This window comes from Mobula birostris, chromosome 25 (assembly GCF_030028105.1).
Source record: "Mobula birostris isolate sMobBir1 chromosome 25, sMobBir1.hap1, whole genome shotgun sequence".
NCBI lineage: Eukaryota > Metazoa > Chordata > Chondrichthyes > Myliobatiformes > Myliobatidae > Mobula > Mobula birostris.
Window position 1 is genome coordinate 19,728,882 of NC_092394.1, and position 72,089 is coordinate 19,800,970.

Genomic DNA, 72,089 nt, shown 5'->3' on the forward strand with positions numbered 1-72,089 from the left:
GAAGTAAATGAGGATGGGGTGGGTCGTTGCTTTGTTGCTGCTTGTGTGTGGGGGCAAGTAGGGGGGTCTTTGGGGTTCTAATGTTTTTACTGTCACTCATTCTTTGAAGTACCCTTCTGTTTTTGTGGATGTCTATGAAGAACAAGAATTTCATGTTGTATATTGTATACATTCTCCGATATTAAATGGAACTATGGAACTGTACTACTCCATGCAAAATCCTTAACATACACAATTGATTTAATTCCAGATTTCTGCATTACTGATGGTGTTCATGTCAATATCTCTAGAATTCTTCAATAAATGAGCATATATTTAACTTAAGTAGCTCCAAAATCAATTCCATACTACCACCCCCCCCCCCCCGCCAAACTGCTATAAATGTTAGATTTCTGAACTATTGTTCAGGCCGACCTCCGAAGCAAAATGAATCGGATGGAAAAAAATTGATTCTTCCGCAATCATTTCTCAGCTTCAAAAAGTGCTTCCTTTTAAAATGAGAAAGAATTATTTTTTAATCAATTGGATCCTTGAATTGCAATTTTGAATTTAATCATCTTCCAATAGATTGCCAAGCAAATAATGGTCCTGCAGGCTGGAGATTACTTTGCCAGGGGAATCAATCATCTTGCGACAATCAAAGAGCAAATTATAAGGTGCGGAAATATTTAAACAACACTCATTCGTTTGGTGAATATAGCCACCGAATCGAGGAGAATACAACATTAAACACCATGACTAGTAAGTCCACACCCACAGATCTCTCATTCTCTTTAGTTAACCATAATATGTTCACTTTTCACATGCAAGTAGTAATTTTTTTTCATCAAAAGTACAAAATCCTGCAATTTACCAAAACTACTGCTGCCACCTAAGTAACCAAGTGTATAAATGTTGGTTCCATTCTCAGCTTCTTTTCATCCACCTCTTTTCCAGTGCAAGTTATACTGGCAAGTTTTGGCTTTGGAATCCCATTGATTTCTACATTAGACCAAAATCACAGTGCGCACTTGGGCGAGTTTTTGTGTGGTAACATGGAAAAGGGTTTAGAATCATATTCTCTGAACTGGTGAGAAGTTTCTCTGCGTTCAGGTGCATGCACAAGTGCTATTCCTAACAAGGATCCCACAGGGCTCTCCTCTTTTCAAGTACCTAAGTGGAATTGGCTGATTAGCTTTGAAATCTGTTGTCGGATGGCAACTTAAGAGTTTCCAGCTCTCATTATGCTGAGGTGAAAGTGATGCACATTTGAGCTAAATTGGGACAGCTTGGTGGCTCCTGGTGAAGATCCTCCATCTTGTTCTGGAATTGGTAAACTGGATTTTTCCTTAAAGAGATGGACTGCACCTCACTAAGTCCATAAAGAAATTAATCCCAGATGCTCTTGTAGTCTTGCAGGTTGTCTACATGCCAACTGAAAGAAATGAAGAGGACATAAGAGGTTAATCAAATGCATCCAGGATAATTTGTTTACAAGTATTTTGCAGGCACTGCCCATCCAGCAAACTGCCTTTTCTAAAATTTCCCATCTGCAAAGCACCATAGCGCTATTAAAACAAAAACTTCAAGCCATTTGAAAGTCTCTTCCCTCAGGCAGTGTATCTGATCAACCATTCTAGTTAGCCACCCTATCCCTCTCTATCTATTACCTCAGTCACTGCACTGCACTGTAAACCATAAGACCATAAGGTATGGGAGCAGAGTTAGGCCATTTGGACCATCAAGTCCTCTGTCATTTCATCACCATCTCATCCATTTTTCCTCTCAGCCCCAATCTCCTGCTTTCACCCCGTATCCCTTCTTGCCCTGACCAATGAAGAATCTATCAAACTCTGCCTTAAATATACATAAAGACTTGGCCTCCACAGCTGCTTGTGGCAACACTTTGAACCACTTTTTAAAATGCTGTTTCCGTTGTAAATACATGCTGGTATTTATGCACATTTTATCCCATTTCTGTAGTTTAACCTTGAACTTTATTTTTATATAATCCTTTATTCTCATAATAGTTGAATGATTTTTTAGCATATTGTGCCCTGACAAATTCCTAATACACTTAAATGTACATGGCAAATAAAGTTGATCCTTGATCCTTCCTGTTAGTTTCCTTCATTACAGTAGTGATGAGCCACAAAAGGTACCTATTTAATTATAAATCAATTAGAGACATCCTATGAGGGATGTGAAAGATGAAATACATATCCCATCTGTTTAGATTTTATACTGAATGATAATGTTAAACTACTCATGTTAGCGTTTTGACAGCATGGTGGTTCTGTGACAGAATTAGTAATCCACATGTTCATTTTATTGTCAAATGTACAATACAACTCTGATGTTTGTCTTCTCCAGATAGCCATTAAATACAGAAAGACCAGGGTGTTGATGAAAGAACAGGCAGCAACTTCCCCCATCCAGCAGAAAAAAGAAAAGAAACACAACTCACAGACCCCAAAATCCACCCACCACCCCCACCCCTGCTTGCCGCAGCAAAAAACAGCCACAATAACAATCACCGACCCCCTACATGTAACAATCCCTGTAACATAGGTTCCCGAGACTAAATGCACCTCAGGGGCCACGAAATTTAAATTCGTAGTCATGAGAGACTCTGCGGATGCTGGAAATCCAGAACAACACACACTAAGTGCTGGAGGAACTCAGGAGATTAAGCGGCATCGCTGAAGAGGAATAAACAGTCAATGTTTCAGGATGTGACCCTTCAGAGCCCTGATGATAGCTCTTGGTGCAAAATGTCAATCAACTGTTTATTCCTCTCCACAAATGTTACCTGACCTGCTGTGTTCCTCCAGCATTTCTGCACGAATTTAAATTCATATAATGGCTCGAAAGTCTGAAACAAAAAGCCAAGGGTTATGGGACTGTCATTAAAAGAACTACCTGGTTCTCTCATACCTATTTGGAAAAAACAAATCCACTATTCTTACATGGTCGATTAGTGATTCCAGACTTTCAGCGATATGGCTGAAGCTTAGTAGCCTCTGAAATAGCTGAAAATGCTACTTCAAGGGATAGTTTAGAACAGGAAGAACAATATTGACAACACACACACCATAAATGATTACATAAAAGTAAATTTATTGATAGATATCACAGATCTGGTTTATTATATATTGTTATAAGTTGGCAGTTTGAAGGGAGGAAGATCTCGCACTGTTGTCTGTGAGGAATTTATACATTCTCCCCATGAACTCTCAAGCTTGCTCCAAATGCTCCAGTTTTCATCCAGATTCCAAAGGCGTATTACTTTAGGTCGTGGGCATGCTATGTAGTGCTGGAAGCATGGCAAAAATTGCGAGCTGCACCCAGCAAATCCTCGGACTGTGTTGGTTATCAGATCAGAATCAGGTTTAATATCACCAGCATATGTCATGAAACTGTGGCAGCAGAACAATGCAAAACACAATAACTATAGAAAAAGAAATCGGAATGTATATTAAATAGTTAAATTCAAATAAATAGTGCGAATAACAATTTTTTTTAAAAGTAGTGAGGTAGTGTTCATGGGTTCAATATCCATTCAGAAATTGGATGGCAGAGGGGAAGAAGCTCTTCCTGAATCATTGAGTGTGTGTCTTCAGGCTTCTGTACCTCCTTCCTGACGGTAACAATGAGAAGAGGACAATGTGTCATTGATTCAAATGACACATTTCACTGTATGTTTTGATGTTTTAATGTACATGTGACAAAGTTAATCGTTAGAATCTCTTCTTTGCATTCATTTGGTGGTGTGGAGAAGGATGAAGACCCTGTCAGAATAGTAAAATGACTTTGAGAAGTCCAACAATCCAATACTCCCATTGGTGCCACTTTGGCCCAGTCACCAATCTTGCCCCTCTGTTTAAACCTGTTGTGCATTGTCCTTAGGAAGTGACAGAATGTGAGCCATGGCAAGTTTGATTAAAAGCAGATACAGGCGTAGAACGCAGCTCCATGGACTATTTTCATCAAGGAATGGGGAGAGGAGCTTGAGAAGCCTGCCAAAGAGATGAGATGGCCTCAAACCCTGCAAATATTAAGGGGTTTTCCGTTTCATGCAGTTATATAATCCCCAGGCATGTGAGTGGTTAATGTCACAACATGGAATCCTGCCCCTTTGAAAGCATGGTACCAGCACACAGGAACTTTATAAAATCCTGTTAAAATGAAATGTTGGATAAATAAAATGAACTTGGTGGGTCAAAGGACTGGACCTTGGATTCACTTGAAGAAAACTCATTTAGCTTTCACATACCACCAGTTCCAGTGACATGAGATCATAACAAAAAAAAACAGACCAATATTAATTAGATAAATATTGTTGAGTTATATGGCATCACGGATAGCCATCCACATGTACAGTCTTGGTTCTATACTAAGAGTAAAACCTTAAAGAAAATCTCCAGCTCTGACAGAGTCTCCAGCTGAACTCTGCTGAAACTTTTATTTCTCGCCCCACAGATGTAATTTGAGCTGCAGCTTCCAGCATTTTCTGTTTCCTTCTGGATGGCTAGTATCTGCAGGGTCCTTTCTTTTTGTTTTTCACTTGCAAATTAACCTACACAAGTTACACTCAGATTAAGAAACAACTGTACGTGTGTGTGAGTGTATGTGTTTGCATGTGTGTGTGAAAGAGAGGGAGAGAGCACAGTGCAGACTCTTTGGCTTAAGATATTGTGCCGACCTTTTAACTTAAGGTAAGATCAATCTAACCCGTCCTCCTACATAGCCCTCCGTTTTTTTCATCATCCACATCACTACTAAAGAGTTTCTAAATGGCTCTTATGCAGGGATTTCCACCCTGGTGTCCATGGACTCCTTGGTTAATGGTAGTGGTCCATGGGCTAAAAATAGGTTGGGAACCCCTGCCCAAATGTATCTGCCTCTACCACCACCCTTGGGGAAGGGAGGGAGAGAGAGATTTTAAAATTACTAAGAAAGCCAGATGCATTTTGTGTGTATCAAGTGGAAGGTTTGGATCAGCTTTGTGCCAAAGCAGTTCTATGGTTTTAGATGTGCTTTCTCCGGTATTAGCTTCTGAAGTGCCATTATCTCAAACGTAATTAAGAAAATGTATTGTGTTACATCAGAATTAATGGAATAAAGTACTTTAATGGTCCATATTACATCCTCCTTTAAATGTGATGAGAAACGTTGCATTGTCTCGCCTCTGAGAAAGGATTCAACATCTGGTGTCTTCATGGAGAGCTGCCATTTTGAGTGTCATGAATATTAAGAGGAGCTGAAATGATGAATCTTACGCCTCTGCTTCTGTCTGAATCTCGGTGAACTGTGCCAAACATCAGCCCCCTTGCCATGTCTGTATTGCTGATCCCTGCTCAAGTGGAACATTTAGTGTCAGTTAAGACGTGCCAACAGCGCAGAATGAAATTTTGATTGATGAGGTGGTCTCTCATAACGCAGACCCGTGAAGTCTCCATTATGACATCTCCAATATCTGCCTGCTGCTCTGTGGGGCTGATTTAAGTCAATCGTGTTTTAAGTATTTTGATCCAGAGTGCGGTAAGTGAAGTAATGGAAATCCCCAGGCAACACGCACAACATGCAGGAGGAGCTCAGATCAGACAGCATTGATGGAGGGGAATAAGCAGTCAAGCTGAAACCCTGCATCAGGACTGGAAAGGAAGGGGGAAAAAGCCAGAATAGGAAGGTGGGAGAGTAGAAAGAGTACAAGCAGGCAGGTGATAAGTGAAACCAGGTGAGGGAAGATTAACATCCTTTAACATCTCCCGGACGATGCTGAGGATATTCTACGAGCCTGTGGTGGCCAGTGCTATCATGTTTGCTGTTGTGTGCTGGGGCAGCAGGCTGAGGGTAGCAGACACCAATAGAATCAACAAACCCATTCGTAAGGGCGGTGATGTTGTGGGGATGGAACTGGACTCTCGGACAGTGGTGTCTGAAAAGAGGATGCTGTCCAAGTTGCATGCCACCTTGGACAATGTCTCCCATCCACTACACAGGAGTGTAGGCACAGGAGTACATTCAGCCAGAGACTCATTCCACCGAGATGCAACACAGAGTGTCATAGGAAGTCATTCCTGCCTGTGGCCATCAAACTTTACAGCTCCTCCCTTGGAGGATCAGACACCCTGAGCCAATAGGCTGGTCCTGGTCTTATTTCCTGGCATAATTTACATATTACTATTTAACTATTTATGGTTTTATTACTACTTAATTATTTATGGTGCAACTGTAAAGAAAACCAATTTCCCCCGGGATCAATAAAGTATGACTATGACTATTAAAGTAAGAAGTTGGGAAGTGATAGGCAGAAAAGGTAAAAGGCTGAAGAAGAATGGAAACTCCCACCCAAAAATGGCACATAAATGTAACAAACTTCTTTCTGTAGGAATAATAATTCTGGATAAATAAACCAACAACATCTGCTTCTCCCAGGCCAAAAACACCAAGAATTGAAGTTCAATTACCCCCAGAAAGTGCCACATCCTCTGCAAAGGCAGCATTTCTTCCAGGTTCTGTTATGGTCAGAGGTTAGCAAGGAGGACCGAGGATAAACTGTAACAGGCTCACCGAGTCATGGGAATCTCAAGCCCTTGGTCAGCCAAAATGGAGAATGGAACATCGGGATGATGTTGGAAACACATAGAATTCCTATAATATTCACCATTCCAGCACCTCCTGCCACAGGGTGCTGAGTGCACATTGGCCATTTCAGATCTCCACAGATTTGGAGTGAAAACAAGTCATCCTTGACTCTGAGGTCCTGCCCAGCAGCGACTACAATCCAACTGCAACCTTTCTTCTCCTCACAATTAGTAAAGCACAAAACATTTGAAATATTCAATAAAATGCAGCAACGCAGCAGCCCCTGTGTTTGTTAGGTTTGCCCCTGCCTGCTTAATTTCTGTGTAGTGCAAACTCTTCCAAGTATGAGCGATAAATGGAACAGTGGCTATGAGATATCGATCTGTCTAAGCAGCATCAGCACCAGTCTGTCTCGTTATCCAGACTGCAAATTATTCACTCAGAGTCTGCACCAGGAAGTATAATGTAGAATAGATTCAAATGTTCCAGATACAGCTGACAAAATAGAGAGAGATTAAACGTAAGAGATAATAAAGAGATGACATCCAGGTAAACAGACTCATGTAGCACAAAGCCTCACTCACACTAAACATATATGAAATCAGGGTTTGAACCCAAATGGACTATAGTTGCAGTTTATTAAGGACCCCCATCACCCAGAACATGCTCTCTTCTCATTGCTACCATCAGGAAGGAGATACAGAAAGCCTGAAGGCACACACTCAACGATTCAAGAACAGCTTTTTCCCCTCTGCCATCCAATTTCCAAATGGACATTGAACCCATGCACTCTTGCTCACTATGTTTTTTGAACTACTTATTTAATATATATACTTAATGTATTTCAAATTTTTTCTATTATGTATTGCAATGAACTGCTGCCACAAAGACAACAAATTTCACCATATATACTGATAAATTAAATAATTAGTTCAAGAAAGAAGTGAGATAGTGTTGTCTAATCCTTTGATTCTTGAGAAACAAGCCAAATTTTAAAAATTCATTTTAAAATTCATGAATCACAATTAAAACAATAATCATAAAACTCTGTACTATTGAATTTTTTTTTCAGTGTCAGAGTAATTGTTTACAGTAATGAAGCTCTACCTTATGATCAAAAGGGAAATTTAGACTAAAATGGGCTATTCTGGAAACACTCAACAAATCAGGAGCACTTGTGGGAAGAGAAAGAAGAGTCAACTTTTCAGGCTGCAGGTCTCTTATCAGTCCTGGTGCTGTGTAACCTTCTGTGTGCTTCCAATTTTCTTTTAAAGCACCATTTCTAACATTTGTAGTTTATTGATTTTCACTTCCTGGCTTCCCAGAGTGAGTTGAATTTGCAGGCACCGCAGAGTTCACAGGCACTGAGTCAGGTGGGGGAAACTATCAGTGGAGAGGTATATCCCAAACTAAATTACCAGAGTTGTATTATTTTTGCCTTTAGCTGTACTTTGGCCTGCCTAATGTTCCACCATCTTTGCTTAAATGCTGTTGATGCCATTGTCAACTTAGCAGTAAATCCTGGCCCAATGTCTTTTGATCTATGGCCAAAAGGAACGACGTGGTAGAGTAGTGGTTCGTGTAATGTTGTGACCTGGGTTCAATTCCCAGCATTGTGTGTAAGGAGTTTATACATTAATCCGGCGACCAGGTGGGTTTCCTGTGGGTGTTCTATACAAACCTACAGACAGTGGTGAGAACTGAATCCCGATAGCTGGCACAATGAAGTGTGACTATATTACCTTTGCTGCTCCATTATTAGAAATCTGAAATAAGGAAATGCCATGGATAGAGGTTGTGATAAAAGTTTTCAAGTTTGCTGCTGTAGCCCGAATCAAGGGGGTGATGAATCAGCATTTTGCAGGGAGACTGAAAACCTGGCTGAGTGCTGCCGCAACAACAACTTCTTTCTTTCTCAATGTCAACAGGACCAAGGAGCTGATTACTGACTTCAGGAAAAGGAAACCAGAGGCCCATGCGCCAGTCTTTGTCAGGGGATCGGAGGTGGAGAGGGTCAGTAACTTTAGATTCCTCAGTGCTTTTATCCAAGGCCCCGCACGCAAGTTCAATTACAAAGAAAGCCCAGCAGCACTGTGAAGGACCTTAGGAACGTGCTGAGTTTGTAAAAGATGCCTCATAAATGCTAAGATTTTGTTTGCATTTGTGTTGACGAGCTTGCTAATGAATCTGTTATTCTTACTTCACTGTCCCCACAGATCAGGCAGGGATTAGAAAAAACCTGTTCAAAACAACTTCCAAACCAGTACACATTAGGTAAGACTGGCACAATGCTCAACAGAAGTGCAAAATTCAATATCAAACCAACTATTTTTGGAGCAACACACACAAAATGCTGGAGGAACTCAGCAGGTCAGGTAGCATCTATGGTGGGGAACAAGCAGTCAACATTTTGGGCTGAGACCCTTCATCAGGACTGGAAAGGAAGGGGGGGAAAGTCTGGATAAAAAGGTCATCATCATCATGTGCTGCGTCGTATGATGTGGCTGATCAAGATAAGGGAGGGAAAAGAGTAGAAGCTAGCAGGTGATAAGCGAGGCCTGGTGAGAGTGAAGGTGGGTGAGCGAAAGGGGAAGGAGTGAAAAGCTGGGAGGTGTTAGGTAGAAGAGGTAAAGGACTGAAGACTAAGGAATCTGATAGGAGAGGACAGTGGAGAAAGGGAAGGAGAGGAGAACCAGAGGGGGCTAATGGGCAGGTGAGGAGAAGGAGTAAGAGGGAAGCCAGTTGGGGAATGGAAAAAGAGAGAAAGAGATAAGGAAGGAGGGAGGGATTTTTAATTATCTTCTAAGATGTTGCTGACAGTAGTCAGATACATTGCTTTGCTGTCTTTAGATGCTTTGGTACTTTTACTTTTGGTTCTTTTGCTAATCTCCCTCAATGATACACTGAGCTAGTGATGTGCATCAAGAAATTCACATCATACAGTACCATTAATATTGAGGTTTAATTCCAGTTATATATCTGCAGTGCCCTGAGATCTTTAAATGTTTCATTAATTATAGTCACATATACTGCACGTTTGGATTAAGGAAACACAGGAAAGCTCTCCAACAGTCATTCATAAATGGTTGTTGGTGCTTGTGGCAAGACCAGTATTTACTGCCCATCCCTAAATGCCCTGAGATTGTTGTAGACTCATATAGTATGAAGAGAGATCCTTCGGCCACCAAATCCATGTCCTCCATCAGACACCTGAGGTCTATGCAAGTGCCAGCCTCAACTATTTGTAGTAATTTACTGAAATGACTATTTCAAAGGGTATTGCTGGGTCTAGTACACAAAAGGCTCCATCCTCCAGACCTTCATAATCCATATAACAGAAGTGTGGGCACTTTCGTCAAAGAATATAACACTGCTTAAATTATACTGGTATTTAGAATTTGATAAGATTAACTGGTCAGTGGAAAACTTTGCCACTTAATCTAATCCCACATTATTTATTACATTTGCAGAGGTTATTGCGTCCATTAAGTCAATCCAGCTCTCAAAGCAATCTAATCTAATCTACCCCATTTATCCCCAGTAACTTCTCCCGCGTGTCCATCAACTCTGCCTATCTACAGTAGAGGTAATTAGCAGTTACAGATTTATCCTTTGTGATGTCAGAGGAAATTACAGCATTTAGTTACAACCCCAGCACTCATACGAATAACTTGCAAACTCCACACAGACAGCACCGGAGATCAGGGTTGAGCTCAGATCACCAGAGCTTGCAACCTGGCACTGAGGTCAACAAGACAACAGTTACAGAGCCCTGTTATTTATTCTGCCTTGTCTCGAAACACCTGAATAACTGGGGGTTGTGGTTCCACAGGGATGGGATAGGATGTTCCAGCACTTTGACCAGATGGTTTGATAATGTAACTGCTCTGGCCACAACCACATGAAACTGCAGAGTTGTGGACACAGCTCTGCATATCACAGAAACTCCCCTTGCTTTCATCGACTCTGCCTATCCATCTCATTGTCCAGGAAAGCAGCCAGCATAATCAAAGACCACACCCACCTTGGATTTTCTCTCATCTCCCCTCTCCCACCGGGCAGAAGGTGGAAAAGCCTTAAAGCATGAGCCACCAGGCTCAAGGACAGCTTCTACCTGGCTGTCATAGGACTATTTAATGTTCCCTAATACCTGACCTCCCAATCTATCTCATTTGGTCTTGCACCTTGCTGTTTACCATGCACTGCACTTTGTACCCGTTAACTTTTTTCTGTATTGTTATTGTTTTACCTTGTTCCATCTCAAAGCACTGTGTGATATCTGATCTGTATAAACAGAATGCAAGACAAGGTTTTTTACTGTATCTCAGTATATGTCACAATTACCATAGAAACCATAGAAACTACAGCACAGAGAACAGGCCTTTTGGCCCTTCTTGGCTGTGCTGAACCATTTTCTGCCTAGTCCCACTGACCTGCACACAGACCATATCCCTCCATACACCTCCCATCCATGTATCTGTCCAATTTATTCTTAAATGTTAAAAAAAACCCCGCATTTACCACCTCGTCTGGCAGTTCATTCCATACTCCCACCACTCTCTGTGTGAAGAAGCCCCCCTAATGTTCCCTTTAAACTTTTCCCCCCTCACCCTTGACCCATGTCCTCTGGTTTTTTTCTCCCCTTGCCTCAGTGGAAAAAGCCTGCTTGCATTCACTCTATCTATACCCATCATAATTTTATATACCTCTATCAAATCTCCCCTCATTCTTCTACGCTCCAGGGAATAAAGACCTAACCTATTCAACCTTTCTCTGTAACTCAGTTTCTCAAGTCCCGGCAACATCCTTGTAAACCTTCTCTGCACTCTTTCAACCTTATTTATATCCTTCCTGTAATTTGGTGACCAAAACTGAACACAATACTCCAGATTCGGCCTCACCAATGCCTTATACAACCTCATCATAACATTCCAGCTCTTATACTCAATACTTTGATTATTAAAGGCCAATGTACCAAAAGCTCTCTTTACAACCCTATCTACCTGTGACGCCACTTTTAGGGAATTTTGTATCTGTATTCCCAGATCCCTCTGTTCCACTGCACTCCTCAGTGCCTTACCATTAACCCTGTATGTTCTACCTTGGTTTGTCCTTCCAACGTGTAATACCTCACACTTGTCAGTATTAAACCCCATCTGCCATTTTTTAGCCCATTTTTCCAGCTGGTCCAAGTCCCTCTGCAGGCTCTGAAAACCTTCCTCACTGTCTACTACACCTTCAATCTTTGTATCATCAGCAAATTTGCTGATCCAATTTACCACATTATCATCCAGATCATTCATATAGATGACAAATAACAATGGACCCAGCACTGATCCCTGTGGCACACCACTAGTCACAGGCCTCCACTCGGAGAAGCAATTCTCTACTACCACTCTTTGGCTTCTTCCATTGAGCCAATATCTAATCCAATTTATCACCTCTCCATGTATACCTAGCAACTGAATTTTCCTAACTAACCTCCCATGCGGGACCTTGTCAAAGGCCTTACTGAAATCCATGTAGACAATATCCACTGCCTTCCCTTCATCCACTTTCCTGGTAACCTCCTTGAAAAACTCCAATAGATCGGTCAAACATGACCTACCACACACAAAGCCATGTTGACTCTCCCTAATAAGTCCCTGTCTATCGAAATGCTTGTAGATTCTGTCTCTTAGTACTCCCTCCAATAACTTACCTACTACCGACATTAAACTTACTGGCCTATAATTTCCTGGATTACTTTTCAACCCTTTTTTAAACAATGGAACAACATGAGCCACTCTCCAATCCTCCTGCACCTCACCTGTAGACAGCGACATTTTAAATATTTCTGCCAGGGCCCCTGCAATTTCAACACTAGTCTCCTTCAAGGTCCGAGGGAACACTCTGTCAGGTCCCGGGGATTTATCCACTTTAATTTTCCTCAAGACAGCAAGGACTAATTCCAATTGCAATTCCAAACATTAGGAGATGTGGACCAGGGGTCACCAAAATGCCTGTTTTAGGTGAAGAAGACCTATTTCCTCTTATTAAGGATGCCAGTGCTCTTAACAATAGTCCAACAGTTTCATCATCACTGCGATCAATATTAGCTTATCATTCTGGACTTGATTTGGTTGAGTTTAAATTCACATTAGTGGGATTATATTTTAGACCACCCAACAGTCAGTGGGAATTAGAGGAGCAAATAAATAGAGATTGCAGACTGTCGCAAGAAACATTGGGTAATAACAGTAGGTGATTTTAACTTTCCACTTAATGACTGGGACTTCCATACTGTAAAAGGGCTAGAAAGGATAGAGTTTGTCAAGTGGGTTCAAGATTTGAACACATGTCTCCTAATCAACAGATTTTAAAAGTGATTAACTTCACCACTGCTTTATCATTTTCTGTCATTCTCCTTATATAGTCATGGTCATAGTCATACTTTATTGATCCCGAGGGAAATTGGTTTTCATTACAGTTGCACCATAAGTAATTAAATAGTAATAAAACCATAAATAATTAAATAGTAATATGTAAATTATGTCAGGAAATAAGTCCAGGACCAGCCTATTGGCTCAGGGTGTCTGACCCTCCAAAGGAGGAGTTGTAAGGTTTGATGGCCACAGGCAGGAATGACTTCCTATGACGCTCTGTGTTGCATCTTGGTGGAATGAGTCTCTGGCTGAATGTACTCCTGTGCCCAACCAGTACATTATGTAGTGGATGGGAGACATTGTCCAAGATGGCATGCAACTTGGACAGCATTCTCTTTTCAGACACCACCGTGAGAGAGTCCAGTTCCATCCCCACAACATCACTGGCCTTACGAATGAGTTTGTTGATTCTGTTGGTGTCTGCTACCCTCAGCCTGCTGCCCCAGCACAGAACAGTAAACACGATCGCACTGGCCACCACAGGCTCGTAGAACATCCTCAGCATCGTCCGACAGATGTTAAAGGACCTCAGTCTCCTCAGGAAATAGATACGGCTCTGACCCTTCTTATAGATAGCCTCAGTGTTGTTTGACCAGTCCAGTTTATTGTCAATTTGTATCCCCAGGTATTTGTAATCCTCCACCATGTCCACACTGACCCCCTGGATGGAAACAGGGGTCACTGGTGCCTTAGCCTAATGTCACTTTATGTACATACAATGTACACTTTATAAGCTAACTTATGTATGTATATTTATCATGTTTTTATTATTATTGTGTTCTTTATCTTTTGTGGGATTTTTTGTGCTGCATCAGATCCAGAGTAAAAATTATTTTGTTCTCCTTTACATTAAACTACCTTGAATCTTAGAAGTACCAACCCTATGTCATAGCCACAAAACTTCTATAGCTCCTATAGATCTTTCCAGTAAAACCAACCTGCCTGAAATAATGGAGCTGAAATTCCTGTGTTTTTGTCATTAATAACCCACTAAGTGCAGTACACGAAAAGAAAACTGCAAAACAATTTTCCTTGCAGTGTGTTTGATGGGTGATCAAGGAATAGATGAAAGACTACACCCAACAGGGCGGACAAACAACCAGTGTGCAAAAGACAGCAAACTGTGCAGGTACAAAAGAAAAATAAATAATGATAATAATAAATGCGGAAATAGTCTGTACCAAAGGTGACTCTGAAAGGAAATGACTTTATGACTCATATTCTCAGTATTATTTATTTAACTATTTGTCCCTTTTTTGTCTTTCGAAATTTGTCTTCTCTTGCACATTGGTAGTTTGTCAAACTTTGTGTGCAGTTTTTCATTTATTCTTTTGTATTTTTTGCTCTGTGAATGCAAGAAAATTAAACTCATGGTAGTACATGGTGATATATATGTACATTTGTACTTTGATAATAAAGTTACTTTACTTTTATAAGGATAAGAGGATTGCTGAATTATTGTAGTGTGTGGATAGCCAGCATCATAACAGGGAGGTCTGAGAGGTGCCTTATCGCCAAACAGTTTGGTAGGGTGAAACCACTCAGGTGAAGGGAAGCTGACACTAAAAGCAAAGTAACTGGCAGGACATGCTGCCATGTGCTCATGTCACCACCAGCAGCTGAGAGCTAATGAGGGCCAAATATGGTCATGTTAGTAGGGATTACTCATTAAAAGCAACATAAGCAAACATTACCAAATGTCACAGGGTTTAACAAAACTATGACGCACGGATTAAGAAAGTGTGACAACAAGAACGTTGTTTGGTTTCTCACAATGTTGCCTGATTGGTGGATTAAACCTAAGACCATAACCATATGAGACACAGGAGCACAATTAGGCAATTTCGCCCATCTGATTGATCATGGATGACTTATTTTCCCTCTCAACCCTATTCTCCTGCCTTCTCCTCAGAACCTTTGATGCCCTTACTAATCAAGAAATTATCAACTGTTCTAAATATACCCAACGACAGCCTCCATAGCTATCTATGGCAATCAATTCCACAGATTCGCCACCCTCTAGGTAACGAGATTACTCATCTCTTTTCTAAAGGGGCATCCTTCACCTCTTAGGCTGTGCCATCTGGTCCTAGACTCTCCCAATATTGGAAACAACCTCTCCACATCCACTCAATCTAGGCCTTTCAGTATTCAATAGGTTTCAATGGATCATCTAAGCTCCAGCAAATATATGCCCAGAGGCATCAAACGCGCCTCAGAAGTTAACCCTTTCATTCCTGAAATCATTCTCGTAAGCCTCGCTCGGACCCTCTTCAATGCCAGTACATCCTGTCTTAGATATGGGCCTAAAACCTCCCTCAATATTTCATATGTGGTCTGACCAATGCCTTAAAAGCCTAGCATTACATCCTTAGTCTAATCCTCATGAAATGGATGCTAACATTGCTTTTGCCTTCTTCACCATAGATTCAACTGCAAGTTAACCTTTAGGAAATTCCACACTTGGACTTCCAAGTTCCTTTACACTTTCAATTTCTAAATTTAATCCCACTTAGAAAGCAGTCTAAGTTTTTATTCCTTCTATCAAAGTGGATGACCGTACACTTCCCTGCACTGTATTCCATCTACCACCCAAAGAGAATTTTACAAAGGGTCGTCTTTTGTTGTGACGTTTCCTATAAGCAATGTTTTAGGACAGCTGTTAGGATGGAAAGATTGGATGTTGACTTTAGTAGGATGCTTCAGCCTGGGTCCCAACAAACATCGTGTTTTTCCAGTGCCCACGTTCACTGAGTCAAAGGTTCGAAGTTTCATTTATTATCAAAGTATGTATGCAGTATACAACCCTGAGAATTGCCTTCTCCAGATAGCCACAAAACAAAGAAAACCATGGAAGTCATTAAAAAAAGACACCAACTCCCCCACAAAATAAAAACAAATCTCACAAACGGCAATATGATCATCAACCCACCCCCCTCCCCAACACGGAAAAAAAAATCAAACAAATGGGAACTAAAACATCCAAACACCAGCCCCCAGGCAAAATAACAGATTGTGCAAACGGCAAGAACATCAAGCCCCAAGTCCGCACCCCACCCCCACCTTGCACAAAAAAAATCTAACAAATCGCACTAAACAGCAACAAGAAAGAACAGGCGAAAACATAGAATATAAAAAAAACGACAAACTGAAAGACTCCAGTCCAGTCTATAAATCACAGAACCTCGGTCACATCCTCTGACAGCATCGAGGGAGAGAGAGAGAGACCACTCAAATGCAGAGGCCTTCCCTCGGGAGCAGCAAGCGATGGGCCGTCACACACAGACACCGTCCCCCAGGAGCAGCGAACAAGAGTCACTGTAAATCTCCTGATGTGAAGCTTGGGAATAGTAGGGTGGCAACGAGCGGTCACTTGGAATACTCAGCCGCGGATCTGCTTTGGTGGGCTGCGCTGATATGATCTGTCCCATTAACGATCATCTCTGGGACGAGGATACTGCAAGTGTGTTGGTGTTACTGAAGATGTGAGAGATGGTGTTCGGGCCTTCCGTGGTCAGAGGTGGTTTTTAACTGATACAAGTGCAAGTTCATTTCTCAGCCCAAATCCTTACACTGAGAAGCAAAGATATGCAGATCCCAAAAAGCTAAAATAAAATCAAGAAATGGTGGGAATACTTGGCAGGTCAGGCAGCATTGACCGCAGACCATTTCCCCCTCAATGGATCAAGGATTAAGGAACTTTATTCACCATATACTTTTACATATATTAGGAATTTGCTGTGGTGTGCTGGTCAGGATGCTTCATGCAACAAAAAAAAAATCAACAATTATAAAGAATAAAGCATTATATTAAAAAATATAGTTAGAGGTTTAAGTACAGATATGGAATATAATATGCATCAATACATAAATACCGGCATGTATTTTCAATATAAATTTTACTATTGGAGTGTTTTAAGGTGTTTACAGTGCCGTGCAGAGCCACAGGTAATGGTTAGAGGGGATGGGGGAGGCTGACTAGAATGGTTGATCAGATTAACTGACTGGGGGGAAACTTCTAAAATGGAACAACATTTTTGTTTTAATGGTGGTATAGCACTTTCCAGAAGGGAGTTTTTGGAAAAGGCAATTTGCAGGGTGGGTATTGTCCACAATGGTTTTTCCTGCCCGCTTCTTTGTGCTAGAGACATGCAAGTTCTGCAGCGATTGTGGATTGCAGCCAATCAGTGTTTATGACCTGCCGAGTACCTCTAACGTTCCTGTTTTTTCTTCAAATCTGTGCATGGTTCAGTTCCTGCTTCCATACGACACAAGGTTCATTATCAGAGAGCTTGTGATCAAACCAAAACTTAAGACTATGTTTTATTTAAGTCATTTAAACTTCACTATTCAGTTCTCAGACATGAGCCTTTAACTTAAGCCTCAGACTAATCACATTCAAGAACTTGAAACCTTGGAAATATTTTCTACAACATAATTACTTTACATTGATATTTATTTGTAATGGTGCTTTGCTGCTTTTCTGCTAAAAGCTTGACAGGAAAATTAGCTTTTTAATAAGAGTATACAGAAGTATGTTTGATCACAACCTCTCTGATAATGCATCCTGTGTCATATTAAAGTAGGAACTGAACAATGCACAGATTTGAAGAAAAGCAGGGGTGTTGGATGCATCTATTGAGGGAGAAACTGTCCACAGTTAATGCTGCCTGGCCTGCTAAGTTTTTCCAACAATTTTTTCTTTCATTTTAGATTTTTGGGATCTGTAGACTTTCACTTTTCGGGGCATGGATTTGGGATGAGAAATTAACTTGTGTTTATTTCAGCTAAAAAACACTTCTCATCATGGAAGACACAAACACCATCTCCCACAACATCAATGAAAACAAAACAGACTCAGTGTCCCAGTGGAACGAGATGTCCATTTCAATTTGGAGGACATGCAGCCAGCTCCACTCATCCAGGCAGACATTCTATTCAATGAATTTTCCGAGTATTCATCCACACTCCTTAACCAGCACAACCAAGATATGCAATACAACAGAGTTCGGATATTATTTTTAATCAGAATTCACCTTCTGGTGTTGCCTTGATTAGCGGCAAAAAATAATTGCTCAGTGACGTGATAAATGCCCTGCTGTGCAGATGTAGGCAGACAATACAAATAGAAAAAAAGGTTGCAGTTGTGGAAGACATAAAGAAATTGCTGTACAACTATTAACTAATGCAATTCATCGTTCAATTTGTTTTTAATGAACTTGTGATTTAAGCTTTGTAATGCTTAAATCTCTCTCTTTCTCGCGCGTGATGGTGAGAGGGTTTGCTGCCAATTCTCGAATCAGAGAATTTTGGATTAAAGCAACGTTGCAGACTGTAACATTGGAAAAGCGAGCTGTTTCTCGGTCTCCCCTCTCACTCTGGAAGAGGTGACACCACTCTCTCTCCTTAGAGAGAGAGACTATGGCACGTCAAAGTGCTGGGTTACAGACTACAGGTTTTGACAGACCCAGATCATGGTATCTTTGAGTGTTTTGCTATTGTTTGCTTGGTGGTGGTGGGGAAGGTGATGCTTCCTGCTGGGACAAGAGGGGGAATTGGGGGGGGGTGTTTGATGCTACCTGTGTTTGGGAAGGGAGAGGGTGTTTGGGGGGTTCTAATGTTTTTTTTCTGTCATTCATTCTCTGGGGTTTTTCTTGTGTTTCGTGGCTGTATACTGTATACATTCTCTGATATTAAGTGGAACCACTAAACTATTGATGTGTTTTGATTCTACAAAGTAATTTGAGATTGATTTGAGCAAGAACTTTATTATCAATCCCGATTCTACAGAACACTGTACATATAAACAAAACCTCAAATGTGACATCCCTCAACCTCCTTTACCTGCATAGTTGACTACACAGTAAGTGATTATGATGAGCGTCCCCAGGACTATTGCTATAACGCTCAGTAATCTGGCAAGATGCCCCAGTCTCCTGGCTCCATCCGTGTCCCCTTGTTGTAAGCTGTTTCTGGACTGTTGGAAAATAAAACAGACATTAGATATTTGTTATATAAAAATATGTTAAAGAGTGAATAAACAGCAGATTCTGCAAATGCTGGAGGAATCCAGCAACTCGGGCAGCATTAATGGAAAGGAATAAACAGTCGACGTTTCGGGTGGAGACCCAAACCATGAAGAGCTGTTTTGCTAGGTACAGCAGCTAAATGGGATGTTAAGCAAACAATTATAGAAAGAACTGGTACAGATTTGAAAATAAAAGGAAGCCTTAGAAAACAAATAAAACACAATTTCAAACAGGGATCCTCATTTTACTTTAATACAGATATTATTATTGCATAAAACTATAAAAGATCAGGAATGGTGATGGCCCACTAATAACATGACATTTATTATAATTTTTTCCAAATGACCCCTTCCAAGGGAGAGTCTAGGATCAGAGGGCACAGCTCATAATAGAACAATGTCCCTTTCGAACAGAGAGGAGGAAGAATTTCTTTAGCCAGAGGCTGGTGAATCTGTGGAATTCATTGCCACGGACAGCTGCGGAAGCCAAGTTATTGGGTATATTTGCAGTGGAGGTTGATAGATTCTTGATTGGTCAGGGCGTCAATGGTTACAGGGAGAAGAGAAGAGAATGGAGTTGAGAGAGATAACAAATCAGCCAAGATGGAATGGTGGAGCAGACTTGATGGGCTGAAAGGCCTAATTCTGCTCCTATGTCTTAAGGAATAGTAAAAGGTTTACAAAACTGGTAGATTATTTCTGAGAAACTTTGAAATTAATGAAAGGAATAGACATACCTCATGGATACAGTATTATTAAATTCTATTAGTGATGCATGATGCTTGCCAGACTATTATAACTGTGTTGAAATTGTCCACTTTTTTTCTGAAAAAGATTTTAACCTAAATGGTTTGAAATGTCCTACATGAGACTGGCCTGAGCTCTGCGCTGTCATTCCCCTGTTGATTCCTTGTGTACAGAGCTAGCGGAGGTACTGAGCTGGAACACCTCTATGGTTGGCTGAGTGTCCCTGCTACCGTTATTGTTTATGCGGCATTTCTCAGCTCGAACGAACACAGGCATGCTAATCATCAAGTCACTTTCGCGTTATAATTAGATTTCAATTTCTCGGAGATCGTCAGGTAAAGGACCAACGGAGGTTTAATCAGCTCACTTTACTGTTATAAGCCCTGGAATTTTATAAATATGAACCAAAGTTTTAGGTGAAGCCTTTAAAAATGAAGGTTGCCATAGAATATTTCTTGAAAAGGCTGGACCTACTTTCCCAGGAACGCTATTTTTGAGAACTAAATGACTCAGCAGACTAGGTGTGCACAGTTCTTTCATGCATAGTTTTACAATTTCGATCCAGCCTAGATCTTCTGGATGAAGGTCTTGAATTGTAAAGAGTCTTCGGTAAAATGAATGTATCCACTGGCAAGCCATTGCCTCATGGGTACCAATTCATGCCATTAAACTTTGCAGCAAATCAATCATTACTTGATCTCAAATAAGGAATTGGTATTTTTGATAAAGGTAAAATAAATGCCCTGCTTTTGTGGATCATTTTGGAAGCATTATTAAAAAAAACCTGTCCTTCTTCTAGCTTACACAAGGACTATGTTAAGGACAATGTTTGATAATAAGATATAAGACCATATGAACATAAAACATAGGAGCAGAATTATGTCATTCACCCCTTCGAGTCTGCTCCACATCCCACCCTATTCTCCTGCCTTCTCCCCCGAACTTCAACACCCTTACTAATTAAGAAGTTATCAACCTTTGCTTTAAATATACCCAATGACTTGGTTTCCACAACTATCTGTGGCAATAAATTTCACATATTCACTGACCTCTGGCTCAAGAAATTCCTCCTCATATCTATTCTAAAGGGACATCTTTCTATTCTGAGGCTGTGCCCGTGGGTGCTAGACTCCCTTGCAATTGAAATCATCCTCTTCACATCCAGTCTATACCTTTCAATGTTTAATAAGTTTCAATGAGATCCCCACCTCATTCTTTTGAACTCCAGTGAGTCCAGACCCAGGGCCATCAAACGCTCCTCATACATTAACCCTTTCATTCTCAGAACTTCCCCATTACATCCTCTCCACATCCACTCTATTTTGGCCTTTCAATATTCAATATGTTTCAGTAAGATTCCCCCTCCCCATTCTTCTAAATTCCAGCGAGTACAGGCCCAGAGCCATCAAATGCTCTTCATACATTAACCCTTTCATTCTCAGAATCATTCTCGTGAACTTGCTCTGGACCCTGTCCAATGCCAGCACACCTTTTCTTAGATAAAGGCCTGAAGCTGCTCACAATACTCCAAGTACAGTCTACCAATGCCTTATAGAGCCTTAGCACTGCTTCCTTGCTCTTATACTCTAGTCCTTATGCAATGAAAGGCAACAAGTACAAATGAATACTAATAAATACCGGAAGAAGCTGCAGAAGATCGTGAACACGGCGCAGCACATCACACAAACCAATCTTCTGTCCTTGGACTCACTTTGCACTGCACGCTGACGGAGCAGTGCTGCCAGGATAATCAAGGACACGACCCACCCAGCCAACACACTTTTCGTCCCTCTTCCCTCCGGGAGAAGGCTCAGGAACTTGAAGACTCGTATGGCCAGATTTGGGAACAGCTTCTTTACAATTGTGATATGGCTGCTGAACTGATCCTGACTCGGATCGGGGCTGTACCCTCCAAATATCCGGACCTGCCCCTCGGTTTTTTTGCACTACCTTACTTTCCATTTTCTAGTTATGATTTATAATTTAAGTTTTTGATATTTACTATCGATTTGCACTCCAGGGAGCGGGAAGCGCAGAATCAAATATCGCTGTGATGATTGTACATTCTAGTATCAATTGTTTGGCGACAATAAAGTATAAGGTATAAGTATAATTTTATCTCTCAGTACTGACATCCATCACATTGATATGCCGGTATCATGATGAGATATGGGTATCACAGTAGCATAGTGGTTAGCACAACGGTTTACAATACCAGTGCCCCAGGTTCAATTCCCACTACTGCCTATAAGGAGTTTGTACATTCTCCCTGTGAACGGGTGCTCTGGTTTCCTCCTGCAGTCCAAAGATGTACAGGTGGGCAGGTTAGTTGGGCATTGTAAACTGTCCTGTGATTAGGCTCAGATTAAATCTGGGGATTGCTGGGCCGTGTGGCTCAAAGGGCCAGAAGGGTATTTAAAAAAATAATACTCCTTTGGAGTGACCATTTGGGTTCTCCACAGGTTTTCTGATTTCTCATCATCCTACAGACAGGCATTTACGTTCAATAGCTTCAATGTGGTGTAGGTTAGTGGCAAAGAAAAACAAAATCAAAGGGGAGTTGGTGGACATCTATGTTCGAAATTACATTGCAGGAAAATGGGGAAATAAAGAAAGGGAGAGGGACTGATGGGACAGCTCTTGGGACTTGGCATAGAGTCAATGGGATGAGTGGCCTCTTTCTACACTGTTGGAAGTTAGATAGTTCCTCCAGAGCACTGTCAATCCAACAACTTGGGCTTGACAGCAGGGTTGGCCATTTTGCAATAAGGTCAATCTGTGCTCGTCAGTAGACAGTGAGTATGTTTTCTCAGCCAAACATCCTTGAAGCTCTATGGAGTTTCTGCACAAGTTAAACTTGGTAAATAAAGGACAATCTTGCACCATCTGAAGAAAAAGCATGGGAATAAGTCACCTCTCTGATCTCTCAACTGCGAATGGGATTTGTTGCGCTATCAGGCAGTCTAAATCCTTGTAAAAAAAAACGATATCAGAGGTCTTATGTCATAAACACAAGTGTAGCAGTGTGTTCTTTCTACAAGATGCACTGCAACAACACACCGAAGTTCCTAAGGCAGCACCTTCCAGACCCACGACCACTCCCATCTAGAAGGACGAAGACAGCAGATCCCTGGGAGCACAACGAGTTGGAAAACCTTTCTCCAAGTCCCTCACCATCCTGACTTGGAAACATCTCACTGTTCTTTCATTGTCGCCAGGGCAAAATCATGGAATTCCCTCCCTATCAGCACTGTGGGCGTACCTACACCTCAGGGACTGCAGCTCATCACCACCTTCTTGAGGGCAGCTAGGGATAGGGAATAAATGCTGGCAATGCCCACATCCCATAAATGAATAAATTAGAAAGACAGATTCTGGAAATCCAGAATAGCACACACAAAATACTGGAGGAGCTCAGCAGATCAGGCAGCATCTATGGAAAAGAATAAACACTTGATGTTTCAGGTTGAAACCCTTCGTCTGAACTGGAAAGGAAGATGGGGGGAAAAGGGAGAATAAGAGAGTGGGGGGAGGGGAAGGAGTACATGCTGGATGGTAATAGGGTGAAGCCAGGTGAGGAAGAATGCAGATGGGTGGGGAGGGGGCAGGGGGATGAAGTGAGAAGCTGGGAGGTGATAGATGGAAAAAGTAAAGTGCTGAAGAAGAAGAAGAAGAAAGCTGATAGGAGAGGAGAGTGGACCATGGGACAAAGGGAAGGAGGGGCACCAGGGAGCGGTGATAGGCAGGTGAGGAGAAGAGAAGAGGTAAGAGGACAGCCCGAGTGGGGAATGAAGAAGAGGGGAAAATTACTGGAAGCTAGAGAAATCATTGTCATATGAGTTTTAGAGCCCCAGGTAAATAGTGGATGACAAAAAGAATTTTGTTTTTTGGAAGGGGTGTGGTATTATGTTTGGCCAAGGCATCGCGTATTCCATTAGAGATTAAATCAGGACTGAGTGATGCCACGAGTTATTAAAGTAAATCAATATGCATTCATTAATGTAATATCACTTGAACCAAGAGGTCTGGTTTCACGGTTTTGCATTTCCTTGCAAATTATTACAGCTTGGACAACAGCTACGGATCTGCATTAACAGTTCTATTGGACAACTGCATTTCACCATAACAATAGCTTAAGTAGAGGCCATTCTATTAGACTGCAGCAGTCTTAAAGGAGGTATTCTGCTTGGATAAAAAAGATTATGGTTACTCTTGTGAGAACTTCATTCCACCTCAGAATCACTGACTTACTTCATGGTGCAATCTGACGTTGGAATGATCAACAGATATATTGAACAGAAATGATTAATTTGGGAGGTAATGCTGGGCTTAAAGCAGTGTTGTTTACACTGAAACTGGCTCGCCAGAGCCAAGATTAACTCCCAGCTTCACAACATGATCCCTGTTGAGCTAAAATCCCCAGTGACCCCAGGGGCATTTTTTTTCATTATTGCTTACCATTGCAATTAGCATAAAATGTAATATTAATCAAGATGCAATTAAGCAAAAGTCAAAGCTTTTTTTAAAAAAATTATATACAAGGATATGTTTTATTCAAATCACAAATTTTAACTAAGTTGTCATTTCTGCTCACTATATTTTCCTCTCAAGGGAACTCAAGAACCTGTAGATGCTGGAAATCTGAAATAAAAAGAGAAAATGCGGGAAACACACTTGTTTGTGAACTGTGGATTGTTTTAGACTTATGGTTTTTATATTCTGTGTTCTTTATCACCCGTTCCTTTTCTGTTTTGTTGTGCGAGAAGAGCTGGTCTTAGGGGGGTTGATGTTCTTGTTGCATTCTGTTAGTTTGTTTGTGCAGGGGAGAGTTTGTTTGGGGGTGGATGTTTTGTTCCATTTTGTGCAGGGGAGTGCAGTTTGGGGTTGATGATCAGGACGCTGCTCTTTTTTGTGCAGGGGGAGGGAGAGTTGGTTTGACGTTTCTCTCTGAATGACTTGTATCTTCTTTCTTTGCCTTGTGGCTATCTGGAGAAGACAAATCTCAGATTTGTATATGGATACATATTTGATAATAAATGAACCTTTTAACATCTGTGGACAGAGAAACAGAATTAACATTGGAGAAGAATGAAGAACCTTCAACTGGAAACATTAATCTCAGTTTCTCTGTCTACAGACCTGCCGAGAATTCCCAGCATTTCTCATTATTGGTTCTGCCTCTTGGGGAACTTAATTGCTTGACATAGCTCCAAAAATAATGACCAGCCTTTAATATCTTACAGACTTGCTGTGCAAGTACCATCGGTCGTTATCATGTTCATTGAGGACATCACAACTGCATCTTCAGATGCATATCGAAAAGGACAAGGCACAGCAAACAGGAACAATAGGTTCAGCCTGATTTGTCTCCCTGTTGTGGAATATTGAGGTTAAATGTAGTCCAGAAGCTATAAAATCCTGAAATGGGTAACCCCATGAATTAGTAATTATCCTGGAAGTTTACAAGGCAGAGCAAACATTATCTGTACATTTACACAAGCTAACCTCATCTTATTTTCTGTAAACCAATAATACTGCCTCACCAATAATAACATTAAAAAAAAACTATAAAATCTAAACAAGCACTTTTATTGGCAGCTGAGGACCATACAAGGCACTTGTTTTTCTCCGTATATTTCATTTTGAATTTTACTTTTGTCAAAGTCATTCAACCAGAGAAAGCCCCAAAATATGCAAGCATCTGAGCGACTGATTTATTTCTAACAGAACCTCAACAAGGTTTAGATTTATGGTCAGTTTATCAATAAGAGATTATATTACATTTCAAATGGTACATCCTTTTGACAATGGGTGTGTCAATCTGCACTGTACACCTGCCGGATGACATGTTGTTTTTTAATTTCTCTTGTAATTTGAATCTATAAACCAGTCATATTGTACCTTTGCTTACCTTCGCTCCCTTTGAAATACAATGTTGATCTATAAGCAGCTTTTTGTAAACTGAATTGCAACCATCCAAGTTAAGATAAAATCAATAAACCATTTGCTAATTTCCAAATTTTCATAATTTCTACCTGTTAATTCCTAATGAAAAGAACTAATGAACCAGCCAAAGATTCTATACTTAACATTTCAGAAGGAAAAGTGCCTGTAGTAGTCATCCAATCCTATTTATGACAACATATTTTCATTATTGGAAAGGCTAATGCACAATTGCTATCTTAAGGCTCGGCGTTAGCAATTATTAATGAATATTCTCATTTCTGCCATGGATATTTAATTTTGTGGAAACTAGTGATATTGTCCTGAGCCAGTCGAGCATTTTAACAATCCAATGTTTGCAGGGAAAGGAATCACTGAATTAAAAATAATTGTTGATTGAACTAAGAAATATACCCTGTCTGTGGTGATTATTGTGAGACTGGAAAACTGACTCGCTCCAAAATAGCTCGAATCATGGACCTAAAAGAAACAGAATTTTAGGGATGGGTACAGGTAAAACCCACAAGAATTCTTTTTTTGCTAAGCTTTCTCTCCCTATTGTGGAATACTACAAAAGAGAGGGCAATAGAAACCTATTTTTACAAGGCAATGATATTAATCAATGAACAGTTGGTATAGGAAGGGTTGCCAGATCTCTGCAACTCAAAGTTCTTTACGCATTTGTTACCGTTAATTGTTGAATCAGACGTTAAACCTGAGAAGGTGAAGGATAAAGGAATATTAAACCAGCAATACGGCTAAACGGTCACAAAAAAAAAGAATCAGAATTATGCTCAGTCCTCCAATTTTTAATTGTCGGATTGTGACACCTACAATGGGTCCCAGTTAAGCCACGACTGGATTTTAAAATTCTCTTTTACTTTGAAATCCTTGGTTTCATCTCTCTCTGGTTATTATCTCCTCCAGATTTATAACCCTCCCAAGATATTTCAGCTTCTGAACCCAATTACTCTACAACTGTTAATGCTCCTACAGCTGACACCTTCCTGAGGCTCGGAATTTCCTCTGCCACACCCTAAAGATGCTCTTTAAAACAATCTTTGACTGAGGTAACCTGTCCTAAACTTAACACCATCATGACAGGCAAAGCTCTGTTTTAAACACAAGAAATTCTGCAGATGCTGGAAATCCAAAGCAACACACACAAAATGCTGAAGGAACTCAGCAGATCAGGCACTATCTATGGAAGTGAATGAACAATCCATGTTTCCAGCAGGGACCTGTCTTTAGTGGGAAGATGCCAGAATAAAAAGATGAGGGGAAGTGAAGAAGGATAGCTGGAAGATGACAGCTAGAGAGTGAGATAGGTGAAGCCAGGCGGGTGGGAAAGGTAAAGGGCCAAAAATAAAAGAATCTGACCCGAGAGCAGAGTGGACCATAGAAGAAAGGGAAGGAGCACCAGGGGGTGGTAATAGGCAGGTGAGAAGAGATAAGAGGCCAAATTGGGGAACAGAAGGATGGGCGGGGAATTTTTTTTTAACCTGAAGGAGAAATTGATATTCATGCCATCGGGGTTGGAGGCTACTGAGAGGAAATAGAAGGTATTGCTCCTCCACCCTGAGGGTGACCTCATCGTGACACAAGAGGAGGCCAAGGACCTACATGTCAGAACGGGAGTAGGAAATGGAATTAAATTATTGGGCTCCAGGGAAGTTCTGCTTTTGGCAGATGGAGCTGAGGTGCTAATTTAGGGGAACTGCATATATTGTTATTTAGCATACCAGATTCAGGAGACTCCAGTACTATTCTTTTCCACTAAAAGGTAGCCCGGCGCTGCGTTCACCCAGTCAGGTCGACAAGAAGTGACGGTGGGCTGAGGATCGATGGATGGAATGGGCTGGGACAGGGCGGGTGCTCGCTGTAAACTGTAGAAGAATGGAGAACGACTCTGGATCATTGTTAGCAGCCGCAGGCCAGACCCTGACACCAATCCCTGACTCCCAGGTCACAGTTCTTCAATGCCAGATCAGTGCCAATTTGCCTGTAGCAGAAATGAGCGCCTGGCTTGGTCTTCTATCGGGAAATGTCCGATTGAAGAGTCTCAAAATCTAAGCCAGGGGTCCCCAACCATTTTTATGCCATGGACCCCTACAATTAACCGAGGTGTCCGTGGCCCCCGGGTTGAGAACTCCTGGCCGAAGGGAACCAAGAACGAAAAGCGTCAGGATCCGGAGAGCTGTGGGCAGAGCCGCCAGCCCGAGCTCGATCTCAACTCATCCTCAAGGCATCGACCGATCCGCGGGCTCTCATATTATAACTGCCGGCACAGAGATATCAAAAACTCAGCAACTCGCGTGGAGCGCGACGCCACTCCCTCGCACACCACCGCCCGTTCTCCCAGCTAAACCCTTTGGCAGCGGTTCAAGTCTCCCTCCCGACAGTGAGAGAGACGAGAATATCCCTGCGTCTTTTTGACAGTGGAAAGCAAAATAAATACAAAAAGTACTGGAAGCACTCAGCGGGTCCGACAACAAATGTAGAAAAAGAATCAGAGAATGCTTCGGGTCGAAAACCTTTCGAGGAGCAGGTCTTCTGTCTGAAAAGACAACTCTCTTTTTCCACATTGGCTACCTGAATTGCTTAGTTTTTTTCCAGCATTTTCTACTTTTTTTTAAATTTCAGATTTCCAGATTCAATTTTTAAAAGGCATTTTCATTTGGAAAGCAAAAGGCGCTTGCTGACGAGTTTATTCACCGAATTACTTTCCATTCAATGCTTTACTTAATAAAAGGTTTTTAAGGAAAAGTGATTAAGGACTAGGGCTGGAGGGGAAATGTATCTCCTGTTCGGGCGACTTTCTCCACAGTTTAAAGTGGGTAGCTTTATTTCCCCCGGTAATGCGGTCTGTTTCTGGACCGGGACACCCGATAATTTTCTTACTTGAAGACTGGTGGGAACTCAAGAGTTGGAAACTGTTAAGGCTCGCTGTGTAGTTAGAGAAATCTCTTGGTAATCCCTCTGTGGTCTGGACACTCCGGGGGAACCCACTGAGAACTAACTTTAAACGCTTCGAGACTGCCCTCGAGAGCCGCCTACTGCACTTCGTTTCTCGCCCGTGTGCAGTCTCGCCATCCCACATCCTCCCTCACGGTCAACAAGATGTGCACGGGTTTTCCCGGCTAAGCACAGACCCCGCCACGTTATCGCCTCTTCACCAAAACTTTAGTGGGGCAGCGCACAGGGTTTGCGGTCTGCACGAGGAACATCACAAGCGTTCTCCCGTGCCGTGTGATCCAACTTTTGCAACATAGCCTCATACTAAGAGAAATCGTGCTGGACACTCACCATGATAGAGTAGACGAGCGCCACAATATTGATGGGCCACATCGGGCAGAAACAGCTGAGGATGGCCAGGATCAGGTAATCCCTGGGCCGGGACTGGTCCCGGGCACTGCCTGTACCAGTGGACGATGCCCTTCCCACGCTTAGCCGGGACGGCGAAGTGGGTGTGGCGCCTATTTTAGACATTGACTCCGAAGACATGTACTTCATGTTGTGGCCATTGGGCTCGGCCTCCAGCTCCTTGGCGTCCGGCAGGCTAACAGTGAACGACTTGGAGTTCTTGATGCCATTCCCCAGGCTACCCTGCGATGTGCTGAAGAGAAGCTGCTCCGTCTCCTGGTGATTCTTCGGTAGAGCCGAGTCCCCAGATCCACCCAAGTTCTTCTCAAACTCTACGTCCGTGTTTACGGCCATCGTTGCTCGCTGCACGGGTCTCAAACGTGCTGTCACAGTTTCATCCTCGGGAAGGGGGCAAGAGGGAGGAAACGGAGTGATTAAACAAACATGCAGGTCATTGAAATGGTGAGGGTGGGGGGACGGGCAAAAAAAAAGTAGATGGCGAGGTAAGGGGTGAAGATTCCCGCCTTCCCACAAGCGTATCCGGCCGCCGCTCTCCTCAGTATAACAGTGCCGCCCTCTGCGTGGACACACCGGGCTCCCTCGCACCAGACGAACCCAAGCAGATGTGGTGGGTTGGTCCAGTCTTCCTCCTCAGAAACAGCGCTCCAATCTCCCCAAAGCTGCAACGTGGGCACCTCTATCCCCTCTCCACTTGCGGAATTCCACGCACTTCTAAGACAATTTTTTTTTCCCCAGAAAGAAAAATAATCGGATCCTGCGCTGACGAGTGAATAGAATTGACTCCACGTGCCCCTGTTCCCTACCTGCTTGTGAATGCCTTTGCCCGACAGGCAGACAAGGCGGTCTGCCGCCTGCCCATTCCCTCCGCCGCCAGACCTTGGGGAATACTTGCATTTAAAGCGTGCTACTTCCCGAGTCAGGCTCTGTATCATGCGTCCTCCTCCTCCCACTCGCTGCACTATGATTGCTTTCTACATAATTCATACAATTGTATTTGCAGAGCCACAGAATTCCATTAAAAATAAGATGATCGATATTACAAGTAACTCCGGCTAATGCTTTCAGATGATCAGGCTCCGTTTCAAAGCGATCGTTTGAACCGTATGCAACAAAATCAAGGGAAACACACACAAAATGTTGCAGGATTAAGTTGTATATATGTGTACTTTTCAGAGTTTATACACCCGAGGTAATTAATTCCAGGTCCATTGAATAGAATGATAAATGTGCTTGCTTGTCAACTAATTGTTTTCGTTTAATCTGACTGGTCACTGTTTAGGATTAAAGTTGTACAGATAACGGTATACAAATTTAACATTTAAGTACAAGATTGCGACACCCGTAGGACTAATTAGAATCGACCTCTGAGATTTCTTACTTTGATTGCAACAGGTCCCTCCTGTAGAAAATTAAAATAGCAAATTGTTCAATTTGATGGTTTAATCCCAACTGTTTTGCCAGATTTTGATCTATGTGCAGAAAAGCAATAAAATCACCCTCCTTTGCTCTGCTTCCCCTGATTTTCTAAACGGGGAGAAAATTCAAGAATCAGAGGTACAAAGGAACCTGGGAGCCCTTGTGCAGGATTCCCTAAAGGTTAACTTGCAGGGAAGGAAGGCAAATGCAATGTTAGCATTCATTTCAAGAGGACTAGAATATACAAGCAAGGATGCAAAGCTGAGATTTTATAAGGCAGTGGTCTGACTGCACTTGCGAGTATTGTGAGCTGTTTCTTTCCTCCACGTCTGTAAGGAGATTGCTCGCCCCGTGACTGCATGGGTTTCCTCTGGGTGATCTGGTTTCCTCCCACAGTCCAAAGACATACCGGTTGGTGGGTTAATTGGTCATTGTGAATTATCCCATGATTAGGCTAAGGTTAAATTGGGGATTGCTGGGTGGTGTAGCTTGAAGGGCCTGTACCTCAATACAGAAATAAGTAAACAAACAAACAAACAAACAAATAAAATATATACTGGCATGTTGAAAGGGGTCCAGAGGAGGTTCATGAGGATTACTCTGAGAATGAAAGGGTTAACATCCTGCTTGATTGCTCTGGGCCTGTACTTGCTGGAGTTTAGAAGAATGGTGTATGTGCAGGGGGGAACTTATTGAAACTAATTCAATATTGAAAGGCCTAAATACAGTGGATGTGGAGAGGGTTTTCCCTATGAGTCTAGGACCAGAGGGCACGGCCTCAGAATAGAGAAATGTCCATTTAACATGGAGATGGGAGTAAGTTCTTCAGCCAGATAGTGTTGGAATTCATTCTCATGGATGGCTGTGGAGGCCAAGTCTGACTATATCTAAAGCAGAGGTTGATAGGTTCTTGGTTAGTCAGAATGTCAAAGGTTACAGGGTGAAGGCAGGAGAATGTGGGGCTGAGAGGAATGATGGAATGGCGGAGCAGACTCGATGGGCTGAGTGGCTTAATTCTGCTCCAATAGCTTATGGTCTTACAATCTTACTCCAAAGCATTTTATCACCTTGCTCTGTTCCTTTGGATTCGCCTCCTGCCTTCCTTGAACCGAATATCCCATCCCCTGACCCTGCCTGAGATTCTCCTACTTGTTGTGTCCCACCATCTCTAAGTGTTAGACCAGGTTCTGGTGGAGAAGCTGGGAATTTCAGAGTGCCCTTCATCAATACCCATTCTATGGCTTCTTCCATACAACTGGCCAAGAGTGTCTGCCCTTAAATTTTAACTCTGCTTCTCTTCTTGCGGGTGACCTGCTGAGTTTTTCCCAACATTTCCTGCTTTTCTGTTTCTGATTTCCAGCATCTGCAGTTCGTTGCAAAGGTGCTCAGAGTGGTTTGAAATAACTTCAATTTATATGGCAATTTTCTCGTTGTCTGAAGTAAAATAATACTTGTTTTGCATATTGCTGCGAGCCATTTTGTACAAAGCAGGAACCCGTGCAAGAAAGTGACCATAATACAAGGCTGGAACATAGAAATGGGAAAATGAGAGCGGGAGTAGGCCACTCAGCCCTCTAACCTATGCTGAGATTCAATGCAGTCATGACTGATCCTCTAGCTCATTCCCACATTCTGACTCCTTCTTCATATCTTTTGATGCATCTTTTGAAATCTGTCCACCTCCTCTTAAACATCTTCAGCAAGTGGTCTTAACTGCCTAAGTGGCATAGAATTCCACATATTCACCAATTTCTGAGAGAAGACATTCTCCCTCATCTCATTCCTAAAAATATTATTGTCTGTCCTGGAATTATGACTGTTTCTAGACCCTGCAGCTGAGGGAAACATTCTCCCTCCTTCCAGCTTGTCAGTACTTTGTACATTTCAATGAATCCTTCCCTGATTCTTCTTAACTCTAGAGAATATACAAGCCTTGTCGAAACTGTCTGGAAATATCTGGGAGTACTCCACAGGACAATTGGCATCCACCATTGGAGAAAAAGGCTTCATTCTTCACAATTCTGTACTGACAAAAGGCCTCCTGTCTCAAGCATTATCTCTAATCTATTCTAACTCTCTCTCTTGACCATTCCTCTCTGACCTGCTGAGATATTAGCTGAGGGAGAAGTATTAGCCAACACACTCACTGTGATGAAAATCATGCCAAGCGATCCTGTTAGTCTGACGTAGCCTTGGCTTATCATCTCTGCTGACAGTGCACCATGTCTCAATGGTGCCCTGACTCTAAACTTGTGTAACCTGCTAAAGCTTTTCATGAAGCTTGAACCCAAAACCTTCTGACGTTAAGCAGAGTACTCTCAAGAGGCCCTCAGTAACAGAAATATAATCGTTTATGTTTGAACAATACACACAAAGTACTGGAGGAACTCAGCAGGTCAGGCAGCATCTAGGAAGAGGAATTAGCCAATGATGTTTCAGACTGAGACTCTTCATCAGAACTCGAAAGGAAGGGGATAGAAGCCAGAATAAGAAGGTGGAGGAAAGGGGAGGGAGTACGGGCTAGCAGGCGATAGGTGAAACAAAGAGTCAGAGGGCAGCAGGGGTCGTGAAGGGGTGGGGGGGGGGGAAGCAGTGAGAGAGGTTCTCAGTAAACCCCTATCAAAGAGAAGACTCAATCTTCTTCTGGGTTTGCATTCTTCAAAGAGACTTAGTAGTGGGTCTGCAAATCATAAATACAAGAGATTCTCCAGATGCTGGAAACCCAGAGTAAAATGGAGGAGCTCAGCATGTTAAGTTGCATGTAAGGCAGGGGTTACCCATCTTTCTTATGCCATGGTCCCCTACTATTAACTGAGGGGTCCATAGACCCCAGGTTGGGAACCCCTGATCTAAGAAGAGGAATTACAGTCAATGTTTTAGGTTGAGACCTTTCATTAGGACTGGAAAGGAAAGGCCTTCCTCTCCCCCACGCTCACCACCTTACTCTGGCTTCTTTCCCCTTCCCTTCCAGTCCTGATGAAGGGTCTCGGCTCAAAATGTTGACTGTTCACTCATTTCCATAGATGCTGCCAGGCCTGCTGAGTTCCTCCAGCATTTTCTGTGTGTTGCTCTGGAATTCAGGCATCTGCCTAATCTCCTGTGTTTATGGTTTGTTGCTTGAGCATTTTTCTCCAGAAGGACCATCTTATTTTCTTTAAAACCAATTTGGTTCCAAACAATTGCTGTCTACATGAAGCACTTCTGAGCGATTCAAGCATCACCCAAATGGGAGGAAAATACATTCAGCTTTGGTTCAATTGAATTCTGTTCAGAATATTTCAGTCATTGGCAATGGACCTGAACTGTTTTCTTTGGTTACTGTATATTTAGTATAATGCACATCTCTTCCCCCAGCCCTCTTTCTGTATTTAGTTCCTGCTGACGTGTTTGATTCAAACTTAAATAGAATGATCATTATATAAGACTAGTTTATAGCTTTCCTGGATCATCGTTCGTTTGTTATGTGCCGTGTCATATGATGTAGGGACTCATGGTCTTTCCGTGATCATATCATTCTTGGCAAATATTTCTTCAGAAGTGGTTTGCCATCACCTTCTTCTGGGCAGTGTCTTCACAAGACGTGTGACCCCTGCCATTATCAATACTGTTCAGAGATTGCCTGGCCTCAGTGGTAGCATAATCAGGATCCTGGATCATACCAGAGTTGCAAAGTGCTGCATTTTTATCGGTCACGCAGAATCGGCTATCTATTCTGCTGTCTAGAGGGAAAAAGATGTTGGGGGTGGGGGGGAGATCTTCTCTGGGGTGGGCTGCAGGTGGGATTGGTGAAGGAAATATCTTCAATGAGATACAGCAGACTTAGTGAGAATGAGATACAGCAGTAGCCGTGGAAACCTAGAGAGAAGGATATTGCTCTCTTGGCCTACATCATGCATCTTGAGGTGCAGTTGGATGGGAATACGTTGGCACAGATAGTAGAGCTGCTGCCTCCCATAACCCAATGTCACAGGTTCAGTTCTGAGCTCCGGTGCTCTCTAAGTGGAATTTGCACTTTTTCCATGTGACTGCATGGTCTTCCCTTGGGTGCTCCACATTCCAAAGACATGCAGGTTGGTAGATTAATTGGCAATGGTAAATTCCCACTAGTGAGTGGTAGAATTTGGGGGGATGGTGATGGGAATGTTGGGGGACAGGGAAGAATAAAATGGGGTTTATGTAAATGAGTGCATGATGGCTGATACAGAGTCGGTGGGCTAAAGGCTGGATCACCTCTGACCCCAAAGACATTATTCACCTGGAAGTGCACGGATTAATTTACAATGATTGTGTAAGGCCAAAAGCTGAGCTCGCACATAGGCAAAATGCTGAGAGATATGGGGAGGAACAAATCTGCTAAAGGAACTCAGGGTTTGAGCATCATCTATGGGAGGGAAAGAATTGATCTCACCTCTTCGCTCTCAGTCCCGAGGCCAGGTTTAGATCCAAAGTATCGGCATTTCTCTTCCTCCCACAGATGTTGCTTGACCCATTGAGGTCCTCCGGGTGATTGTCTGTTGCTCCGGATTCCAGCATCTGCAGTCTCTTACGTCTCTAAGATATGGGGAGGCTTGGGTGGGACATTGACTCATCTGGGTGGGGAAAGTGATTGATTGGTACTTGGAAAATCCACAATATGAAACAGCCCACCCTCTGACTTACAGTAATCACCGTCAGAGGAAATCCATCAGTATCTGAAATTGCTTTTGTAACTGGAATCTTCGTTTAAAATTAAGAAGCTGAAAAGGCTGTTTCACATTAATAGAATCTCATTAGCCTTGTGTGGTCAGCAAATACAAAGATCCCAATATTTCTTTGAATCTCAGCTATTGTCACTCTACCAGAAAAGAACATTTCTTCTGCATGCACACTGCTCATATTGTGATCCTTGTTGTTACTCTGGCACTTGTTCAAATTTCCTGTTCTGATTTAAAGTAAAATTAAGTTCCCTGAAGGGCTGTGCACTGCTGGGTAGTACAAACACACTGAATGTTGGAAGAACTCAACAGGTCGGGCAGCATAAACAGGGGAATAAACAATCGATGTTTTGGGCTGAAATCTCTCATCAGGACTGAAAAGGAAGTGGGAAGAATAATTTTAAGAAGGGGGGAGGGGAAGGAGTACAATCTAGAAGATGATAGGTGAAGCCAGGTGAGGGGGGAGGTAGGTGGGTGGGGGAGTGGGTGAAGGGAGAAGTTGGGAGGTGATAGGCAGAAAAGGTAAAGGGCTGAAGAAGAAGGAATATGATAGGAGAGGAGAGTGGACCATCTTATTTGATCAGTTTTTCAAGGCTCAGAAAGGGCAGAGTTTAACAAAAGACTTTTGCTACTACAATTCAGTGAGTTCTTTGGGAAGTATTGATGTGATCTGAGGAAAGAAATGGTTCTGACTTGAATAGACCTTATGATTCCATAACCTGCAGCTTTTAACATTGCTCCCTCAAGTCCTGGTAGGAGAGACTGTGACTACCATATTTATGCTTTTGTAACATATACTTCTATCAGGTAGCCAGTCAGCCTATGATAGTCCAGTGAAAACAAGCTTATCTAACTTCTCCTTATAGTAATACTCCCCAGTACAAGCAACATTCTAGTGAACTTCTTCAACAACTTCTCTTAAACATCTACTATAGTGTACTGATGTGATTGGCACACAATACTCCAAATATGGTCCAACCAAAGTGTTATATACTGTAGTTGTAACATGGCTTACCTTCTGTAATGCTGAACACCCCTACAAGTGATAGCAAGCATGCCATATGCCTTCATTAGCACCACTGGTTACAGATCTTCAGTCAGAAATAAAGCACCTCTCCACCACTCTGCTTTGTTGTCTATGACCAAGCAAATTTTGGATCCAACTTACTAAATCACCAACTACTGCTATACTCTCATCTCTTATCTTTGTCACCCCCTCAAAAAACTCCATCAAATCTGTGAGACAGGACCTCCCTCACTCAAAGCCTTGCTGACTATCCCTAACAATCCCTTGCTTTTCTAAATGTGAATAAGTTCTTTCCCTAAGAATTTTCTGCAGTAATTTCACAGCCAGTGATATAAGGCACACTGGTCTGTAAGTATATAGGAAGGAGAATGGGGTTGAGGGGGAAAATAAATGATCCATGAACAAATACTGAGAAAAACTTGATGGGTCAAATGGCCTAATTCTGGTCTTATTCTGGTCTTCTGGTCAAATGGTCTTATTTCCTGGATTTTCCTTTTTGTTTGACTTAAACATCGAAACAAAATTGGTTAATCTCCAGCCTTCTAGTATCTCATCTATGACTGAACAAGATACAAATCTCTCTGTTGAGGCCTAAGCAATCTGCCCCCTTGCATCTCTCGGATTTCTGAAATAGAACCCATCAGACCTTTGTGATTTAACCACTTTAACATTTTCAAGAGATTCAAAATCTCCTTTTATAATATATGGTTATATAAAATTGGATAGTTATATGGACAGGAAAGGAATGGAGGGTTATGGGCTGTGTGCAGGTCGATGGGACTAGGTGAGAGTAAGCGTTCGGCACAGGCTAGAAGGGCCGAGATGGCCTGTTTCCGTGCTGTAATTGCTATTTGGTTATATGGTTATATCAACATTTCCTAGAATGTCAACATTCCCCTCCCAGATCTCATGTCAATGGCGAATATGATGGTAAGTACTCATTATGGATCTTGTCCATTTCCTTTAGATGCATGCATAAATTCCCTCCTTTGTCTTTGAGTGGACATACCCTTTCCCTCTTGCTCCTAATAAGTGTGAGGTGGTTCATTTTGGTAGGTCAAATATGATGACAGAATATAGTATTAATGGTAAGACTCTTGGCAGTGTGGAGGATCAGAGGGATCTTGGAGTCCGAGTCCATAGGACACTCAAGGCTGCTGCACAGGTTGACTCTGTGGTTAAGAAAGCATACGGTGCATTGGCCTTCATCAATCGTGAGATTAAGTTTAGGAGCCGAGAGGTAATGTTGCAGCTATATAGGACCCTGATCAGACCCCACTTGGAGTACTGTGCTCAGTTCTGCTCGCCTCACTACAGGAAGGATGTGGAAACCATAGAAAGGGTGCAGAGGAGATTTACAAGGATGTTGCCTGGATTGGGGAGCATGCCTTATGAGAATAGGTTGAGTGAACTCGGCCTTTTCTCCTTGGAGCGACAGAGGATGAGAGGTGACCTGATGATGAGAGGCATTGATCGTGTGGATAGTCAGACGCCTTTTCCCAGGGCTGAAATAGCTAGCACGAGAGGGCACAGTTTTAAGGTGCTTGGAAGCAGGTACAGAGGAGATATGAGAGGTAGGTTTTTTACACGGAGAGTGGTGAGTGCATGGAATGGGCTGCCGGCGACGGTGGTGGAGTCTTTTAAGAAACTCCTGGACAGGTACATGGAGCTCAGAAAAACAGAGGGCTATGGTTAACCCTAGGTAATTTCTCAGGTAAGGACATGTTCAGCACAGCTTTGTGGGCCGAAGGGCCTGTATTGTGCTGTAGGTTTTCTACGTTTCTAATATATTTATAAAAAGTATCAGGGTTCTCCTGAATTCTGCGCCAAGTTTCTTTCATGGCCACGTTTTATCCCTCCTAATTCCTAGGTTACGTTCTTTCCAATTCTGTTCTATGCCTCAAGTACCTCTGATTTTAACTTCCTAAAGCTCCTGTTTCCTTTTTGATCAAGTTTACTATATTTCATTTCATCCAAGAGATCCACCAGGGTGTTGCCTGGGTTAGAGAGTATTAGGTATGAGAATATTGCTGGGTCTGGAAGATCTGAATTATAAGGAAAGATTGCATAGGTTAGGATTTTATTGCTTGGAATGTAGAAGACTGAGAGGATATTTGATACAGGTATACAAAATTATGAGGGGTATAGATAAGGTAAATGCAAGCGGGCTTTTTCCACTGAGGTTGGGTGGAACTACAACCAGAGGTCATGGGTTAAGGGTGAAAGGTGCAAAGCTTAAGGGGAACGTGAGGGGAAGCTGTGAGAGTGTGGAACAAGCTGCCAGCACATGCAAGCTGGATTTCAACCTTTAAGACAAGTTTGGATAAGTACATAAATGGTAGGTGTATGGTCCTGGTGCAGGTCAAGGGGAGAAGGCAGTTTAAATGGTTTGGCACAGATTAGATGGGCTGAAGGGTTTGTTTCCATGCTGTACTTTTCTAAGTCTTTATGTTTATATGACTCAATGAGAAGTTAGACAAATTTGTTTTTTCTGGATGATCCCATGTCATGTTGTGAGTGAAATATTCATTTTGCATGACATGGGATCATCTAATATCACACATCATCTTGGATTATGAAAGACACTGTACTCATCTTTCATTGTAACAAGAACGTACTGGTCCTGATCTCTAACTAGCTTGCCTTCAAGACCCTCATTTGATCTCTGAACAGCTGCCCCTTAGCTCTCTTACCTTGGCAATAATACCCACTGACATGTTAGTAAGAGCCAACTACCTCTTAACCTCCCATTGTCCCCATGTTTTTAGAGTGCCCAAATTCCATCTTATTTTAAATTAGCTGCTATTTCATCCTGTTAAAGACAAGGAAATCAAAACAATTGTTCCCCTCGTCCCACACCCCACACCCCACACACCAAACACCATACAATGAACTCCACGCCAAAGGATCGATTCCATTCACCTTCCTGTCCTCTTAATGTGAAATGGACAATTTATAACTTTGACATCATTTTCAACCTTGAGTGGATCTTCCAAATTAGACCTTATGCATTCTACTTTAAGCTTTGCAGAACTTCTTGCTTTGGTCCTAACCGGCTATTCTGTTTATAAACCCTCATCTATGCTTCTCTAATTTCCATTTCAGACCACTTATGCCCACCTGGACAGCCATCCTCTATCTTCTATTAACTCATCTGTACCCATACCCTCTCCTGTGCACGAAACACCTTTCCTGCCCTGATGCAAGGAGTTTAACATTCTCCACTTCACACTTCTTTTCCTTTGTGCCTTCTGAATTTAAATCATCGCTCAACTGAAGAGATCAGACTCTTATGTATCCACCCCTCTTTGTTCCACAATCACGTGCTGCAGTCCTTCTCTGTTTTGGGCTGGTGCTTTACAATTCTGTCTGTGCCTCTCCACTCTCCATCAACTTTGTCACCTTGACGAATTTCCTCACTAACCAAACTTTGGGTTGCCCCTTCAATTTTCCTCTCTTTTGGTTCAGCATTGATGATTTTATGATTCAGCATCCTGATGTATTTTCCAATGTAAATGAGACTACTTCACTGCTATTGCTATTGTATGCAGGCTTTTTATAGGTTGGAAGTTTCTTAAGACCACTGCTATCTGCATTAGTCCTTGGAATCTGGTGTCTGTGGTAATGTGCCCAAAGAAACTGGCACCTTTTCATGTTCTGCAGAAAGCAAATTACTCACAGCCATTAGAAAATAGATGAATTCCACTCAAGGCTGCTCTGTCTGTTAACTTCTTTCCCTTTGGCAAGTTTGATTGATTTTAGAAGGTTTTAGAGTTTAATTATAGTTCAGTTTTTGCTTTATAAAATTGATGCATGTGGTAAATTTATAAACAGTCATTTATGACCTTTGTCATTTTCCTGTATTCTATCTAGAATGAAAAATTTAGTGAGATTAATTTTTCAGAGAAAAATTGGGACAAGCCTGCCTTACCTAGAATGAACTAAAATGATTACAGTACAGGGGAAGGACCAGCCAACAACAATGGGTGGGTTAAGCTTTACATAAAGACACTGAGTTCTTCATTAATGGCATGGGTTTTCATAAACAGTCATTTCCAATAGCAAGCTAACTCTGCATTACAGAAATGACTTCTATCAAGGAAATCTAAATATGCCACTATTACATGGTTTAATGCACTTACAGTCTAGAGAATCAAATTTATTTGATATAATTTCTGAGCTGTTCTGTGGTTATATCTCAGGAGCTGTCCTATTAGTTCTTCTGTGATTCCCTACAGCCGGGGTGCATTTCCTGAGATGCTATAGTCATTATTGTTATGAGCTGTGTTGGAAAGGGAGAATGTTTTTAGCTAGGATATCCTTCTTTGGAGCCCAGCCAGGTCAGGAGAGATTTAAACCAGGAACCAAAATTGGATAAATTATCAGTCAATCTTCACCACTCTCACAATATTTCAGTGCAGTGTTGAATTTCAGATGTATCTAACAATGAATCAGAATCACTGGGATACAATTCCAACAAACTAGGATACAATTGGAATACAGAACACTAGGATACAGATTGCCAGCCACCTTGTGCCATTCCAGAGTGAACAAGATAAGCAACAGAAAAGAAAAACGTGCTGATTTTCATTACCCTCATGAAATTAGCTGTATTGCACTTATTTAGAAATGATACCGATCCGACAAGAGCTAAAAGTAAGATGCAAGCTGAAATAGGCAAAGAACAATGTGGTTTTGTGAAAAACAAAGGTACAAGAAACGCAATATTGATGTTAAGGGTACTATCAGAACGAGCTATTCAAGTGCAAAAAGATGTGTTTGTTTTATCGACTACACAAAAGCATTTGATAAAGTGAAGCACAATAAGTTATTTGAAATATTACAGAAAACTCTAGATCTAGATGTGAAAGACCTCCGCATAATCAGAAATCTGTACTGGGAACAATTTGCGGCTGTAAGAATAGATGGAGAAGTGAGTCAGTTTATGAAAATCAAGAGGGACATTAGACAAGGGTGTGTTTTCTCCCCTGATTTATTTAATGTGTACTGTGAAACAATATTACAAAAAATAAGAGACATCTTGGGAATCAAAGTTGGCAGTGAAAACATCAATAATTTCAGATATGCAGATGACACTGTGTTAATTGCAAGTACGGAGGAAGAACTACAAAACTTAATTGATATAGTTGTTGAAGAAAGTGCAAAAATGGGTCTATCTATCAATTGCAAAAAGACAGAATGTATGGTGATACCAAAAAGAAGGAGAATCCTATCTGCAGGCTGAGAATAAATGAGGAAGACATAACACAAGTACAGAACTTTTGCTACTTAGGAAGCTGGGTGACATCAGATGGCAGGTAGGTGCAACTTGGACATCAAAAGAAGAATAGGGATGGCGAAAGATACATTTACAAGAATGAAGAGTATACTGACCAATACTAAACTAGGCATGACAACCCGCCTCAGAATACTGAAATGTTACGTTTATCCAGTTATGTTATATGGCTCAGAATGTTGGACAATATCTAGTAACATGAGGAAACAAATTGAAGCAGCAGAGATGTGGTTTTTGAGGAGGATGCAAAGAATATCATGGACGAAACGAATATCTAATGAGGATGTCATGAACAGAGCAAACACAAGAAGAGAAATAATGTATGAAATCATGAAAAGGCAATGTAACTTCATTGGACATGTGATTAGGAAAGAGGAGTTAGAATGCACGGTAATTATGGGAAAGATTGAAGAGAAGAAAGCAAGAGGAAGACAAAGACAAATGATGATGGAGACAGCAGCCAGAGAATTGGAAATGAATACCAATGAATTGATCCACTTGACCCGAAACAAGAGTGTGTGGGCCATGGCAGTCAAAGCTCAAACTGGGCATGGCACCTGATGATGATGGTGACAGATCCGATAGGCCTAGTGGACTACTCCTATGCTGTTAATTTCCTGTGATTTTGTAACCTCATGGTCTTCAATCAAGGTCTGATTTGAGATACAAAAATTTATTTAATAATTTTATTATAACAAAATCAGGTTTATGAGAATGATCCTGGAAATGAAAGGCTTAATGTATCAGGAGCGTTTGATGGGTCTAGGCATTTACTCACTGTGGTTTAGAAGAATCAGAAGGGATCTCAGTGAAACGTACCAAATAATAAATGGCCTAGATAGAGTGGACATGCAGAGGGTGTTTCCAATAGTGAGACAGTCTAGGGTCGGAGGGCATAGCCACAGATTAGAAGGATGTCTCTGTAGGACAGGTGTGAGAAGGAGTTTCTTTAGCTAGAGGGTGATGAATCTGTGGAATTTGTTGCTACAGGTGGCTGTGAGGCCAATTTATTGCATATATTTAAAGCAGAGGTTGATAGGTACTTAGTAAGAGTATCAAAGGTTATAGGGAGATGGCAGAAGAATAGGGTTGAGAGGGAAATAAATCACTCATGATGGAATGGTGGAGCAGACTCAATGGACTGAATGAACTAGTTCTGCTCCTTAGTCTTATGGTCTTTATTTGCAAGAGTTGATAGAGATACAGTTTTATTAATAAGCAGCAAAGCAAAAATACTGATCAGAGCCTGAGCAGTTTAAAGGTTCTGCTGGAAGATTTAGATGTGTACTGGTAAAAAAGGCACATCAGAATAGACTATAAGCATCACTTTTCAACGTGTCCTGGACATTTTCCTGTCTTGGTAAAAAAATTGATACCTGAAGTAGGCTAGGCAGCATGTGGAGACACATTTCATTCCTTAGAATGTCAACCCAATTATCTAAGTTCAAACAAGGATCAAAATTAATTAATTTATTTTGAAATACAGTGCAGTGCAGCCCATTGAGCTGTGCCGATTTAACCCTAGCCTAGTCACAGAACAGTCTGCAATTGCCAATTAACCTACTAACTGGTACATCTTTGTTCTGTGGGAGGAAACTGGAGCACCTGGAGGAAATCTCCGCACACACTGGAAGAACATACTAACTTTCTTACAGAGGCCTCTGGAATTTAACTCTGAACTCCGACGCCCTGAACTGTAATAATGTCGTGCTAGTCGCTACACTGCTCAGAAGGTTACGCCTATCTTTCTTACTTTGCTGTTGTCTGACCTAGACAACATATGCAATATTTTATTTCCAATTTTTCAGTATTTTGCATTCAGTTATGATAAATTTCCCTGGTGTTTAACAACAGTGTCACTAGATGCTACCACTGTGTTACGACAGTGCTGTTGCCACCTAATGGCATAAATTAGGTACTACGCTGGTACCGGCGTCCTTCATTAAATAAATCTATTCCGTTCAATAACAAATCCAACAACAATGCTGCATTTTGAACCATGATTTGCAATGCACACTGGTACACAAACTGGCCTCTATTTGGAAACTGGCTACACAAACTGGCTTCTACCTAGAACATAATTCTGGTTGCTAACAATAATCTAAAAAGATGGTGTGATTTTTTTTCTTACTCCCTTCAGATGTGTTTAAAAAACATGCGCGTGTTTAAAAAGGGCAGCAGAAACAAACCAGGAAACTACAGGCCAATGTGCCTTTCATCAGTGGCGGTGAATTGCTGGAGGGGATTCTGAGGGATTGAATCTAACAGCACTTGGAGAACCTGGGACAGTCAACGCAGCTTTGTGCTTAGGAAGTCATAGGTGACAAATCTCTTGGAGTTCTTTGAGGAGGTAACCAAGATGCTAAGTGAGGGTCGGGCAGTGACTGCTGTCTGTGTAGAATTTAGCATGGCCCTATGTCAGGCTAGGATGGAAAGTTAGATTTCATGGTATCCAAGAGGAGCTAGTGGATCGGATTCATAATTGGCTCAGTGATAGGAAGCAGAGGGTTGGTCAAGGGTCGTTTCTCAGCCTAGAGGCCTGTGTCTGGTGGCATGCCACAGGGGTTAGTGCTGGTATCTTTGTGTGTTTGTAATGTATATAAACAATTTGAATGAGAACGCACAAGACTTGGTCAGTAAGTTTGTGGATGATACTAAGATAGATGGTGGTACAGATAGTGTAGAAGGTTATGAAAAACTACAGGGAGATCTTGATCAGCTAGGTATGTGGGATGAAGATTGGCTTTCAGTCCAGACAAATGTGAGGTATAGCATTTAGGGAGATCAAGCCAAGGTCAGATTTACAGTGAATGGTGGGGCCCTGGGGGCTGTTGTGAAACAGAGGGACCTAGAAATGGCGGTGCATAATTGACTGAAAGTGGTGACAGAATCTGAATCAGATTTAATCTCACTGGCATACATCATGAACTTTGTTGTTATACAGCAACAGTACGATGTAATACATAATAAAAACTGTAATTTACAGTCAGAAGTATATATAAATATAATTATAAAATGTATAAAGTAAATATATATGTATTTAAAAGTTAAATTAAATAATTAATACATAAGAAGTAGTGAGCTAGTGTTAACAACAGGAATTCTGCAGATGCTGGAAATTCAAGCAACACACATCAAGGTTGCTGGTGAACGCAGCAGGCCAGGCAGCATCTCTAGGAAGAGGTACAGTCGACGTTTCAGGCCAAGACCCTTCATGGGTTCAATGTCCATTCGGAAATCTGATGGCAGAGGGGAAGAAGCTGTTCCTGAATCGCTGAGAGAGGGTCTTCAGGCTTCTGTACCTCCTCCTTGATGGTAGTAATGAGAAGAGGGCATGCCCTGGGTGATGGGGGTCTTTAACGATGAATGCCACCTTTTTGAGGAATCACTCCTTGACGCGTCCTGGATGCGGGAGAGGCTAGTGCCCAGGATGGAGCTGTTAAGTGGGGCAGACAGGGTGGTGACAAAGGTATTTGGCATGCTGGCTTGGAAACTCAGGAAAATGAGTATGTGAACTTGGGAATTATATTGCAGTTCTATACAAAATATTCATAAGGCCAGCTACCATGTAATTAGAAATATGACGGGTGATTGATAAGTTTGTGGCCTAAGGTAGGAGATGAGTTATACTGCTCTTCTTACATGCATGTGCAGTTCAACTCTTTGAGTGAAAATGCAGAAAGTTTGAAGTTAAGAATTCATCTCCTTCTACCTTAGGCCACGAACTTATCAATCACCCCTGCTGTGGACCACTTCTGAAGGTCCAAGACGCCGACTTCTACCTAGAAGGGATCCGTATGCTCCACAACCACTGGGCAAAGTGTTTAAATGTAGGAAAAATAAATGTGCTAGGTTTTCTAAAATTGACTCCTACCTTAGGCCACGAACTTATCAATCACCCCTCGTATGTTGTTAAACTAGAAAGAATACACAATAGATTTACTAGGTTGTTGCCTGGTCTTGGGGGTCTGAGGTATAAGGAGAGGTTGTGTAGACTAGGACGTTATTCCCTGGAAAAGAGGAAACTGACTGGTGATCTGATAGAGATTAATAAGACCATGAAGAGCATAAACGGGTTGAAAGAACATAGCATTTTTCCTAGGGAGAGGTTGCTGAAAGCAAGACGGCATAGGCTTAAGATCAGATGTGAGAAGTTTAAGAGGGACACCAGGGCAGCTTCTCCATGCAGAGGGTGGTGCCTATTTGAGATGACCTGCCAGATATAGTGGCTGGAACAGGCACATTTGCAACATTTAGGAGCCATCTAGATAGGTACGTGGACAGGAGAGGTTCAGCGGGATGTGAGCAGGTACAGGCAGGTGGGACATGTCGGGCTGAAGAGCCTGTTTCCATGTTCTATGTCTGGACAACGCTCAGGTAGAAGGTACAAGACACCAGGTTCAAGGACAGTCACTACCCCTCAGCCATCAGGCTTCAACCAAAGAGGATAACTACTCTTGTCTACTAGATGTTCCCACAACCAATGATCTCACTTCAAGGATTTTTATCTTGTTATTTCATGCTCTCATCATTTATTACTATTTAATTATATTTGTATTTGCACAGGCTGTTTTCTTCTATGCTCGACTTGATCTTTCATTTGCAGAGTATGCCTGCAGGAAAATGAACCTCAGGGTTGAGTGTGGTAACATATATGTGCTCTGATAATAAAATTTGCTTTGAACTTTTGAACTTTGATCTCTACAATTCTTTATTTATTTTTCCTGTCTGACTTTTATTTCCTCCAGCAATGAAGGCCATTGCTAAGACAATAGTTTTACGTAGTCCAGTTGCCTGGGAAGAAGTTAGAAGGCCACTTTCACCATGGAGTTCAGTATCCCAGAAGGGTTTTTATGAAATTCTGGCAATTTTCACAGTAATTCTATGGTGCTTCTGGTGGTGTCATTAAGAAGGTGACTCGTGCAAGCAGCTCCAATGGAAATCTTCAAATATTCCCGTTTGCTGCTGCACAACAGCAAATTTCATGATACTAAACTTGATTGTGATTCTGGTGCAAATCACCTGATCATACTAAAATACAAAATACTATTTAATTCATGAAACTTTTGTATCCAGATAGGTGCAGTTGCAGCATAAATAGAACTGAATGACTGTAAATCTAAAAGCAGCAAACAATCCGCTCAAGGAAGTCATTGAGTTGGGAAAAGGAACAGTGGACGGTTTGGAAGCCCACATTAGGATTTTGTTTGTTGCGCCAGCTTCCAGCAACTACAGTCTTTTCCATGTCTAAATCTAACAGTTGTTAATGAAACTCAGTTGTAAAGGGACCAAGGTTGGGAACTAAGTATTTCAGATACCTTGCTTTTAGAAGAAAAAAGGCTGCAATGTAAAATGTGGGGTTGTTCTGATGTTACAGAATTATAGCAGTCGGGAAATTCAAGATGTTGATCGACTCTAGGGAGAAACTAAGAAACAGCAGGGGCAGAAAGAATTGATGGAAACATTAGTGGTAATGAAGGATGAAATAGGAAATCAGAGATAAATTTATCAAGGGTGACAAAATAATGATGGGGGATTCATATGGACTGGGACAGCCAAGCAGTAATGAAATGGAGAATACTTTTGTGGAGTGAACAAGAACCGGTGTTATATATTGCTATGTGGAGAATCCAACACAGGGAATAGGTGAGTATAGATAGCTTTGTGGAATGGGGAAAGGGTAACTGGGGAGCTCGCAATTAACAGAAGTTTAGGGAACAGTGATCACAACAATTTCCAAATTCGGCCTGGGGATCCAAGCAACTGAAAAAGGAAAGTAAGGCAGTAAAATGAGGGTAGATTAACAAGTGGTAAAAAGACAGATTCATAGAACTTCTGTTGATATGTAAAATGGAAAAGATTATCTCAAATCATTGTGGTCTATTATAGAGTGAAGCAGCAGAAACTATATTGAGGAATAAAGATATGACAGAGATATTAAGGTAATATTTTTGTCTGTCTTCACAGAAGAATGCAGAGAAAAATCTCTCAGAAATAGGGTACAACATTGGCCTCACTTTAGTCATAAGGAAAATATTAAAATCTACACTCTGTGGCCACTTTATTAGGTACACCTGCTCATTAATGCAAATATCTAATCAGCCAATCATGTGGTAGCAACTCAATGCAAAAAAGCATGCAGACATGGTCAAGAGGTTCAATTGTTAGCACCAGATGGTGTGGTTTGAGTATCTCAAAAACAGCTGATCTCCTGGGATTTTCATGCACAACAGCCTCTAGGGTTTACAGAGAGTGGTGTGAAAAACAAAAAAAAATCCAGTGAGCAGCAGTTCTGTGGATGAAAATGCCTCATTAATGAGAGAGGTCGGAAGAGAATGGCCAGACTGATTCAAACTGACAGAAAAACAAAAGTAACTCAAGTAACAATGCATTACAGCCGTGGTGTACAGAAGAGCATCTCTGAACGCACAACACATCAAACCTTGAAGTGGACGGGCTACAGCAGCAGAAGACCATGAACATACACTCAGTGGCCACTTTATTAGATACAGAAAGTACTTCTATTAAGTGGCCACTGTGTGTATAATTAAGGCAAAGGTTACAGGGCACTTAAAATAATAATAGCCCTGGACAGAGTTTACATGGATATATGAAGGGGAAATTATGATTAACAAATCTAATAGAGTTTTATTAGGAATTATGGAGTTATGGATTGTAACTAGTAGAATGGAATACAGTGAACCAGTTAATATGCTGCACTTAGACTTTCAAACGTTCTTCAGTAATGTGCTGCATAAGGTTAATAAACAATAATAAAAGAAGCCTGGAGCCTGGAGGTCCGGCCGACTGTCATGGAGTTGGAAGATCATCCTTGTGTGTGTGTGTGGGTGGAAGGGAGGAAAGAGGCTTGTTTTGCTGTTGTTGTTTTGTTGCTTGTTGTGTCCTGTGTTGTTCCATCGAGCACGGTGCCAGGACGTGGGCAACACTTGCGGGCTACCCCGAGCACATCCGTAGGCATGTTGGTTGTTTACACAAACTGGGCGTTTTGTTGCATATTTCAGTGCACATGTGATAAATAAATCTGAATCTGAATAAATCTGAAATGAATCTGAATCTGAGCATTAGAGCTTATTGTATTCAGTAATATATTTCAAATGGAACGAACATTGATTTTTGGACAGAAAACAGAGCTGGGATAAATTTTGATAAGAAGTATACCTGAAGAACTAAGAACAATTTGGATTTCTCTACATAGCAATTTAAGGAAGAGAGCCAGATGCAGACCGTTTGGTTCCTTGTGTCCTCTGCCTACTCCTTCATGAAGAGAGTTCATTATTGCTCTTTTATCTCAGCACTTTCCTGCATTAAACCTAAATCCCTTGATTCCCTTGCTGCCTAAGTATCTTCCAATCTCTGTGCTGAATGAAGGAGATATCTCCCAAGGGGCGGTGCACTTTCGATTTACAAATCAAAAAGCAAATTACTGCAGAAGTTGGAATTCTGAAGTAAAAACAGAAAATGACAGAAACATCTAGCATGTCAGGCAGGTCACTCAGAAAGAAACTGTAAGCATGAGAGATCCCGCAGATGCTGGAAATTCAGAGCAACACACACAAAATGCTGGAGGAATCCAGCAGGTCAGGCAGCGTCTATGAAAAAGAATAAACAGTTGATGGTTCGGGCTGAGACACTTCCTAAGGATGAAGAAACAGTGTTGACATTCGATGTCAATGATTTGTGTTGATTTAAAACACTGATTTTAATGTGCAGGGATTGTCCAGAGATTGGATAAAATTTTGTCTTTCCTCACTGGAGTTTATAACAATGAGGGAAAGTGTAAGTAAAACAGTCACAGGGTAGTTGCTAACAGCTTCGGTCCTCACAGATTCTAAGACAAAGGGGAATAATCTCAGGATGACACTCACTCAAGAATGAAATGACAGATTTATTTAACACAGAGGGTTGCAATGCTACAAAACCTCTACCCCAATGCAATATTTGATAGGTTTCGGGAGCTTGAATGATTGGACATGGAGAATGTGGAGTTGAGGTCAGCCATCTTGACCTGCTTCTTCTTAAGAGTTTGTTTTCTCAGTGAACTTTGACCTAAAAGCCCAGTGATCCTCACTTCAATGAGGATCACCCTCCTTTGCCTCAACCTGCAGCAAAAGGAAGATAAACAGGCTTTATCTTTTCTACTTTACTGCATGACCTATTTATCTGCATAACATGTGATAAGTTACGATCTGCTCAACACAAAAACTTAATAATTTGATATATTACATAGTATGCCCTTCGTTGATCAGGATCAAGCATAGATGTTATGGCCTAGCTGTCTATGCAAACCAGCACACATGTCAGGGGAGTACAACACAGAGAACAAGCTCTTCCCCGTGCAGCAGTGATGCACCATCTCTCCACACAGCTGATGAATCCCAAGGAACAGCAGAGACTGAAAGAGTTTGGCACCAGCGGTGATGCAGGAGTTGCCAGTCAGTGTTGCACTCAACGTAGGACTTCTTTAGGGATCCAGCTCCGGACTTTTCCTCAGAGTTTATTCCCGAAGCCTTCCCTATGAGTGGGTGTACTCACAAGGCAGTGGAGGTTTGAGATCAGAGTTCTCCTTTTCCTAGATGAGCTGCTAATCATGGCTGACGAACTCCATCTGCCCAAAGCGACTGGTTTTAAGGCACCAGTAACCCACCTTTGCTCCTTCTCCTGCCAGTAGAAACGGTTCTGCTGCCCTTAGTAGCTAAACCACGCGTGAAGACCAGGAGTTAGACTTGGTTGTCAGTAGCTACTTAGAGATGCATACCATTGAGAGCATTTAATAGATAATAGGAGCTTATCCCCACTACCTCCACATGCCAATAACAAACTTAAGGAATTATATACACTCTGCTAAAAATGAGGATTTCAACTACCCAATTTCCCCACTCTGCTTAGATAATTTTGCCTGCATTTCTTCCAAAGTTTGTTTTATTCATGGTAATTAATATTTAATGCTGCCTGAATATATAAAGCTGCCTAAAGGTTGTACAGCATAGCACAGTCAATCCTAATGCAGGATCTCAATCCAAACCATTGGCATCCCTTTGCTTTCACAGATGCTGTCTGACCCATTGACTTCTTCCAGTGGATCGCCCTTTGCTCCAGATTCCAACACCTGCAGTCTCTTTGTGTTTCCGTGGCATATTTTTGCTGGTTAGATACTAAACTTAATTAATAATGAGATCATTGGTGCAGTAAAGGCAAATGTTTCTATTGTGATCACTTTACATTTAAAGTAAAGAGTGTTGTAATTTTAGTACAGTTCCTTGTTTGGAATGTGGCTTCATGGACCATTTGCTTCTCACTTGCTCTCTCTAGTGGTGACTTATGGTCTAACAACCTGGTAGATGGAACCGAACACAGTACAGGCTGTTAAATCCATGATGTTGTGCTGATCAATATAATCCTACTCTACAATCAATCTGACCCTTCCCTTCCATACAGACCACAACCCCCATTTTTCTTACATCCACATGCCTATCCACAAGTCTTCTAAATACCCCTATTGAATCAGCTTCTAAAAAAGCACAATTTCAAGATTAGCTTTATTTGTCACACGTATATTGAAGCATGCCGTGAACTGTGACCTTTGTGTCAAATCAAAATCAGCAGAGATTGTGCTTGGCAGCCCACAAGGGTCGCCATGCTTCTGGTGCCAACATAGCATGCCCACAACTCGCTGACCCTGACGGTGTGACTTTAGAATGCGCGAGGGAAGCGGAGTACCCAGAGCAAACCCATGCGGTCACAGGGAGAACAGACAAACTCCCTACAGACAGTGGGGGGGGGGGGTTGAAGTCACGTCTTACAGCTGGCGTTGTAAAGCACGCACTAATCGCCGGGCCACTGTGCTGGCCCCACCCCCATCTCCAGGAGTGTGTTCCAGTGAAATTCCAAAAATACCATGGGCGCCACGGTAGCGTCGTGGTTAGTGAGTGGTCAGGGTGTTCCCGAGTTCTGAGTTCAATTCCGGCTCCGTTCCGTAAGGAGTCTCTGTACGTCCTCCCCGTGGAATGCGTGCGTTTTCCTTGGGTGCTCCGGTTTCCTCCCACAGTCCACAATCCTTTACGTTAATTAAACATTGTAAATTGACCTGTGACTGGGTTAGGGTTAATCGGGGCTACGGGATTACCGGAGCATTGGAGGGGGGGTTACCTACTCTGCGCTGTTTCGCTAAATAAACAAAATACACATCACTCCCACATTTCTACGCAACTGATTACTGATGCAATGTTGGTAGGTGGACAGATTCCACAGGATCCCTACAGAAACCTGTAACCTGTTTTGAAGCATGTAAAATAGCTAGCACACTCTAATAGGACTGAGCAAGGTCAGATCATTGTTGGAAGTGAAATGATGTTGGGTTTATCTATTGGAGTTCTTTGAGAATGGATATGGTGGATCTAAATTTTCCGAAGGCTATTGACGAGGTCTCACAATGAATAAGGTTAGGGCACCTGGAACTGCAGGTAACATTGGAACTGAGGAGCAGACATAGCAAAGAATGAGAAAAACAAGTTGCACACACGAAATGTTGGAGGAATTCAGTACATCAGGCAGCATCTATGGAGGGGAATTAAGAGAGATGTTGCAGGCCGAGACGGTTGATTAGGATTGGAAATGAAGGAGGAAGAATCCAGAATAAGAAGGTTGGGGGGGGCGGGGTTCAAAGGTAGGGGAAGGAGTTAAAACTGACAGGTGAAAGGTGAAACCAGATGAGGGGGAAGGTCAGTCTGTGGTGGAGGGTGGAGGGTGAAGTGAGAAGCTGGGAGGTGATAGGTGGGAAAGGTAAAGGGCTGAAGAAGAAGGAATCTGATAGGAGAAGAGAGTGGACCATGGGAGAAAGGGAAGGAGGAGGGGCACCAGAGGGAGGTGGTAAGGCAGGTGAGAAGAAGTAGGAGAGGAGCCAGAATGGGGAATGGGAAAAGAGATGAAGGGGAGGGGAGAGATTACCAGAAGTTAGAGAAACCAATGTTCATGGTGTCAGGTTGGAGGCTACCCAGAAGGAATATGAGGTGTTGCTCCTCCAACCTGAACATGACCTCACTGTGGCAGTAGGGGCCAAGGACTGACATGTCGGAATGGGAATGGGCAGTGGAATTAAAATGGTTGGCTGCTGGGAAATGCTGCTTTTTCCTGTCACTAAATAATTCTTCGTGCAGTTGGCAGGTTGCGACCAGTGCAGCAAAGTAGGGATCAGTGCTTGGAACTCAGCAATGCGTGATCTACAGCAGCAATGTGACTGAGACGGCCAAATGGCTTATTTTCATCTTTGTTCATGATACAAAATTAGATCAGATTGTACATAGGGAGACGGACTGAAAAAGGCTTCAAGAGGCTATAGATATGCTAAACTAGTGCCAAGTGTCTGGGGTAGTGTGGTGGACTTAATAGGGAAAAAAAGGAGAACGCTCACTCCTCCCCCTAAATGATGACAATTTTGAAATACTGATGTTCGGAGGGTTATCGGTGTTCGTGACCACAAGTCAAGGAAAGCCAATATGTTGGCAAAGCAAATAACTAAGAAGGTGAAGCATGTTTTCCTCTATTACCAGAGGGTTTGAGTACTGAAGTAAAGATGTCCTTGAGGCATTGTACAGAGCTTGTTAAAAGCACACATTGAGTATTGTATGCAGTTTTGGTCTATTACCTAAAAGGATATTTTTTCCCACTGAGGTTTCATTCCTGAGATGACAGGTTTGTCATTTGAAGAGAGGTTGAGTTGACTAGGTCCATATTCTCTGGTGTTTAGAAGAATGAGAAATAATTTTATGAATACTTACAAAATTTTTATCGGACATATGTAGAGAGGATTTTTTTTTCCTTGGCAAAAAAGTCTAGATTCAGTTCTCAGAAAAAGGAGTAGGCTGTTTATGATCATCTGGAAGAAATTTCCTCACTCAGTGGAGGTGAGTCCTTGGAATTTGCTAAGAGAGCACTGTCTAGAAGAAACGTTGTCGTAAGTAAGCAGCATCCATCGTCAAAGATCCTCACCACCCAGGCCAGGTTCTTTTCTCGCTGCTGCCATCAGGAACAAATGCCTTAGGACTCACACCACCAGGTTCAAGAACAATTACTACGCCTCAACCATCAGGGTCTTGAACAAAAGGGAATAACTATACTCATACTTCTTCTGGTTTTCCCACAATGAGTTATCTCTCTTTAAAGACTCTTTATCTTGTTATTTAGTGCTCTCATTTTTATTTATATTTTCATTTGCACAGTTCATTGATCCTGTTTACAGTTACTCTTCTATAGATTTGCTGAGTATGCCCGCAAGAAAAAGTGTCTCAATGTGTCATGTGGTGACACGTACGCACTCTGAAAATAAATTTTACTTTGAACTTTGAGTTTAGAGGTTCTTTCAAAACAATGCTTGATGCTTAAGGGAATCATGGGATATGGGGATGGTGCAGAAAGATGATTTTTCAGAGGCAGATTAGCCATGAACTTCCTGAATGGCAGAGCAAGCTCAAAGGACCATTGGAATACTCATGCTGCTAAAATGGGCAATAATGTCAAAACACTTGCCTTTGCTCGGGTAGATGAGATCCAAGTGTCTAAAATTATAAGCATAATCTGACATTAGAATATCCTGATAAATTAGTGCTGTATGTTTTTATAGAATGAAGATTAGTGTCATAACAAACTGCTTAAAACTGCACGTTGTATTTGTCACTTAATGACTGGCTAGCACAATGTTATCAGTATGTCTCTGGTCTGGAAAATGATGAGTTTATTTATAAAACCAGGCATACTGTCAATCATTTTAAAATGTTATCTTCCCAACATTTCAAGGAATGGCTTTGATCTCCTAGGCTTTTCTGGTTTTCCACACTGTTTATTGTACATTTAATATTCCTCCCAGATTGCATAGTTCTCCTCCATGCGGAGTTATCAGCGCATCTGTGGATGTGAACTGTCCTCTATCAGGATTTACATCAGCAGGTGTATATAAAGGGCCTGGAGGATCATCAGGAACTCCAGCCACCCCAAACACAAACTGCTTCAGCTCCTTCTATCTGGCAAATGGTACCACACCATGAAGGCTAGGACCAACAGGCTTCTTACACCAGGCCATCAGGTTGATCAATACACATTGATCTTATTGCAAATCTGACTATACGTACATGTGTACAAACAATTATGTATACAATCTGAGTTTGAGCAATATCCTCCCACATTTCCCTTCCTTATTGCTTGCACATAGCAATGGAGATGCAACATAAAGTTTTTTACTGCCTTATGTTTATGAAATGGATGTAAGAAATAAATTCTAATTCTATTTTAGTGGTCACTTTATTAGGTATATTTGTACACTGTTTGTTAATGTAAATATCTAATCAGCCAATCATGTGACAGCAACTCAATGCATAAAAGCATGTAGACATGGTCAAGAGGTTCATTTGTTGTTCAGACCAAACATCAGAATGGGAAGAAATTTGATCAAAGTGACTTTGAATTGTTAGTGCCAGATGGGGTGGTTCGAGTATATCAGAAAGTTCTGATCTCCTGGGATTTTCACACACAACAATCTCTAGAGTTTACAGAGAATGGTGCCAAAAAAAGAAACAAAAAAAGGCATATCCAGTGGGCAGCAGTTTTGTGGGCAGAAATAACCTGTTAGTGAGAGAGGTCAGAGAAAAATGGCCAGACTGATTCAAGCTGATGGGAAGACCACAGCGGCTCAGATAACCATGTGTTAAAACAGTGGTGTGTAGAAGAGCCACTCTGAACATACAACACTTTGAAACTTGAAGTGGATGGGCTCCAGATGCAGGAGACCACAAACATACACTCAGTGGCCACTTTATTAGGGACAGGATGTGCTAAGTGTATACATTTTTCAGTTTATTCAACTATATTATGCACACATCCGTGGAAATGCTGCAATGTATTGTTCTTTTCTTGCTGCCCTAAGGAGAAAGTTAAGAATCAGCATATTGATGGATCTAAGGTCACAATTAGTCCAGACTGGATAAGGGTAATAGGTTTCTGTCCCTGATGGCCATTTATGCCAATCCAATGCTTTCACGATTGTTGTTCATGAGACTACATTTAACCTCCAGCTGTCTCTGTTAATTGTCCAGGATTAGAAAACACCAGCCACGAGCAAAGACTGGATAAGTCAGAGTTGTTTTCTTTGAAGCAGAGGAGAATGAGGGGAAACTTAATCAAATGTATTGCATTATGATGGAATAAATGGGAAGAATATATTTCTCTTAGCAGCAAACTCAGAAATGAATGTGTTTAGATTTAAAATAATGGGTATAGAGATGGAAAGGCAGTTTTTTTTTCTTCTTGAGGAGAATGAAAGGGTGGTAGAGTTAAAAGCCCTTACCATATTAAAGATTACCTGAAGAGTTTTTACCTGCTTTTGTGCAGAAGATGGTGTAATAATGGTTATCTCTTTTCCAAACTGCAAAAACAGGTTGGGCCAAGGGGTTTCCTTCAGTGCTGTTAATTTCTATGATACCTATAACCTCTAACACAGAATTAACTTAACTGCTACACTATCATACTACATACTGTCGCCTGTTTGTCCATTTTGAAACTGTGGTGCTTATAATTAAATCAGTATTATGCAATATTAACCTCCAAGAGGACCACATCCTTGTCCTTGGGTTTGGAGGTTTACGTGCCTCAGTGACCCAGAGAGTGATGTTGGCTGGAGTCAGGGCTTTGTGTTTTGGCTCTTGGTAGGGTCACCCATGCCAAACAGGTCAAAGGGTAGTGGCCAGACTAAGAGTGGTCCACCAGTCCTCTAGGTTCAGGAGTTCAGCTCAGGGCTAACAACCCTGACTGGTAAAACAAAATTGTTATGGTAACAGCAATGAGGAATCTTTCTACACCTGAATGTGACAGTATTCTTGAGTCTCCACCCGGGACTTGCATGACTGACAGTAGTGAAAACCAAAAGGAAGCTACTGATATGACGAAGGAAGCCCTGAACGCCGCCAGAGATGGAGGACCTTCGTTGCTGCTTTAATGGTAGAGGCATAATAGCAGTAAGTAAGAATACAATATTAAGAACAAAGGCGTGCCAGTAAATCAAATCTTTTTTACCATTTTCCCAGACCACCTGTATACATACACTTTGCAGCTGTGTTTTCTATTCATAATATATCCATACCATTAGATTTCCAAATACAACATAATCTAAGTTTTCATTTAACAACCATTTTGTTAGAAAACATACCAACCACCTTTTGGAGGTCCATCTAAACCACATCTGGTGCATTCCAATGAAAAATCCAATCAGATAATTTTAAAAGTAGAACATATACTTTGTCAGACAATGTATAATTACTTTATGTAACAAAATTCCTGAGGTGAGAAGGAAATAATGAAAAACAAAAAAATGTGTTTTGTCTGAATTTTATTCTAGATCAAAATTAAAACATGATTAAAAATATATTTAGAAAAGCTGAAAGTAAAACCAGGATTAACATCTTTTAAAAATTATAAATCAAATCAAATCAAGCAAAGGCTATAATTTGAGTTCGAAGGGTGCTTGAAATCAAAAACTAAAATTAATATATGTTGTATGTTTGTAAAGCTGAGTAGGTTTCTATTTTGTATTAAATGTATATTATTGTAAGGAACCATAATCATTTCAGTGTACTATTCCTTTGAAGTTCATGCAGTGCCACCATACACTTTCATTTTTTGAACACAAGCTATAATTAGTTTTGGATCTGAATCTAAACATAATCTCAATTTTAAGAAAATAAATGAACAAGAATGGCAAATTCAAATCAAAGCAAGTGTTTTGCTAATTTAAAACTGTAATAAATTATAAATTAGCTGAAGATAGAGTGTAAACATAATGGAACATCCATTCATTCTTTATGTAGATCAATTTAATCTTTTTATATTATTTATTTAACCAGATTAATTACTGTGCTGACTTCCGGAATTTGAAAAATTATGTGAAATAGACTCATAGAGACACAGAAATATACAGCATAGAAACAGGCCATTCAGCCCATCTAGTCCATGCCAAACCATTTAAACCACCTACTCCCACTGACCTGCACTGGGACCATAGCCTTCCATACCACCTCCCCTTCATGTACTTATCCAAAATTCTCCTACATGGTGAAATCGAGCTCACGTGCACCACTTGAACTGGCAACTCATTCCACACTCTCACACCCCTCTGAGTGAAGAAGTATCCCCTCATGTTCCCTTCAAACTTTTCACATTTCACCCTTAATCATTGACCTCTAGTTGTAGTCCTGCCCAACCTCAGTGGAAAATGCCTGCTTGCATTTACTCTATCTATACCCCTCATAAAATTCTATACCTCATAAATGCAACAATATTTCACCTAATAAGCATAGCTTTTTTGCAAAAGATATATAAGTAGGTTAATTCTTCAGGGATGCCTTTATAAACTGTATACTTATATATTGCATGGGCACCACAGCAGTGTAGCAACTAGTGCAATGCTATCACAGCTTGGGGCTTCAGAGTTCAATTCCCACATCCTCTGTCAGAAGTGTATATGTCCTTCCCTTGAGCGAGTGGGTTTTCTCCAGGTGCTCCGGTTTCCTCCCATAGTTCAAAGGTTAGTAGGTTAACTGGTTATTGTAAATTGTCCTGTGATTAAGCTAGGGTTAAATAGATGGGGTGCTGGTTGATACAGCTCTGTGGGCCATTAGGGCCTGTTCCACAACTCCACATCCATAATTAATAAAATATCAAATGATTTCTATTTTCATATTGTATCAAAAGGTAAATCTGTTGTGTTATGACAGCACAAACCTTCCTAATATCAGTTTTAATTTAACCTAATTCCCTGTGCCCTTCACTCACAAAGTACACACAGTAACCACTTTATTATGCACCTCATGTACCTAATAAAGTGGCCACTGAGTAATATTCATGACCTTCTGCTGCTGTAGCCCATCGTCTTCAAGATTCGACGTGCTGTGTATTCAGAGATGCTCCCCTGCACACCACTGTTGTAGCATGTGGTTGTTTCAGTTACTGTTACCTTCCTGTCAGCTTGAACACGTCTGACCACTCTTCTTTGACCTCTCTCATTAACAAGACATTTTCACCCACAGAATTGCCGCTCACTTTTTATTTTTGCTTTTCACACTTTTGTCTGCAAACTCTAAAGACTATGGTGCATGGAAAATCTCAGGAGGTCAGCATTTTCTGAGATACTCAAACCACCCTGTCTGGCATCAAGCATCATTGCACAAAGTCACTTAGATCACACTTCTCCCACATTCTGACGTTTGGTCTGAACAACTGAACCTTTTGACCATGTCTGCATGCTTTTATGGATTTAGTTGCTGCCTTGTGATCGGCTGAGTAAATATTTGTACTAACAAGCAGGGATACCTAATAAAGTGGCCACTGTGTGCAATCTTTAGCAGTGTTCTGGATTTAGCTTTACAATTTCCTTTCTTTATAGATTCTTCCACAGCCATCTCTTGATGATGAAACAGAAAATGTTGGTTAAGCAGCATCTGTACATACAGAAGAAATGTCTAAGGATAACAATCCTTCATGAGAACAGAAATATATTAGCAATTAGTCCCCAAGGCTTTACTCTGTACTGCATGAAAACTTCTATTTTCACGTTGGAAACCAAATCTTAACAGAGAGTTCGATATCCATCAGTGGCTGAGGGTCAAAACACTCCATGAAGGTTGGCACCACCTGACAGTATCTACTCCTGGCCAAAGGCTACGGTTAACTGAAGAGAGCACCCTGGTGTATGATGCAAACTGTAAGTTCTTCAGAGTTATTCAATCAACCACATTCACTACCATTCTACTGACTTCAGGAATTTGTAATTTTATGTGAAATGTAACAATATATCATCTAATCACCTAATCACATGATCTGATAGTCCACTAATGTGCTGTTTCACTGGAAAAGAAAACTGAGTGGGTCTGGGCAGTTTTGTACTAACTCCATCTACTGATTTGCAAATGATATCACCATAGTGGGCCTTAACTCAAATGTATGGTTCATCCATCGTCGTTGATGAAGACCTCGACACTATTTGATGGTGTTGAGGCTAGCGCTTGATTTGGATTTAGGTGAGGGAGAGTTGCGCGGCATCAGCCTCACTCTCTCTTCCCAATTCCCATCTGGATCCAGTGGCAAGACAAGAGTCGAGACGGCTGGAGATGGGATTGGGCGCAGTGGATGACCAGGACATCTTCCGTGTCTTGTCGTGCTCTACGCGTTCCACGACGCTTGCAGAAACCGCCTTCTTGACCATTGGACATTCCATTGGTCTCGTCCGCTCAATCCGCCGGAGTCAAATAATGATGACACAGAGTACAGAAAGGAGATAGAGAGCTTAGTGACATGGTGACATGACAATAACCTTTCCCCCAATGGCAGCTAAACAAAAGAGCTGATCATTGACTTCAGGAAGGGTGTGATGCACGTGTTTCTGTCTACCTCAGTGACATTGAGATTGAGAGGGTAGAGAGTTTCAAGTTGCGAGGTGTGAACATCTCCATTATCTGACCTGGTCCAACCATGTTGATGCCATGGCCAAGAAAGCTCACCAACACCTCTATTCCTCAGGATGATAAAGAAATTTGTCATATCCACATTGACCTTTACCAATTTTTATTGGTGCACCATAGAAAGATTCTGTCTGGATGCATAATACCTTGTAATGACAATTGCTCTGCATGTGACCACAAGAAACTGCAGAGAGGTTTGGGCATAATTCAGCGTACCATGGAACCAAGCCTCCCCTCTATGGATGCTGGCTATACTTCTTACTGCCTCAGTAAAGTAGGCAGCATACTCAAAGATCTCACCCACCCCAAACATTCTCTCTTCTCCGTCTCCCATCAGAGAGAAGATACTAAAGCCAGAAAGCACATACCACCATGCTCAGGGACAGCTGTTATCAGAGTCTTGAAATGGACCTTTTGTATGATAAGATGGACTCTTGTTCTCACAATCTATCTCATTATGATCTTGCACTTTTTTGTTTACCTGCACTGCACTTCCCCTATACCTTTTACACTTTATTCTGCATTGTCATATTCACCTACCAACCCACCAGCCTCTGCATCCAGCACACAATTCTCCAGAATTTCCGCCATCTCCAACGGGATCCCAGCACCAAGCACATCTTTTCTTCCCTCCCCCCACTCCCTACATGACTCCCTCGTCCATTCATCCTTCTTCGCTGATCTCCCTCCTGGCACTTATCCTTGCAAGTGGAACAAGTATTACACCTGCCCCTACACCTCCCCTCTCACTACCATTTAGAGCCTCAAACAGTCCTTCCAGGTGAGGCAACACTTTACCTGTGAGTCTGTTGGGGTCACATACCGTGTTTGGTGCCCCCGGTGTGGCCTCCTGTATATCGGTGAGACCCGACGTAGATTGGGAGACCACTTCACCAAGCACCTATGCTCCATCCACCAGAAGCGGGATCTCCTAGTGGCCACCCATTTTAATTCCACTTCCCATTCCCATTCCGATATGTCAATCCATGGCCTCCTCAACTGTTGCGATAAGGCCACAGACAGGTTGGAAGAACAACACCTCATATTCTGATGGCATGAACATTGATTTTCAAAACGTTCGGTAATGCCCCCCCCCTTTCACTATTCCCCATCCCCTTTCCCCTTTCTCACCTTATCTCCTTGCCTATCCATCTTCTCCCTCTGGTGCTCCTCCCCACTTTTCTTTCTTCCACGGCCTTCTGTCCTCTCCTGTCAGATTTGATCTTCTCCAGCCCTGTATCTCTTTCAATCAACTTCCCAGTTCCTTACTTCACCCCTCCCCCTCCTCCTAGTTTCACCCATCATCTTGTGTTTCCCTCTTCTCCGCCCCCCCCACCTTTTAAATCTATTCCTCATCTTTTTTCTCCAGTCCTGCCTGTGACATCGACTGCACTTTTTTCCATCGATGCTGCCTGGCCTGCTGAGTTCCTCCGGCATTTTGTGTGTGTTGCTTGGATTTTCAGCATCTCAGATTTTCTCATGTTTTTTATTGTTTTTCCTTGATCTACTGAACTGAGCGGTGTAATAATTTGATTGGTATGAACAGTGCACAAGACAAGTTTTTCACTGTATCTGGGAACATGTGACGATAGTAAACCAATAACAGTACTAATGTCCAAGGGTAGTTCTCTGCCATATTATTCTAGTTCAATAGCTCTAAGTTTGGTCAGCTTTGTTGATAACTAATTTGAATTGGTTATTAAGTTCACTCATGTACCCAGATTTCTTTCACTTCTGGCCTAACCTAATTCAGCATAGTTCATCTTCAGATTTAAAGCACAAGAGATTCTGCAGATGCTGGAAATCCAGAGTAACACTCACAAAATGCTGGAGGAACACAGCAGGTCAGGCAGCATCTATGGAGGGAAGTAAAGTCAACATTTCAGGCCGAGACCCTTCGTCGGGAGTTCTCCGGTATTTTGTGTGTGCATGTTCGGATTTATTTGCAATGCATTTAATCAATCACTGTCCTGTCCACTAATCTGTCTAACGTATCACCTATCCTCTTACTCTGATATTACTCATACATTTAGGATTGGAATTGACATTGTTTGTTATTGTCACATGTACCGAGATACAGGGTAAAGCTTGTCTTGCACACTGTTCATACAGAACAGATCATTGCAGAGTGCACTGAGGTAGAGCAAGGTAAAACAACAAGCAAAATGCAAAAGAAAGTGCGACAGCTACAGAGAAAGAGCAGCACAGATGAACAATAAGATGCTAGTTCATAACAAGGTAAATTGTGAGGTTAGGAGTCCTAGGGAACAATCTAATGTTCTTATAACAGTCGAATTGAAGCCTGGTGGAGCTATTTTTGGGCTTTTTTTTTATCTCCTGCCCGATGGGAGAGCGGAGAGAATATCTAGAGTGGGTAGAGTCATAGAAAACTACAACACAGAAATAGGCTCTGTCCATGCCGAACAATTTAAACTGCCTAAGTCCCATCGACCTGTACCCGGGTCATAGCCCCTCGTACCCCTCCCATCCAGAATCAGAATCAGGTTTATTATCACCGGCATGTGTCGTGAAATTTGTTAACTTAGCATGTATCTATCCAAACTCCTCTTCAGCATTGAAGTCGAAATGGTATCTACCACTTGTGCTGGCAGCTTGTCCACACTCTCACCACCCTCTGAGTGAAGGAGTTGCCCCTCATGTTTCCCTTAAGCATTTCGGCCTTCACCCTTAACCCGTGACCTCAGGTAGGGGCTGTGATTATCCTGGCTCTTTTACTGAGGGTCCTAGCTATGCCTGCCTTTTTGTTGGGTTTGTGGAACAATCTATGTTCCGTGCCTATTCTGGTATCTGTCCCCCACTTTTCCTTCGCTACATCGACGACTGCATTGGCGCTGCTTCCTGCACGCATGCTGAGCTCGTTGACTTTATTAACTTTGCCTCCAACTTCCACCCTGCCCTCAAGTTTACCTGGTCCATTTCCGACACCTCCCCCCCCTTTCTAGATCTTTCCGTCTCTGTCTCTGGAGACAGCTTATCCACTGATGTCTACTATAAGCCTACTGACTCTCACAGCTATCTGGACTATTCCTCTTCTCACCCTGTCTCTTGCAAAAACGCCATCCCCTTCTCGCAATTCCTCCATCTCCGCCGCATCTGCTCTCAGGATGAGGCTTTTCATTCTAGGACGAGGGAGATGTCTTCATTTTTTAAAGAAAGGGGCTTCCCTTCCTCCACTATCAACTCTGCCCTTAAACGCATCTCCCCCATTTCACGTACATCTGCTCTCACTCCATCCTCCCACCACCCCACTAGGAATAGGGTTCCCCTGGTCCTCACCTACCACCCCACCAGCCTCCGGGTCCAACATATTATTCTCCGTAACTTCCGCCACCTCCAACGGGATCCCACCACTAAGCACATCTTTCCCTCCCCCCCTCTCTCTGCATTCCGCAGGGATCGCTCCCTATACAACTCCCTTGTCCATTTGTATCCCCCATCCCTCCCCACTGATCTCCCTCCTGGCACTTATCCTTGTAAGCGGAACAAGTGCTACACATGCCCTTACACTTCCTCCCTTACCACCATTCAGGGCCCCAAACAGTCCTTCCAGGTGAGGCAACACTTCACCTGCGAGTCGACTGGGGTGATATACTGCGTCCGGTGCTCCCGATGTGGACTTTTATATATTGGCGAGACCCGACGCAGACTGGGAGGCCGCTTTGCTGAACATCTACGCTCTGTCCACCAGAGAAAGCAGGATCTCCCAGTGGCCACACATTTTAATTCCACATTCCATTCCCATTCTGACATGTCTATCCACGGCCTCCTCTACTGTAAAGATGAAGCCACACTCAGGTTGGAGGAACAACACCTTATATTCCGTCTGGGTAGCCTCCAACCTGATGGCATGCACATCGACTTCTCTAACTTCCACTAAGGCCCCACCTCCCCCTCGTACCCCATCTGTTACTCATTTTTATGCACACATTCTTTCTCTCACCCTTTTTCTCCCTCTGTCCCTCTGAATATACCTCTTGCCCATCCTCTGGGTCCCCCCCCCTTGTCTTTCTTCCCGGACCTCCTGTCCCATGATCCTCTCATACCCCCTTTTGCCAATCACCTGTCCAGCTCTTGGCTCTATCCCTCCCCCTCCTGTCTTCTCCTATCATTTTGGATCTCCCCCTCTCCCTCCAACTTTCAAATCCCTTACTCACTCTTCCTTCAGTTAGTCCTGACAAAGGGTCTCGGCCTGAAACGTCGACTGCACCTCTTCCTACAGAATGCCTGCTGCATTCACCAGCAACTTTGATGTGTGTTGCTATAAGAGGAGAGGCTGCTTTCTGTGATGCACATATTTGAATGCATCCCTAATATACTAATGTACACCTCTTGCCCTACAGAATATCTTACCAAGCAGAGTTGAGCTTTGTAACATTTTGTGAATGAGACAATAAGCATTCCTAATGACCAAAATCTCACAACAAAGAAATGTAAATGAATTCTATGCTTGATACTTTATCATTTTATTCTGTTTCAAAATTGGGGATTAAGATAGCAAACTGCTGGATATGTACAAAAGAAGTTTATGTATGCCTTTTCTCTGATTATCTTTCTGGTGGGTTAATTGTCTTTTTAGATATTTTCCTGCACTTAATGTTTCCCTGTTTCCCTGTTTCCATCTACCAATTATCTGTCAATAATATTCAATATTAGAGAAAATGCCAGGCTGATTTTTGCATTGATTGCTTATTTAATCTGCTTTATTACAGTCTTTTACAAATCAATAGAAAGGTTAAGTGGTCATTCACATGCCAATCATTATGCAATAAAATGGACCTTGACTTCACTGAACCATATCTAGGAATGTCATGCGATGCACAATTTAAAATGCAGTAATCACTCATCTGGAGAATGCCTTTATAGTGTGCCATTGAACTTAAATATATGGGAGAAATGTTTATATAATGATTTTTATGATTTTGGAATCTCTCTAAGCATATTGCAGTTATTGAAGTTGTTTAGTAATGTAGAAATGTAGGAAGTGCAATGTTTGTATTACAGGAATTGCAAGAGCTAATTTTCAGTACTCCCATAAACCACAATCAGATATCAACCTGATGATTTCATTTAGTGATATCTAAAATGGATATTGATTGAGGGTTAAATACAGAATGGTGATGTATACGTAAAAGAAAATCAAAGTACTGCAGACGTTGGAAACCCAAAATTAAAACAGAAAATGGCAGAAGGACTCAGCAAGTCAGGCGGCGTCCTTGGAATCAGCAACATTTCAGGTCTGAGCCTCCTAATCCAAACTGAAAAATAGTAGTTAGTGTCCAGTGGAGAGAAGGTGGAGGAGGAATGTGTAGAACAGGGAAATATCTCTGATAGTGTGAGCCCCAAAGTCTTAATGTGAACACTTACTGACATGTAAGACGATAAGACTATAAAGTGTAGGCTCAGAATTAGGTCATTTGGCCCATTTTGTCTGCTCCACCATTTCATCATGGCTGATTTATTACCCTTCTCAATTACATTCTCCTTCTTTTTCCCTGTAATCTTTGACACCTTTACTAATCAAGAACTTATCAACCCATAGCTCAGCACTCCACATATTAAATTTCTTTGTCTTTGTAGTGTGCTGTAAATAGTGAGGCTGTGGGACACTCTCAGCAAGTTAAGACCATGCCAATAGAACAAGCAAAACTGAGCCAATACGATGATAGACAGAAAGGATGAATGAGTTACCTAAAGTTGCAGAATGTTATATTGAATTCAGAATGCTGGGAATTTATATGTCCAGAAAATTTTATACCAGCTTCAAATGGACTTTTAATTGTTATCATTTCTCTTGTTGCATTTGTCAAATTGTTAGCCACTTTGTTCACACTTCTTGCTGATTCTCTCTCGTTTGTATTTCCATGCTTTTCATGGTATAACTCTTTGCATATCATTTGTATTCCATTGGCTTTTCAAAGATGCCAGACTAAGACACTGAGCTCAAAGTTTAATCTTGGTGATGGCACAGCAGAACCTGGTTCCTGTTCTCCTAGCTTCCTTGCAAGCACACCCACTTACAGCTGTGTTCGACTACCAATGTTGGTGGGTGGCTGGATTGTACAATGCTCTCCTACTAAGGCACTCCTAGCACAAGCTGTCCCAGAGCTGACTTGAAACTGAACCTGAAGCTTTGTCCCCATAGCTAGGGTATAGATTATCCACTCCGACAGCAATCTGCCCAAGTTTTACTTGCAATGAATTTTCCTATCAAGGTTTTAGGAAAACATGTTGTTTGTATCTCAAACTGGAACTAGGTTGAATAGGCAAAGACTTTATTCCCTGGTGCATAGGAGAATGAGGGGAGATTTGATAGAGGTACACAAAATTATGAGGGGTATAGATAGGGTAAATGCAAGCAGGCTTTTTCCACTGACTTTGGGTGAGACTAGAACTGGAGGTCATGGGTTAAGGGTGGAAGGTGAAAAGTTAAAGGAGAAAGTTATGAGGAACTTCTTCACTCAAAGGATAACGAGAGTTCAGAATGGACTGCCAGCGGAAGTAGTGAGTGCAGGTTTGATTTCAAGATGCAAGTGAAATTTGGATAAGTACCTGTATGAGACGGATATGGAGAGTTATGGTCTGGGTGCAGGTCAACAGGGCTATGCAGAATAATAGTTCAGTATAGACTAGATAGGCCAAAGAGCCTGCCTTTGTGCTGTTGTGTTTTATGACTATCTACTGAGACAAGGAATGCATAGCAAATTCTATGTTGCAGTTGGGACTCCACCAATTTCCTGCTAAAAACTGGTGGAGACCTGACTGCAACATAAGATCTGGAACCTCGGTACCAATGTATGCATCGACCAAAATGGCACCACTACTTCAACCCATTCGACACTGGCCCGGCAGCAGTAAGCACTGAGCTACAAGAGGGGAACTCCAGCTACACTCAGACAGGAGTACTGTCTCTTTTGGCCCTTCACATTTAATGCTGACCAAATCACTTTGTACAAGGTGGGAAGTACACTTTAATGCAATGCTGTTTTCAGCTGCTCAAGCAACTGTAACCTGCATGTTGATCGAAAGTGGGAAGGGACATTGAGACCAACCCAGAGCTCACTATCCAAAAGAGATTCTTTATTTAATTACTAACATCACATGCAAAAATCAACCATGCCAGTGCTTTACTAGTCCAAGCTATGGGAGAAATAGTGTGTATGCATTTACATTATTTTCATCTTTATAAATAATCATAGCTAGTTTATAGAAAAATCAATGAAACATAAGGTATATAATATTACAAGGTCTCCATGCTAGCAGTATCATTCCAGTGAATGACCTGAAAGCATTTATGCCTGTAATAAAAGTGAATGGAATACAACTGAAATGAATCTTAAAACTCCATTCAGCCCCAAATGCCAATGCTAGCTATTTGGCAGGGCCTTTCCACTTTCCTCTGCTTTGTTCAAGCTCAAAAAACTTTGAAAGCTGAAAATATTGTTTACTTGTGGAAAACTAAGGTTGCTGCTTTGATATGTCTTAATAATCCAATAATGTAATTTCTTCGACATTATACAATTTCCTAAGGCAGCCCCTTGGTTGATGACAGGGGTCCATGGGATAAAAAAAGTTTGGGAACTCCTCTCCTAAGGCATTCCAGACAGGATATACAGATCTAGCATTAGATAGCAATGAACGTTTCATTTTTAAGAAATCTTCACAAGGGGGAGATTGTAAGTTAAACACTCAGTGTGGTGTACTTACCCCATTTTGTCTTAGAGCAGCAGGATGGTGTAGCTAGCAAAGCAACAAACTCACAGCTCCTGTGACCTGGGTTCAATCCCAATCTCAGGTGCTGTTCACCGGGAGTTTTCCTGTGACTGTGTGAGTTTCCTTTTGTCCGTTCCCACATCCCAGAGTCTGAGTCAGAGATTTTGGAGTTCAAATCCTACTTACAAGCTTTGAACACATAAATCTAGACTAACATTTCCACATGGTACTGAAGGAGTTCTGCACTGTCAGAGGACCATTTTCTTCATAAAACATAAACCCAAAGTCCCAAAACTCAAAGACTGCATAGTCAAAACATAAAGACATATGAACTGGCTGTTGTCATCTTTCTGCAGCAGTGTCACAGCTTGCCTGAGGCAGAATTCATTAAAAAGGTTTATCTGTCTGGCATTTGTCTATACTTAAGGAGTCCAGTCATTAGAAATCAATGTAAAGAATTGAGACATTCACTGTATGTTTCTATGTACATACCACTGTGGCCACTTTATTAGGTACACCTGCTCGTTAATGCAAATATCTGATCGGCCAATCATGTGGCAACAAATCAATACATAAACGCATGTAGTCATGGTCAAGAGGTTCAGTTGTTGTTCAGAACAAACATCAAAAAGAGAAAGAAATGTGATCTAAGTGACTTTGACTGTGGAATTATTGTTGATGCCAGATGGGGTGATTTGACTATCTCAGAAACTGCTGGTCTCCTGGGATTCTCATGCACAACCGTCTCTAGCGTTTACAGAGAATGACGTGAAAAATAAGAAATCATCCAGTGAGTGGCAGATCTGTGGGCGAAAGCACCTTATTAATGAGAGAGGTCAGAGGAGAATGGCCAGACTGCTTCAAACTCACAGGAAAGCGACAGTAACTCAAATAACCACACGTTACAACAGTGGTGTGCAGAAGAGCATCTCTGAACACACATCATGTCGAATCTAGAGTAGATGGGCTACAGCAGCAGAAGACCATGAACACACACGCAGTGGCCACTTAATTAGGTACAGCAGAGACCTGATAAAGTGGCCACTGAGTATATACGTGATAACTAAATTAATCTGAAACTGATCTCTCTGGATTACTCGGCCATTCAACAGAGCTTGAGAGAAATTGACATGATTGCTCTCCAGAAAACAGAAAATGCAGGAAACACTAAATGTGTCAATCAGCATCTGGGGTAAGAGAAACTGAGAAACAGAGTCTTAGAAAAGTACAACTCAGAAACATGTCTTCAGCCCATCTAGTTTGCACCAAGCCATTTAGACTGCCTGCTCCCATTGACCTGCACCAGAATCATAGCCCTCCATTCCCCTGCTATCATAAACCTATCCAGTCTTCTCTTAATGATCAACTCAGCTCGCATGCACCACTTGCTCTGGCAGCTCATTCCACACTCTCACTACCCTCTGAGTGAAGAAGTTTCCACTTTGTTTCCTTTAAACTTTTCACCTCTCACCCTTACCCCATGACCTCTAGTTGTAGTCCCACCCAATTTCTGAAAAAAGCCTGCTTGCATTTACCCTATTTATACCCTTCATAATTTTGCACACCGCTATCAAATCTCCTCTCAATCTTCTACGTTCCAAGGAATAAAGTCCTAACCTAATCAATCTTTCCTTATAACTCAGGCCTCCAGACCCGGCAACATCCTTGTAAATTTTCTCTGTACTCTTTCAACCTTTCCTGTGCACAGTACTCCAAATTAGTCCTCACTAATCTCCTATACAATTTCAACATATCATCCCAACTCCTCCTCTCAATACATCGATTTATAATGGCCAATGTGCCAAAACCTTTCTTTACGACCCCATCAACATCTGGTCAGAACTGGGAAAGAATATTCAGTGATTCACTATCCAGGGATGCTGTCTGCCCCTCTAAGTGTTTCCAGCATTTTCGGGTTTATTTCAGATTTTCAGCATCTAAATTTATTTGATTGTTTCAGAGTATTCATTCAGCGCCTTACCCCGTTTCAATCAATAAACTGTTCATGCATGCATCGTGATACAGCAGAGTTCCCCGTTACAGTAATTATAAAAGGTGCATGGAAGAACATTTAGCATTTGACTTAAATTCGATTTACAAGGATCCAAAATCGATAGAAGCCCTTTCCTACAACCGGTGCGGGCGACCCGGAGAGAGTTCAGCGACTGAAGAATAAAATAACATGCAAATATCAATCATTACGTTGTGCATTTTAATGGCCCACATCTCCCACAAAAGCCCTTGCCACGACCGCGACGTAACGCTCTATCTGGTTTAATGCCGCAATGAAGGCAGCTCCGCGCGTCGCCGGGTTGGGTCATTGGTCTTGTCGCTGAGCACTGACTGAATGACTTTTCGTTCTTTTCGCGCCGTGGGAGTTCGGATTTTGGAATCTGGCGTCTCTGCGTCTAATCCATCTTTAGAAAGCGCGCTTCGTTTTAAACCAGAGTGATTGCCAGACTGCCCGGCGCGACGCAGTTTCAAATTCGGATTTTATTTACATTAAGCTGAGGTTTGATTTACAGGGACCGAGCATCAGAGAGAATATTGACAGGTGAAATCGTATGTAAACGCGCTTCTAATAGAAGATCATTACTGTGACACCGCGATTAGATCTTACACAGATTTTGGATGGCAAAATACGATAAAAATTGGTCGCAGTTCGACTAATATGCAAGAGTATATCCAACTGTACTTCCTTGTTTTACACCTGACACCTGCCGCTTCAACCTGTTATGAATGCATTCTCCACGTATCTTTTGCCGTTTCTCATAACCTCCCCGTGGGAAATCTGAATAAATACGCCAACTATTTTACCCCGCTGGTAGACTTCTAATCCTCGTCGGACGTTACCACCACCCCCCGCAATCCCCATCCCACCACTCCCGCTGTCTGTTCAAATGACCACTCCTCTCATTAATATAATGATTTTCAGCGGCAGTAGCGCTGGTCAGGCGGGATGCTCCCGCTTGAACTTCAGTCAGGACTCAAAAGCAACCAGCTTCGATTTGAAAAAGACGTCTTAGTGGAGCGGAATGACTTTAACTAACATCGGAGCCTGTTTTATTTGAGAAGTATTCGCTTGGCCACTTCTGGTAAAATAAAGCATATTACAAAATCTCTCTCTCTCTCTCTCTCTCTCTCTCTCTCTCACTCACACACACACACACACACACACACACACACACACACACACACACACACACACACACACACACACACACACACACAGACATTGTGGTCAATGCATTGGGAGGGTCTGTTGATAACTAGTTCCCGGGAAGTAATTAAATTGCCAAGCGAATGGTAGCGAGGAGTCTACAAAGGTCTCCACGTGGTTTGGATGGTAAACAGTCCTAACTCCAAACTGACAGTTCCCACTTGAGTAGTACTGCGGACTGGCCATCAGCGGCTCGTCCCTCGGGCTGCTGCTCGCAGGCTGGTGGAAATAGAAGGGACCCTCGGCGGCACATTTGGGATAGCGAGGTGATGCGCAAGTGGGGTCGCCAAAGGGCGCCTCTGTGGGCAGGGAGGAGATCTCCGCTGGGACCTGGTAGGCTTGACCGTGGTCCGGAATCCTCGGCTCCTCCGCCAGGCGCTGGCACTCGGCGTGGCTGCAGCTCCATCTCTGAGCGCCCGAAGGGGACGAACGCAGAAGCATGGACAGGGTGGAGATCTTATTGATAGCCCTCCTCAGCGTGGCGATCTTGGACAATCTTTTGCCGTTCAGGTCATGCTTCAAGCTGAGTCGCAGGGCGTTGAAGGCTTGGTTATAGTCCAGTATTCGCTTCCTCTCTCTCACGTTGGCAGCAATCCTCCTCGCTTTGGACCGCACGGGTCTGTTGCGCTTCTTGGCTTTGGGTTCTTCTGCCTCGCGTGGGCTGGCGACTGCGGAGCAGAAGGGTTTGGGTTTGCTCCCCTGTTCGCCGGTCGCTTCGCCGTCGTCTGGTGGGTCGTAAATATCATCCCCTTCATCCGAGTAATCCGCCGCTTCCATTGTAGTCTTATTCTTGGTCGCCGGCCTCGGCATGGTTTGGAACAAGGATGATGAACATCCGACCACCTTCAAAGCGACATCAGCCCCTTTTTAAAAACGCTCTCGTGGTAGACCACGTGAGCAGGCTCGTCTTTCAGCACCAGAGGGTTAAAATTCTTTCCCTGCTCACTTCAATCCCATTAGCTCAGTCTTTAACTCTTTGCAGACTGGTTGCTCCCTTCGCGTGCCGAGGAGAAAGCGCCAAGAAGTTTCAAGGCCGAATGATTTCTCCTGCAGTAGCAATCCATGATTCTACAGCCGTGACCTGTTTAGA

General features: G+C 42.1%; 1 protein-coding gene across 1 annotated transcript; it reads right to left on the bottom strand.

Annotated features, from left to right (window-relative positions):
* Window positions 1–415: 415 nt before the first annotated feature.
* Window positions 416–29,963, bottom strand: trarg1a (trafficking regulator of GLUT4 (SLC2A4) 1a). Its single transcript, XM_072243000.1, has 4 exons — window positions 29,901–29,963; window positions 29,020–29,475; window positions 18,840–18,972; window positions 416–1,414 (listed from the first exon to the last, which is right to left on the bottom strand). Exons 2-4 carry the CDS (start codon window positions 29,428–29,430, stop codon window positions 1,404–1,406), a joined length of 555 nt encoding a protein of 184 aa, XP_072099101.1. The 5' UTR covers window positions 29,431–29,475; window positions 29,901–29,963; the 3' UTR covers window positions 416–1,403.
* Between the last annotated feature and the right edge of the window lie 42,126 nt (window positions 29,964–72,089).

Bases quoted from the DNA above. Each gene is read 5' to 3' on its own strand.
- trarg1a (XM_072243000.1), bottom strand. From the start codon at position 29,430: ATGGCCGTAAACACGGACGTAGAGTTTGAGAAGAACTTGGGTGGATCT. The intron at 18,973-29,019 runs GTGAGTGTCCAG...ATTTTCCAACAG, and splicing joins CGCTCGTCTACTCTATCATG to TCCAGAAACAGCTTACAACA.